The 61907-nt window shown below is 32.0% G+C and overlaps 1 protein-coding gene across 2 annotated transcripts; it reads right to left on the bottom strand.

The window, feature by feature from the left end:
• Positions 1–32018: 32018 nt before the first annotated feature.
• Positions 32019–60165, bottom strand: LOC139489806 (guanine nucleotide-binding protein G(i) subunit alpha). Of its 2 annotated transcripts, none has more exons than XR_011656243.1 (9): positions 59825–60120; positions 55974–56016; positions 53167–53308; positions 45245–45402; positions 41365–41493; positions 40111–40240; positions 38374–38527; positions 35780–36207; positions 32019–35712 (listed from the first exon to the last, which is right to left on the bottom strand). XR_011656243.1 is itself a non-coding variant. In XM_071276657.1 (9 exons), the coding sequence occupies exons 1-8, from the start codon at positions 59940–59942 to the stop codon at positions 36017–36019; spliced, it is 1065 nt and encodes a 354-aa protein (XP_071132758.1). In that variant the 5' UTR covers positions 59943–60165; the 3' UTR covers positions 32019–35206; positions 36012–36016. The 2 variants fall into 2 exon arrangements, 1 of the variants encoding a protein (XP_071132758.1); XM_071276657.1 differs by having other exon boundaries at positions 32019–35206; positions 36012–36207; positions 59825–60165.
• Between the last annotated feature and the right edge of the window lie 1742 nt (positions 60166–61907).

The raw sequence follows: 61907 nt of genomic DNA on the forward strand, positions 1-61907 counted from the left end.
GTAGTATACATATTTAATTTGTGACATACAGTAAGACCAAGACACAGATTCTTATAAAGCATTAAGGTCTGTAACAGGAATTTATATTGTTTTTCCTTTCATATACATAGTAATGACGTTTAACAATTGAAAATATATATATATATAATAAAAAAACAGTCCTATGCTCTTCACTAATTTCAGCTATATTTCTTGGTATTTATATGCATTCGATAGTTCTCGAATCTTTTAATGTTTGCCTTTCATATCTTAATGGATCAGAATTATCTATATGAAAAAATACATTAAAAAAAAACAATATAAAAAAGTTATATTTCTTTCTTTATTAAAGCAGATCAGTCAGTATTTATACAACATAAATGCACCTCCAACACCTTTCTGTGAAAAACAGCAGATTCACCAACCTTATATTGGGTGAGTCTTCACTATCTACACTACGGTATAATCAGCTGTCATATTTCTGACTTGGTACAGGCATGTTTATATGGAGAAAAAGGTTAATTAAACCTGGTTTTATAGCTAGCTAAACCTCTCACATGTATGACAGTATCAAGTTCCATTATATTGACAACGGTGTGTGCCCAAAACAAACGCTCGTAATAGGTGAAAATGTCTAAAATAGGGTAACAGTAGTTTTACTGAATTAAATTGTGAGTTTTGAGAAGTATGTTATTATTTTCAGTTTATATTTTTATATAGGAAGAAAACAATTTTACATTTATACGAACTAATATATCTTAACTTTACTTATTAAGATTATCTTATAGAACTTGCTTTTTTTTATTACTATTCAGCCTTGCAGTATCAGTACTTTAATGTATAGTTATGAAAAAGTACACTCTTCAATGCAGCTGCACGTTGTAGTACTTTTAAAAATACTGTACCGATATTTGCACATTTCATTATTAAATTCTACTTTCTTTACAACTACCAGATGAGGTGGATTAGGTATTTATTGCTGTCTTTTTTTTTAAATTGTAAATATAACGTTATACGAATGAAATTTCTTAAGCAATGAATAGAAAATTACCGATCTGAATTTTCCTTGGAGGTTATTTTACTTTATTTAGTTCTAAATACACTTTATCGCTATGTGTCTGTCATTACTGGACATCATCAAGGTTCCCGTTACATTTTGACGACACAAAAGATACATCTGATTGTAGCCTTGGAAAAAACTAACGTTAGTATTTAGTCCTTAAATAGTAATAAGTGTTTACAATAAATAAATATATTTACCCAATAACTCGTTTAGTTTCTTTTTAGGTTAACTTAGGGGGGGGGGGGGGGGGGGGGGGAACTCTTAAAATTACAAGAATTGTTGACAAGTGGAAAGGCTGGTTTTATTAGTAAGTTTCGACTCCAGTAACTTATTTTCAGCGAATATGATACAACGTCTTACTAGAGTCTTGTTTGGTGGTGTTAAGCGTTCTACACGAACCTTTACGTTGAAACGGACAATCTTACTTGTGTATATAGTGTAGAGTTTTTATTAATACAGAAAATCCAATTTTCAGAGGAATCTAACAAGGGTTTGGTATGTTCAAGTTAAAATTCTTCATTGTAAACTGTCGGACTCATGTTGACACCTCGACAGACATTTATTAACTATCCTGTTTTCTGGTACTACGTTCCAGGTATTAAACTTTTTTAACTTTAAAAACTGCAAAAAAATGATTGAAAACACAAAAACAAGAAAGAATAGTTAACAAACCAATTCATCAAATTTTCTAAAAAAAAATGGAGATAAAAAATTAACACGACTGGGTTTCCTATTTGTTATGCTGATGTTATTTTTTTCTGTGCTGATATATTTGCAGTAGCAGTTAGAGCTAAGATTTTTGTGTCTTTTTTCTAGTAAAGTCTTAATCAGACCTACTTTTCATATATGCAGGTCTAAATTCCTGCTTTCCCCGTGCCAATACTAACTTAACCTCATCAATTACAACATGAGTAATCTGTAAATGTTTGAAATACTGGCAAGTGAAAATCTGAATTAAACAAAGACATTAACTCTCAAATAGACAAGCGTCTGCATCGTTATTAATTATCCAAATAAATCAATTGCAAGTTAAGAATTTTTTAAACATGTAGTTAGATGTTTAAAAAGAATTGGCTGCAAATTTGACACTTTAGTAAGAAAAACAAAAACAATAACCAGTCTATGAATTATTTATATATATCAGATTTCAAAAAAGGAATATACATGATTACACCACTCTTCTGTCATCAACAGTTGCTTTACTTTTGGCTGTAAAATGTGTTCAGGATGGAACAGAATGAATCTTATCCTAAGATCAGCATTTTTTCAACCTTGAAAAAGTATCCTGAAATAATGAGAAGAAAATGACGTATATTTAAATTATTCACTGATTTTGTTTGTAATGGCTGCCCTGATACTTGAGCTTTGTGTATATTACATTTTTCCTTGGTATCTACCCGCTAGAGGGAACATTGAAGAAAACCCACTTTTTACGGAAAATACATAAAATTAACTATTTTTTTATAAATCTAAAGTTTTACTTAAATTGATATATCAACTTATATTACATGTACATGTAGCTATAACAATAAAATACCACCGTTGCAACCAGTGTAACGATTGTTGTCCATCTTTGTTATAATATCTGTAGTCTATAGATGTTCAATAGTTCAAATACCTATGGAAATGTGACATACTCGAGGATGCTTAAAATTACTACATATTATTCTACAAGAAAATTAAGAAAGTTTATCAAGGTATGACGGAGTCTGAAGAATCTTGAGGCTGCAAAACACAGATGGTAAAGTCATGAGTTGCCCTTATAAGGAGAATTGATCGTTACTATTACATGTCTTTCTAAAATATATCTAAATGGCAGACTAAAACTTTGAATATTTCAAAAATGACACCACAATCTAACTGACCACTTAAAAAAATATAATTTCATATGGACAAATTTTTCCTTTCAATACCAAATTCAAATGTCAAATAATTATACTTTTAACAAAATAATGTTCATAAGCTTTTGATACTAAACAAGTAAGTTAAATTATTATAAATTGACAATTACTGAAGGTAGGCCAAAATTAAAAAGTTATATAGAGAATCAGCAAATACAATACAGACTAAATAGTGATAGTTATTAACTTAATTCAGTTTTCTGTATTCTCAGGATCTTTCTTTTCTTCTACGGATTTTACTTTCGGTTGGCGTTGTTGTAGTTTAGGTCTGTTTAAATATGGCTTCCTTCGTATATGTTTGAAAGAGCGGTCGGACAGGTTAGACAACTTGTTGTGGCGACCCTGCACCCTTTCGAATTGTCTAAACTGCCCACGCAGGTAAGCAATATCGGTGGAGAGGGTTTGACTTGCCTTTGTGTTGTGTGTCATTTCTTTCAGTAACAATTCCTGGGTGGTGGTAAAAGTAGATAGGGCGGTCAAGATCTGCTGGTTCAAATTATGTGTTGGATGTTTGGCCAAAGAAGGTGCAGGAGTCTGCACTTGTTGCGGTTTTGTAGTAGAGGTTTGAGGTACCTCAGACCCCAAAATCTGTAGTAAGATGTATTCAGCATCTTTATCCTGTATTAAATCCTGATCAAAGATGTACTGGACGGTAGGTGATATTTCCGGAGAGTAGGGATCTTGATCAGGACTTGACGTACATGTAGTCGACAAAGGTGTTTCTGGTCTCACTCACTGAAGATTCTTGATAGGTACTGGCAGTGGCGGTAGGTACAGTGGACATGGTGGAGTATACATATGGGTTGGCAGAAGTTATAGGTGGTACAGATGATGATGATGTGGGTGTCTCTAACGGCAAGTAGTGAGAAATGGCTGACGAGATGGTATAAGAATGGTCTGCAACGGAGGTCATCGTCACATCTGGCATGAAAAAGTCATATAGGTCATCCATTGGAGTTATTGGATTATCCTTGCGTGTAAGAAGGTAGTTCGCTACCGGTCAAAGTTAAATGTGTTTATTAAAGTTATCGAGTATGTTAACATTGGATTATATTGAATGAATGGAAAATTTCATCCGACTTGACACCGATTTTGGAATATAATGCAGGTAGAATGCAGTTACTATTGAAATGTAGTATTAAAAACAACTGGAAAAAAAAAGGTGTTATTCGAATGCCACATGTTGACGGAATTTCTTAACGCAAAACAGGAATCGTCATATTTTCCGGGAACAATGTTTTTAAAAAAACAAATAAAGAATACATCATAACACCAAAATAACTTTTTTGGATTCGAGCGTCACTTTTGTAGACGAAATGCGCGTCTGGCGTATATACAAAATTTAGTCCTGGTATCTATGATGATTTTAATTAATTTGCAAAATACGCTCCTTGTTTCTATTTTTTTTGACAATCTTTCAATTTCTGTTAACATGGATCCAATTGAATTACATGATTTTAGAGTAAATTTCTGAAGTGATAAACTTTGAGTAAGTTCGTATAATAAACCCAACCCACTACATGTCATGTTTTATTGGCCTGTCATGCTGTCATAAATACTGTTAATTTCAATCTTCAGTCCGCCTATTATCCTCCTGGTCTGTCAATCGTTTCGTCACTCATTTTCTCCGCCATGTGTAATGAATTTATAAAATCTTTGTTTAAAAATTCGTTTACGAGGACCATTTTCAAATTAGACTCTCTTTCTCCGGTGTAATTTACAGTTCGATTCAAAACCATATCCTCTTAATTTTGTGGGTAAAAACATTCACACCTGTAAAAGGAAAGTTTTCATGATTGACCATCTCTTCTAGGATTAAACCACTTCCATTTTATATAATCCCATGATTATTGCACGTGTTTTCGTAATTTTTTATGAAATGACGGGACGATAAGAAATCTCTTCATTAATTAATCATCACTTTTTTTTATATTATATTTGTACTGTTTAACTCTTTTTTTTTCATAGAAAGCAAAATTCCTGAAAAAAGCCTACCTTCTATGTTATGTAGCATAAAGGTAAAGCATCGAAGCATGTCAATTATGGACAATGACAGCCAGTGTCTTTTTTGTTGTCGGGATGTACAAGTACCCGGCCACGTCCACTTGTATTTTTGTCCATCCGATGAGTTAGGCCTTTTTCAAATGATTTTTATAGTTCGTTCTTAAGTTGTACTGTTATACCACTGTCCCAGGTTAGGGAGAGGGTTGGGATCCCGCTTACATGTTTAACCCCGCCACATTATTTATCTATGTGCCTGTCCCAAGTCAGGAGCCTGTAATTCAGTTGTTCTCGTTTGTTTTTGTGTTACATATTTGTTTCTCGTTTGAATTGTTTTACATTGTCAAATCGGGGCCTTTTATAGCTGGCTATGCGGTATGGGCTTTGTTCATTGTTGAAGGCCTTACGGTGACCTATAATGTTAAAGTCTGTGTCATTTTGGTCTCTTGTGGACAGTTGTCTCATTGGCAATCATACCACATCTTCTTTTTTATATGAATGTCAAACCCAATGTTAAGCAATGGACGCCATTGTGTGTTGACAACGTCATTCAGTTAACTGTATTCCTGAGCACCAAAATATTTTATCAGACGCTTGCGGTAGTTCTATCACTAAAGTTATTTCGTTACGATTATGCTCGAACTTGGCATTATGGGGGTTAGTTTAGACATATCGCCTATGGATTTGTCAGTTTAAGAGACTGTCAGTTTATGTCACTGAAGAGACATGTATTGTCGAAATGCGCATCTGGTGCAAGAAAATTGGTACCGTTAATTTTATTAAAAACAAAGGAAAACTGTAGTAATTAAACACTTTTTTTCTAGGATCGTTTAGAAAATAATTCTTTAAAGCCATAATTAAATAGATCTTCATTTTTATTTGATTTTTTAGCCCTATATTTTACAGGGTTTAGATGGAGCAGGCAAACACATCGCACACTATTTATAACCTTTGTTGTTTGACTTGTTATTGAACCAGGTTCAAACCACCAAGTCAGGAATATAGAAGTTGTTATCAAATTGTTCGTTTCTGTTTATGTTAGCTTCTTTTTAACATAACTGATTAACGCCACCGTATCAATTACCATCAATATAATATCCAGATGAATAAAAGAAGACCCGGTTCTTCGTCTTAGGTTAAAACAACTTATGAGATCAAAAAAATCCTCATCTAAAGTGCTGTGATATAGAGTTCTAGTAAATATATCATATCAAAGTGATTAGTTGATGGCCTTCGGCTGTTGTCTGCTCTATGGTCGGGTTGTTGTCGCTTTGACACATTCCCCATTTCCTTTCTCAATTTTAGTAATCACAATCTTATTCAGGCAGTACATCTTTCTAATTTTGTGCATGACTCTCAGTTATTGCAAACTTGGACAGTAGCTTGTTTATGATCAAAAGTTACTAGACTTAGTATCTAGATTGAAATTTAAAAGAAAAGAAAAACATTCTAATTTCCGTATATTACTTTTAAATGGACTTAAGTTTTTTTCTTCCACTATGTAGTTCAAGAAATAAAACATTTATTAGATTCATAAACTATCAGTGATTTTTACCAAACTTGGACAGACGCTTTTAAGTACAATCAAAATATAGTATATAGAAGAAATATTTTAATAACTGATCGCCAATTTTGTTGAGTCTGTGACTTGCAGCAAAAGTATGCGAGAAACCTTACGAGTTTTTAATCTTTCGCTGAAAGAAAATATAAAGACAAACGGACAACTTATCTCATTGATAATGTTGTCGCTCCTCTGGGGTAAATACTTTTGACTTATTTAGTACTCAATAAAGTTGAGAATGGAAATGGGGAATGTGTCAAAGAGACAACAACCCAACCATAGAACAGACGACAGCAGAAGGTCACCAACAGGTCTTCAATGCAGCGAGAAATTCCCGCTACCGGAGGCGTCCATCAGCTGGCCCTAAACAAATTCATATACTAGTTTAGTGATAATGAACGCCATACTAAACTCCAGTACTCAAGTCGTTTTCCAGGGCATCTATCACCTCTGTCCCTGTTGATGAAACCAGTGCAGGGAATGAGTATTGGCTGCCTGATATTCGTTGCTTGTTCTGTATTCCATTTCTTAATTTTCTGCAATTTGATCGATGTTAGCAAATGGAACTGTGAATGTATAAGTACAAAGCCACGTCATGTATATATATTAAAGAAACATAAAAGGGCATATAGACAAAGCACGAAGCAAAAATGAAAGACAAGCATACAAACATGTTTTACAAAAGTGCAATAACAATATGTATAGGTACCTCAAGTATCTTCATCATAATTTAAACAAACAAATATTTAACAAAGATGCACAAAAATGGCATATATCAAATTTAACAACCTCATTCATTACTTTCTTATTTCTGAATTTAATTTGTGTATGTCAAATCCACCATTTAACGATGGAATATTTTTAAGTACTGGGACTGAATGGTTAGATTAACATAAACTTTGACGTAGAATCGCGCATATGAAGTCCGAATGTAAACGTCACACAGGTAGAGATGTACATAATTTTGACGTTCAAAGTATGTAAAGAATATAGTTTGTTGCTCTGTTAGGTATATCCTCTGCAGCATGTAAATTAGAAGTTTACATTTCCTCCTTGTCGCTCCTCTATATGCTCATTGTGTATTTCTTCTTTAAAAAAAGAAAGAGCCACCTCCATATATGTATACAAGAAACACAAAAGGGCATATAAACAAAGCATTAGCAAATATGAAAGACCAGAATACAAACACAATATAATATAACAATAACACTATAGCGGGATGTTTTTAAGTACAGAGCAACGTCATAAGTATCAAACAAACACAAAAAGTCACATAATTAAAACAAAAATGAAAGATAATACAATCAACACAATGACGGGATGCATAAGTACAGACCCACGTAATATGGCTATCATCAAAAACAGACCAAACAGTAAAAGTAATATTGATCAAGACAAATATAAGAGCTCTTAAACACGTTATTAAGATGAGAAACAATTTCAGTACGCAGAATCTATTTCACAATACCATCGTGTATTATTTGCAGTTGATACGGAATATTTACCAACAAGGTATATATGATAAAAGATATATGACTTCAATTTATTTTTTTCGTCATGACTTCATTACGGTTTTGGCCTATGATATTTTTGCGGACACTAATTTTTTTATTTTAAAGAATCAAGAAATAATAGTATTCTTTCCCCGTCATAGCATTTGTTCTTGAAAATGGTATTACAATTTGCAAATTGGCCACACCACAGTTTAATTTGAATTGAGGCGAATTGGATAATGCGACTTGTTCAATTCAAATGTGATTCGATTTAAAGAAGAGTCTGTAAACCAGATATGCGAATTCAGTTTGAATGAAATATAGTTTTAAAAAATAATTCATATGAAAGTATGAAATAAAAGGTGCAAAACTACATAATGTGAGCAAGATTTTTAATTTTGAAGTTTCACAAACTCTGTCTACTGAATGTATACCACACACTTTCGAAAGTGGCGAGATTAGAGAGTCGTAAGAAAGGTTAGATTAGAAATTCGCAAGAACGGTAATATTGGAGAGTCGTAAGAAAGGTGAAATGAGAGAATTGTAAGAAATAAAGGCAACAGTAGTATGCTGCTATTCAAAGTTCATAAATCGTTGGAGAGATAGAAATCCAAGCTACACTTAAAAACCGAGGAAAACACATAAACTATAAGAGGAAATCGACGAAAAGAACAAACGCACTGAAGTGCAACAAAAAAAAACCGACAATGCAACAAACACAGACACGAACTCTAAGATAACAACTGAAACGCGAGATTAGAGAGTCCTAAGAAACGGGAGATGAGAGAGTCGTAAGAAACGTGAGTTGAGAGAGTCGTAAGAACCGTGAGTTAAGAGAGTCCTAAGAAACTTGAGATAAGAGGGTCCTAGAAAACGTGAGATGAGAGAGTCGTAAGAAAGGTAGGATGAGAGATTCGTAAGAAACATGATATAAGAAAGTCGTAAGAAACGTGAGATGAGAGAGTCGTATGAAACATGAGATGAGAGAGTCGTATGAAACGTAAGATGAGATAGTCGTAAAAACGGTCAGATATATACTGTAAACCAACTTATTTTTCGTGAGTAGAAAATAAACGCGAAAAAAATCGTCGCGAATATGTAAATCTTGGCGCTTACCTTATTAATTAAAATCAACGGTACTAATTTTGTTGCACCAGATGCGCATTTCGACAAAACATGTCTCTTCAGTGATGCTCGTGGCCAAAATATTTGAAATCCAAAGCTTATATAAAAGATGAAGAGCTATAATCCAAAAGGTCCAAAAAAATATAGTCAAATTCGTGAAAGGAATCAGAGCTTTGCATGAGGGAGATACATTCCTTAATTTATAATAATTTCTAATATTTTGTAACAGCAAATTTTAATAACACAAACAATCCGTATTTTCATGCCAGTACCGAAGTACTGGCTACTGGGCTGGTGATACCCTCGGGGACTAATAGTCTACCAGCAGAGGCATCGACCCAGTGTTATTAAACTACATCCAGACAATTAGTAAATTGCGAATTTAAATAGCGGCTAAGTGAACTAAAAAGAGAAGAATGCAAAATTAAGTATCCGCGAAAATAAGTTGGTTTTCTGTAGTCATCAGAATGATAAGATTAAATGACAATACATAAGAAATTTGGTAACATGACACGTATAGTTAATAGTATTGAGATTTTAAAGACTTTAGTGTAAAAGCAAACCAAATACGCCATTATATTACAACTGAGATATATTTTTGTGGATTGATTAATGTTATAGAATCTATGAATCTACCTAAAACTGCTGTTGAAAGGCGTATATTTCATCTTGAAAACCGTAAATTTTCTCTTTCCCAATCAGCGAAACTACAATTTCTTCAGTAGTTGTCAGCGGTGCAATATTACTCTCCGCACCTCCACTTAGACTTTTGTCTTTCCTGACCCATGCTGCTCCTTTCTTTGTAGTCTCTTCACATCATCACATTTCTTCCTAACCGCAATTTGGTCTAGGGACAACCGAAGTTGCGTTGACAGAGGTTTGTACTATGCCATTTTTTCTTTGTATTAGTGACTGCGTCACTAAATTTTTGAAAAAATGAAACATCAGAATTCTGATGCACTTTCAAAATGAGGGCATCCACCTCTCTTTCTGTGAATCTAGGCTGTCGCTTCAAATTTCTATCTTTCTTCTCCAAAGTTTTCCCCGTAATGAAGACGTCATGTACAGAAACGTTAATATCCGTGTACATGTCTCCTGCGTGAACCATTATTTGTACAAATTCGTTGTATTTGCATTATTTCAGACAAACAATGATATATTGAAGGGTGAACACGAATCAACTACTATTATGAGATTTTAGAAAAAGCAGACCAAGAAGAACCAGTTACAAAAACTTATCAAACTCAAAGTTAAATAAACAGTATCGCATAAACAAATCGAAATCAAACAGTACTTTTGGAACAACATATAAAAAGATTCAATCTTGATAATGCCATACAGGAATATATTGAAACATTTTTTGATATGGGTGCAACATTTTGTCTCTACATGTTTTAAAGATATTTCGGGTTTTATTTGAAAGGTTTCGACATAATGTTAAGCTTGTTTTTCATTGCCAATAAGATGGTTTCCAATTGTAAAAACTTATATATATTTTCATTATGTGATGAAAAATGTCTCTAAAAATTGGTGTTCAATTGTAATAAAAACAATCACCAGTTACACAAGTCATAGATAGTTATTCATAGTGTTCATCGTTTTTTCTCTTTCAAATAAACCGAACATCAAGTATATTAACTCGCCTGTTGGATGTTGGATTACTTTTGTCTTTACTTTATTTTTAACAAGAATGTATGTTATTGATATAAAACCGTATCAATGTCTATCATGTTACATTTTTGTGTATCCTTTTATCGATAGCAGTATTGCGTCTCCAAATAATAAATTGAGAAGATTTAAGACCTTATAACCATTCGGAGCGCACGCTTTTTACACTAGCCTTTCAGAAGAAATAAAATTGTAAAGTGAAATATTCAAACTTCGGCTGTCTGTTGCTGGAAACAATCGAGTCCTTCGCTTATACCATATATTTTCTCTTCTCCTATTAGAGACACCACAGCTTCTTCAACTGAAGACAGAGGCTCCACACTGCTTTCACCCCCGCCTGTCAGGTTTCTATCCCGTCTTACACTTACTGCCCTCTTTTTTGTGTTTCTCTTGACGTCGTCCCATTTTTTCTTGATATCGTCCTCATTCCTATACACGATAGATGTGGCATTTACGGAGTTTTGAACCTCAAACCATACCGATTTCTTCTTTTTGTTTGTCAAAGTGTCACTAAATTGTGAAAAAGTGTGTCGGATTGAACATCCACTTCCTTTTGTGAAAAACTTGGCTTTCTCTTTCTGTCATTTTCGTTTTTCATCTTTTGCCGACCGTTTTTTAAAAATGTGACGTCAATTTATACAACAACTTCATAAACGAAAACAATGCAACAAACGCACACACAACTCTAAGATAGCAACTGAAACGCGAGATAAGAGATTCATAAGGAATGAGAGATGAAAGAGTCGTAAGAAACGTGAGATGAGAGAGTCCTAAGAAACGTGAAATAAGAAGTCGTAAGAAAAGTGAGATGAGAGAGTCGTAAAAACGGTCAGATATATACTGTTAACTAACTTATTATCTCAGATGGTACCATTAAAACAAAATGCATATAAGGATTGGCGATATCTTGCCACAGCTTTTATTCATAATATAGATATATATAGATAGATGGATAGATGTATATGTAGATAGATAAATGATTGGTTACCCGAAGATAATATGGCAACCTTGTAGATAGATAGATAGATATATTAAAATGTAAAGGTGCACCGTGGGATACACGGGTGCTTCAAATTTAGAAAACGCCGTGGGATACACAAGTGTAGTCTGTATTATCCAAAAACCTAAAATGTCATAGTTAAAATTAAGATTCTATGCAGCGAATTCTGCCATTTACTGGGAATCTATTTATGAAGCTAAAAGTTCAAATAAAGTCTTTAGTCTGAACAGCAAGCGAGTCAAGATCATCCTTGTCTAATCTGGATTACCACTGCCACGGACAGAAACCTGAAAAATAAATGCAAAAGAGCAGTATCTCGCACAAAAAGAAGTGGGAGGTCGGGTTACAAATTTTCCGCTAACAATTAAAAATATACAGCTTGCTTCATTTGAATTTCTGTAAAAGACTTAATTACGTCACAGAATATTACGTCACTCATATTGGTAAAGCTGCAAAAATGAAACACTATCTGACAGAGGCCCAGCGATAACTGAATTTAAGTCTATTAACTTAAATTCCATTGTTCGCGAGTAGAAAAATAACGCGAAAATAAATCGTCGCGAATATGTAAATGTTGGCGCTTATCTTATTAAACTACATCAAGACATTATTTTAGTAAATCGCGAATTTAAATAGCGGCTAAGTGAACTAAAAAGAGCAGAATGCAAAATTAAGTATCCGCAAAAATAAGTTGGTTTTCTGTAGTCATGAGAATGATAAGATTAAATGACAATGCATAAGAAATTTGGTAACATGACACGTATAGTTAACGTGGTAGTGGTGCAAACGCATATACCACCGAGTCAACATTGTATATGTAATAGTATCGAGATTTCAAAGACTTTAGTGTAAAAGCAAACCAAATACGCCATTATATTACAACTGAGATATATTTTTATGGATTGATTAATGTTATAGAATCTATGAATCTACCTGAAATTGCTGTTGAAAGGCATATATTTCATCTTGAAAACCGTTAATTTTCTCTTCCCCAATCAGCGAAACTACAATTTCTTCAGTAGTTGTCAGCGGTGCAATATTACTCTCCGCACCTCCACTAAGACTTTGGTCTTTCCTGACCCATGCTGCTCCTTTCTTTGTAGTCTATTTACATCATAACAATTCTTCCTAACCGTAATTTGGTCTAAGGACGACCGAAGTTGCGTTGACAGAGGTTTGTACTATGCCATTTTTTCTTTGTATTAGTGAGTGCGTCACTAGATTTTAAAAAAAAAAGAAACATCAGAATGCTGGTGCACTTTTAAAATGAGGGCATCCACCTCTCTTTCTGTGAATCTAGGCAGTCGCTTCAAATTTCTATCTTTCTGCTCCAAAGTTTTCCCCGTTATGAAGACGTCATGTATAGAAACGTTAATATTCGTGTACATGTCTCCTGCGTGAACCATTATTTGTACAAATTCGTTGTATTTGCATTATTTCAGACAAACAATGATATATTGAAGGGTGAACACGAATCAACTACTATTATGAGATTTTAGAAAAAGCAACAGCAAGAAGAACCAGTTACAAAAACTTATCAAACTCGAAATTAAATAAACAGTATCGCATAAATAAATCAAAAACAAACAGTACTTTTGGAACAACATCAAAAGATTCAATCTTGATAATGTCATACAAGAATATATTGAAACATTTTTTGATAAGTGTGCAACATTTTGTCTCTCCGTGTTTTAAAGATATTTCGGGTTTTATTTTAAAGGTTTCGACATAATGTTAAGCTTGTTTTTCATTGCCAATAAGATGGTTTCCAATTGTAAAAACTTATATATATTTTCATTATGTGATGAAAAATGTCTCTAAAAATTGGTGTTCAATTGTAATAAAAACAATCACCAGTTATACAAGGCATAGATAGTTATTCATAGTGTTCATCGTTTTTTCTCTTTCAAATAAACCGAACATCAAGTATATTAACTCGCCTGTTAGATGTTGGATTACTTTTGTCTTTACTTTATTTTTAACAAGAAAATATGTTAATGATATAAAACCGTATCAATGTCTATCATGTTACTTTTTTGTATATCCTGTTATCGATAGCAGTATTGCGTCTCCAAATAATAAATTGAGAAGATTTAAGACCTTATAACCATTCGGAGCGCACGCTTTTTACACTAGCCTTTCAGAAGAAATAAAATTGTAAAGTGAAATATTCAAACTTCGGCTGTCTGTTGCTGGAAACAATCGAGTCCTTCACTTGTACCATATATTTTCTCTTCTCCTATTAGAGACACCACAGCTTCTTCAACTGAAGACAGAGGCTCCACACTGCTTTCACCCCCGCCTGTCAGGTTTCTGTCCCGTCTTACACTTACTGCCCTCTTTTTTTGTGTTTCTCTTGATGTCGTCCCATTTTTTCTTGATTTCATCCACATTCCTATACACGATAGATGTGGCATTTACGGAGTTTTAAACCTCAAACCATACCGATTTTTTCTTTTTGTTTGTCAAAGTTTCACTAAATTGTGAAAAAAAGTGTGTCTGATTGAACATCCACTTCCTTTTGTGAAAAACTTGGCTTTCTCTTTCTGTCATTTTCGTTTTTCATCTTTTTTCCGACCGGTTTTTAAAAATGTGACGTCAATTTATACAACAACTTTATAAACGAAAACAATGCAACAAACGCAACACGAACTCTAAGATAACAACTGAAACACGAGATAATAGAGTCCTAAGAAATGAGAGATGAAAGAGTCGTAAGAAACGTGAGATGAGAGAGTCGTATGAAACATGAGATAAGAGAGTCGTAAAAACGGTCAGATATATACTGTAAACCAACTTTTTATCTCAGATGGTACCATTAAAACAAAATGCATATATGGATTAGCGATATCTTGCCACAGCTTTTATTCATAATATAGATTCATATAATATAGATATATATATATATAGATAGATAGATGTATATGTAGAAGATAATATGGCAACCTTGTAGATAGATAGATAGTTAGATTTATTAAAATGTAAAGGTGCACCGTGGGATACACGGGTTCTTCAAATTTAAAAAACACCGTGGGATACACGGGTGCTTCAAATTTAGAAAACACCGTGGGATACACGGGTACTTCAAATTTAGAAAACACCGTGGGATACACAAGTGTAGTCTGTATTATCCAAAAACCTAAAATTTCATAGTTAAAATTAAGATTCTATGCAGCGAATTCTGCCATTTACTGGGAATCTATTTATGAAGCTTAAAGTTCAAATAAAGTCTTTAGTCTGAACAGCAAACGAGTCAAGATCATCCTTGTCTAATCTGGATTACCACTGCCACGGACAGAAACCTGAAAAATAAATGCAAAAGAGCAGTATCTCGCACAAAAAGAAGTGGGAGGGCGGGTTACAAATTTTCCGCTAAAAATTAAAAATATACAGCTTGCTTCATTGGAATTTCTGTAAAAGACTTAATTACGTCACAGAATATTACGTTACTCATATTGGTAAAGCTGAAAAAATTAAAAAACTATCTGACAGAGGCCCAGCGATAACTGAATTTAAGTCTATTAACTTAAATTCCATTGTTCGCGAGTAGAAAAATAACGCGAAAATAAATCGTCGCGAATATGTAAATCTTGGCGCTTATCTTATTAAACTACACCAAGACATTATTTTAGTAAATCGCGAATTTAAATAGCCGCTAAGTGAACTAAAAAGAGCAGAATGCAAAATTAAGTATCCGCGAATATAAGTTGGTTTTCTGAAGTCATGAGAATGATAAGATTAAATGACAATGCATAAGAAATTTGGTAACATGACACGTATAGTTAACGTGGTAGTGGTGCAAACGCATATACCACTGAGTCAATATTGTATATGTAATAGTATCGAGATTTCAAAGACTTTAGTGTAAAAGCAACCAAATACGCCATTATAGTACAACTGAGATATATTTTTATGGATTGATTAATGTTATAGAATCTATGAATCTATCTAAAACTGTTATTGAAAGGCATATTTCATCTTGAAAACCGTAAATTTTCTCTTCCCCAATCAGCGAAACGACAATTTCTTCAGTAGTTGTCAGTGGTGCTATATTACTCTCCGCACCTCCACTAAGACTTTGGTCTTTCCTGACCAATGCTGCACCTTTCTTTGTAGTCTCTTTACATCATCACATTCCTAACCGCAATTTGGTTTAGGGACAACCGAGTTGCGTTGACAGAGGTTTGTTTGTACTATATGCCATTTTTTCTTTGTATTAGTGACTGTCACTTAATTTAAAAAAAGGAAACTTACGTCAGAATTCTGATGCACTTTCAAAATGAGGGCACCCACCTCTCTTTCTGTGAATGTAGACCGTCGCTTCAAATTTCTATCTTTCTGCTCCAAAGTTTTCCCCGTTAATATTAAGACGTCATGTACAGAAACGTTAATATTCGTGTACATGTCTCCTGCGTGAACCATTATTTGTACAAACTCGTTGTATTTGCATTATTTCAGACAAACAATGATATATTGAAGGGTGAACACGAATCAACTACTATTATGAGATTTTAGAAAAAGCAACAGCAGGTAGAACCAGTTACAAAAACTTATCAAATAGTATCGCATAAATAAATCAAAATCAAACAGTACTTTTGGAACAACATAAAAAGATTCAATCTTGATAATGTCATACAAGAATATATTGAAACATTTTTGATATGGGTGCAACATTTTGTCTCTACATGTTTTAAAGATATTTCGGGTTTTATATTAAAGGTTTCGACATAATGTTAAGCTTGTTTTTCATAGCCAATAAGATGGTTTTCAATTGTAAAAACTTATATATATTTTCATTATGTGATGAAAATTGTCTCTAAAAATTGGTGTTCAATTGTAATAAAAAACAATCACCAGCAATACTAGTCATAGATAGTTATTCATAGTGTTCATCGTTTTTTCTCTTTCACTGAAATAAACCGAACATCAAGTATATTAACTCGCATGTTGGATGTTGGATTACTTTAGTCTTTATTTTATTTGTAACAGGAACGTATGTTCATGATATATTACCGTATCAATGTCTATCATGTTACTTTTTTGTATATCCTGTTATCGATAGCAGTATTGCATCTCCAAATAATAAATTGAGAAGATTTAAGACCTTTTAACCATTCGGAGCGCACGCTTTTTACACTAGCCTTTCAGAAGAAAAAAAAATTGTAAAGTGAAATATACGAGCCTCGGCTGTCTGTTGCTGGAAACAATCGAGTTCTATTAGAGACACCACAGCTTCTTCAACTGAAGACAGAGGCTCCGCACTTCTTTCACCCCTGCCTGTCAGGTTTCTGTCCCGTCTTACACTTACTGCCCTCTTTTTGTGTTTCTCTTGACGTCGTCCCATTTTTTCATCCACATTCCTATACACCATAGATGTGGCGTTTACGGAGTTTTGAACATCAAACCATGTCGATTTCTTCTTTTTGTTTGTCAAAGTGTCACTAAATTGTGAAAAAAAAGTGTGTCTGATTGACACCGAACCTTCTCTGTGAGAATATCAATCTCCTTTTGTGAAAAAACTTGGCTTTCTCTTTCTGTCATTTTCGTTCTTCATCTTTTTCCCGACCGGTTTTTAAAAATGTGACGTCAATTTAAACAACAACATCATAAACGAAAATAACGTGAGAAATTGCATAAAAAGTGACTGTTTGCGTTTTCATGGATGTATCAATTCGTATAGCAAAAGAGGAAATTGAACCCGAGCTGTTCATCAAAACTGTAACATGTTAACAATATTTATTGTACCATCCAGCTATAGAAGTAGTAAATATTATATTCTTATATTAAGCAAGGAAATGCAAGATCACTTCAAGGCATCATGCTGAACTTATCCGAAGTTGTGACGTCGAGATCTTGACAAATTTTTTTTTGCATTCGAAGAAGGAAGATGAGCTCCCGTAAGTAATGCGAATTGTGTTTAAATATTTAATTTCTGTATGCTTTCATGTATATTCAAGTAATCTTCCTTGGATCGCGGAATTTATATACATTTTGAAGGAATTCTTCAAAGGAAAATCAAGAAAGAAGAAAAAAAATATGTCGTATGAAATAATTGAATTTATAAAAATGAGCAATCGATATGGCATCCAATGAAAAGTAATGTTTCATCTATCATATCTAATTTGCATGCTAACTCAGCCTTAATTAGCGTTAACGGAGACGTTTGTGAATACAGAACCACGTTAAAATTTAACGAGCGTCCCCGTTATAATCTCCGCTAACTTAACAGGTCCGCTAATTAACGGAGGCTTTGTGAATAAAGGTAAAGATATATTCAACTCTTTTTCTATTCAACACTTACAAGTTTAGTGTTTCGTTGTTCATGTCAACGACAATAAATGACCACTAATATGGATAGGCGGATACCAACTATTTTATAAGTCGCTGTTGTGGGCTTTTTTGCAGTCACTTTGGGTATTTAAGAAATTCTAAAAACAAATCAACAAGACCAAATTGCAGATTTTTTAAATAGTTAACACTTTCAGTTATTTCTTACAGAATGGAACAATCTGACAGTCATACTTTTGATGTGAAATAGTGCATTGATGATTATTTTTCATCCTTGTGTGGCAAATAAAGGCAACAGTAGTATACCGCTGTTCAAAACTCGTAAATCTATGGACAAAAAAACAAATTCGGGGTAACAAACCAAAACTGAGGGAAACGCATTAAATATAAGAGAACAACGACACAACATTAAAATGTAACACACACAGAAACGGCTAAGCATTAGACAAAATCCGATGAGAATAACAAATATAACATCAAAACCAAATACATGTATTTTGGATAGAAAAGTACCGTGACACGTCTTATAGTAATGTGAGTTCACACTAAAATATAAGAGAAAATAAATGACACAACGGAATTGACGAAATATTGTATTTACTACGTATTCTTGTTCTTATTCTAAGGTCCTGATTAATGATAGGAAGTGAGTAAAACAAAGCCCGAAGTAATTAAATTTCAGAATTTCTAGCATAGTGAAGTAGATCCCTGCTTGTCATTTCAATGTTTTGTGTTGAAAACATAGTACTGTATATGTATTATCAGCTAATACATCGTTCAGCTTCATTACTGGTGCCAACAAATATTTACAGAGTCCGGTTCTTCTTTTGGAAGATCTGAAATCTCCCAGCACCACATGTTCCAGTGTTGTAGTTTGGAATAACATGAATAAGTCGGTAAATATTGTTGGGAAGTAAAGTACTATTTTTTTCCCGTGTAATATTATTTTATTTGAATTTTACATTTGTTAGAGATACAGAAAGTGCCAGTACCTTATCCCGGCCTCGTTAACGTTAGTTTATAGCATTTCAGTGATAAGTTTATTATTTGTTAGTTCACAATATATATAGTTATAATGACATACATGCAACGTAATAGAAATAAGATAACATGATTTATTATAAATTCTAATTCATGAAGATAATTTATTTTTTGCTGCAACCAGATTATGGAAGTTTTCAAAGTTGCTTTCTTTTTTTATCATTATTTCATGATATTGAAGAAATTCCTTTTTAAAAATTTCGAACACATTAATTTGTTTTAGTTTTTTGCTCGGATATATAATGATTGTCCCTATAAACATGTTACACTTGCCCTGTGACATTAGATTTTTCTATGCATGTTTCAACTTCATTTTTGGAAGACCTTGAGCTTTCCTATTAAAACTTCCTGGTAGAAGGAAGCGTACCTTGTGTAAGCTTTAGCCATTGGCATTGCCACATGTTAATGCCCTATTAAGTAGGCTTGGCTGGCAAATGAATGGGTTTGTTGTTTGGTGTTTATGGAAAAACATGTTACTGTATCTACTTGTCCGAAAAGTCGTTTGTAGGTTGCGACCAACTTGCGGGGCTTGCTCATTGTTGGAAAAATGAATGTACATGTATCTTGATTTGCATGAAACGATATCTTTTCGTGAATTTTCCAAAGTAAAAAACGTTTTATGTAATTGTCAAGTGTTGTTCAAAATGTTTAATGTTTAACGCAGTTGTTTAATCTAAGTTAAACTTAATCACTTCATAGTTGTAATTAAATCCATAACGCAGTGTTGAAGATGGCCGCCGTATTCATGTACAACTTCAACGCAAAGGAAGAACATTTAGAAGTAAAGGAGAACTCTCAATCAAACTAAATGGACACAAAACTAAAAGCACGAAGCGGATTAGAGAGGGAAGGCATTTTAATTACCCAATCTAGTCAAAGACGATATATCTCGTCAGCCAAACCAGGAATCATGCCCTCAATATAATGCAACGTATTATAGTCACATTGAGATTTCTTGCCAGTTTTTTTTTATAGATATCCAAACGTAAACAGCGTAAGTGAACGATTCAATTCTGTATATACAAAAGACTTCTAACACAAACGTATGCTTAGGGGGTGGATAGCACGTATTTGTTAAACATATCAAGGTCAATGATATTTAAAGTGAGTGAATCCCATGTCAAAGCAGACGATCGTTATCGTTACAAAATTTCTGCATTTACAGGTGAGAAACAGTTTTTAATTACAAAAAAGTAACTAAGTTGAAGAAAAAATTAAATTGAATTTATAAAAATACATACCATTACAAGTGACATCTGTTTCAATGCCACCATCTCCACTGAATGCGGCACTATCCTTCATTGCATCCACAATATTTTCCTTAGCAATACTAAGCTGTATCGGTGGTGGTACACATCCTGTCTGGTCAATTTGCTTTCTGGAGTAAGTGAATTTCTCTTTTGTCCATGAAACATATTTCTATATTTGTTTCTGATTTCTGTTACTGTAACAGATATGAAGCTGACACCAAGAGCATTCACCTCCTCTGTAGTAGGTTTCCAGACCTTATTTTTCTTTTGATTTTTTACTTCTTTGTTGAATCCCCCTTTCAATAACTCCAACTCATTTGTCACCTGACTACTAATTAAATTTGCCCCAATGGAGGTAAAATTAGCTTTTCTGTCCCTTGGCAATATCTTTGCAGTGTTCTTAGCAACAATTTAGATTAAACAAAATTAACGACTCTAAACGCAGCGTTAGTCAACATTGTCGTCAATTTTTTTAACGAAACATTTTAAGGCATATGTTAATCGTCGTTCGGATAACGACACTTTTCAACAACCGGAAGAATGCTTAATAGTTATCAAAGGTACCAAGCTTATAATTTGCTACGCAAGACGCGCGTTTCGTGTACATAAGACTCATTAGTGACGCTCAGATTCAAATAATTGGAAAGCCAAAACAGTCTAAAGTTGAAGAGCAACTAGTTGTACGGCTACGTAATCCATGCCTGAGATTAAAAATAAATCCTTAGTATTTCGAAGAATTCATACTTTCCAAACAGTTATTCTATAAAATTACCATTTGATTGGTATTCATGTATAAAAATAAGCATGTAATTGATATGCATGTCAACACAAAAGTGCTGATGACTAGGCTGGTGTAACCCTTGGAGACGAAACGTCCACCAGCAGCGGCATCGACACTGTGGTGTAAATAGTTATTAAAGATACCAGACTTATATTTTGATACGCAAGACCCGCGTTTTGCCTACTTTAAAATTTGTTTGTATCTCCTGTATGCTGAATTGCAACATAATCTTTATTAACAACACTGAAAACATATCAATATAGGCTCTTCATTTGGCTCTCATATTAATGCCGGACCTGTATTCCCACGTAGTAGAACAAATGTGGTGAACCCATTTCATAATATTAATAATTATCATGCCACCCTTCAGCCTCATCAACATGGAGATCATTGTCATGAACAAATCATTTTCACTATAAATTGCAACTTATTCACCTATTTAAATCTTTTCAACCCACTGATTGTAGCTCCATGCAGCAGCATCAACTTCCGTTTGCGAAATTCCTTAAACTTTTCTTCTACAGACAGACATTTTGACCTTTATCAAGCTTCGCTTAAGTACAGAGAATTAATTTTAAAAGCGGCAATACATAAGTTGTTTAGACATTTCGTGTGCAAGGTAACGAACTTTTAATATTTAAAGGATACCAAAACTTCACATAACTCCGTATAAAGAACGATACAAAGCTGGATCATCAAGATGTTAGGCTAAACAGTTGTTTAAAGTTTTGACTACTATTCTTTCTACAGTAAAAGAAGGCCTGCAAAAATATTGTGATGAGATATATCCAACCAGTGGTGTCAATCAGAAGTGGAATCTCAAAAATTTCTAAAGATCTACTGCTAAATCTCAGATCACAATCTCTCCAATATTGCAGCAACATTAAGATCTTTGATTTTCTACGCTTTCAATACTATTCACCATGCTCAATTGAAAGATTGACTTCACATTTCATTCAACAGAGCTTTTTCTATAAAAGTGGGAATCGTAGATATAAATTTCTTGTTTTGGGTTATAATAATTCTTTTTTTTTCTGAAGAGCCATACTGGTTCTATCAGAAAATACAGTGATAACATTAAACTGCTGGACTTTTAATCGACAATATATGTGTTGAGTTCAAAGTACTGAAATTTCAACAGGACGTCGGCATTCCAATGGGTATAAATTGTGCACCACTTCTGGCCGACTTGTTTTTGTACTCGTATAAAGGAGAATTCATTCAGAACTTTCTTACAGACAAATAGAAAAAGCACCTTGCAAAATTCTTTAATTTTAATTTCAGATATATTGATGATGTCCTATCACTGAATAACCCATATTTCAGTCAGTACTTGCATCTCATATGTCCCTGTGAACTTGAAATTAAGGATACCAGTGATACAAGAAGAACTGATTCATACCATGATATTTTCTCAATGTTGACACAGATGGACGACTTCACACTTAAATCAATGACATTGGGATGATATTTACTTCCCAATTAATCTATTTCATATTACTCAGAAGTAACATATCCTCTGCTCTGTCGTAAAGTGTTTACAATTCTCAATTGATACGTCATGATTGTGCATTTTCACACTATATAGTGACCTTATATACAGGAGTGTGCTTCTTGCGCAGAATCTGCTCAAACAAAGTTACGAGGAAGAAAGATTATGTCTTATACTGAGTATAACTATATGTGTCTCGATATTTTATACATCCAACATTAAATTATTTATTTTTGATGTTTCTGTTATGGTTTCAGTTAAAAATGTGTTGTCTTATCGTTTGTTCTCCAAATAAATAAAAATAAAATAAAACTGCCTTTCAATACAATCATTTTCCTATTCCTGAATATGACTGTTATACCAAGTGTGAATTTGCATTGCTATAAAACGTGTCTCAGTATTTTGTATATCCAACATTCTTGTAATTTTTTATATCTTAATGTTTCTGTTTGATAATCTGTTGTTTAAGGTGGCTCGGCCCTTTAACACTGCGCATATTTTAAAGCATGTTTTCAACGCCGAGCGCGTGCAATTGGATTCAGAAATCATGGCTGACAGGGGTCGTCTCAATGGACGTTTTTGTTCAAAGTCAAAACAAACGTTGTCACTCGCGGCAACAAATAAAAACAATGTAAAGAAAAACGAGATCTGGAAAACGGTTATTTGTTAGACATCGATTATTTTCTATCCAATTCAGTTTGTACTTTCTGTGGAGAGCCGGTCTTCTTGCAAAATATTGTCGGAGAAATCAAACACGGAGCAGCATCCGAACTTATTTTACGGTGCAACGCTTGCGGGGAAGATTCTTCTGTCTCTACATCAAGATATCGGCATGAGAATGCAAAAGTCAGGAAATTAAAAAAAAAAACGATATCAATACAAGAATAGTATTAGGTAAGTCTAGCTTGTGCCCTCTTCTATAAATGGATCGAGTGAGATAAATTCAATAAAAATAAATTGTTTTCCTCTCAACATGATTAATCTGCACCTGCTTCCACAGAAAAAAAGACAAAATCAAAACAGAAAAAACAAAGATGAGTAAAAAAAAGACAATATTATTAATTTATTGTAACATCATTTTCATTCCGAGATCAACACTGCTCTGTCTCTGACCATCCTTCCATCACACACACGTCCGACTGCTTTCATCATACTAAATGCTTCATTCCTTACTCCAGAGTAATTGTCAAATATTATAACAAAAATTCAGTCCATATTGATTTCATGTTCAAAATGACCAGCTTGAACTCTGACAACTTCACCGGTCGACCTTCCGATTTGTTTCCCCGTGACTGAGTTTACTTGAAACTCTACAATCGACTTCAGAGTTAATAGATTATCGCGTGAACGCACTGGAGTTGATATTCGGAACAACTCTAAGTAACGCTAGGGTAAGGCCCTGACCAAGCATAAAAAATAAAATATTCTCATTGGTTTGACGTCCTTCAAGAGTTTCTCGAGTTTAACCCTGGCTCGGTGAGGGTTGGAACCAGAGTACGAGGGGTTAACTCGAGTGGTTCAAGTAAAATCGTATTGTTGAAACCCGAGAAAGTAAAGTTAACTCGAGAGTTTCAAGTGAACTCGGCCCGTCAGAATCTTTAGGGTTTTGCACACGACACATTTGTTTTGTTTTTGTCATTACCGTAAAAGTTCAAAAAAATAATCTTGTCAAGATAATCCAAGTTTTAGTTACGGCTCTGCTACTTTTTTTTACCTGGTTAGGAAATGGGGTTCTAAATTGATTTTCTTATTTTTTTTTATTTAAACTTAGGGGTTTAAATGCTTCTCATGTAAAACAAATACAAAGTTCTAGTTTGAACTTCATTGATTGTAGAAATGGGGAAAATGTAAACATTTTAAACTTTCAAAATAAGATCGATTTACTGTCTTAATAGCCCATTATACATTTACCGTTTTATCAGGGGAAATTTAATAGTTCCTAATAAAAAAAAATTCCTAACAAAAAGCAATTGGAATCTCATCATCTTCGTGCTTGTATGTCTGCCTCCAAAAGAACAATTCAATTCACAGTGATCAAACACCAGCTAGGGAACTCTCAGTTTGTGAAACTTCTTTATCAAATACCTACCAGTCTATGTAATGACCGTGTACTTTTTCGTTGGATTTTAATATGAAAATAAAGATACAAGTTCTTCACATTTTCCCAATTTTGTATGCATCTTTAATAAATTTTATTCATTCAAAATTGTATGCCTTTGATAGAATGCCTTGCAATTACCAATTGAAGTGCATGTATATACTCTCCCATCTTATTTTCTTCCAGTAAAATCTTGCCATTTTCAACTTGTTAGTTTACACTCACAAAAAATGAAGTAGGCACATCAGTCTTATTTTGTGGATCATAAGTTTAAGCCCACAAAAACGAACACCGAGCAATAAGCCATGACAATGAGGTCAATGTCAAATTCAAAAGCAGGACTGACATGTACGTCATAAAATATTTTCTTACATCAAATATAATGGAAACAAGAACGTGTCCATAGTACATTGATGCCCGCATTTTCTATGTTCAGTGGACCGTAAAATTGGAGGTCAACACAACTTTACATTAAAATTAGACTGTTCTCATCATAGGGAACATGTGTACAATTTCAAAAGTAAAAAAAACCTACCTTGGACCTATGTAGTTTCTGCAAAAAAGACTGGTTAAAAATTTATGATCGAGTTTCCTGGTACATTAGATGTTTTCTGCTGTTTCGATTTCTATCTTTCATTACTAAAAACAGTGCACTTATACTAATCAATCTTCAATTTAACATTCTTCAGATACGTGTAATCGAGCCCAAGGTCAGATAGTATCTACCAGACAGATCCATTTACTCATTCCATAAATCAATTAGCATAAAACACAAAAAGTTAACAATGACTAATGAACCATGAAAATCAGGTCAAGATCAGATGATATCTGCCAGACAAACATGCACCTGAAAATTATCTACTAGATTGAAAACAGCGGAACTTTTACTCTAAGTATTTGAAATACAGACTAAAATACAATAAAATGCTCTGCAGGGTTCAGCTTGATACAACCGCAAAAGTTGAACTCTGAATAATTGGGACCAGTAAGACACATTATACAAGCTTGATAAATCTCTGAAATTATATTGTGATTTGACACAGCATAGGTTTCTGAGATAGTATGGAACTTTCTGGTACAATATCAAAAAGATCCATACACTTATACTAAAGTTATTGTCTGGAAATTGGGTGTCTTCATACAACACTGACGACAACGTGATACCAATATTCAAATGCACATTTTTATTTTTATTTTATAAAAACTTAATGAACAATGAATTGAGGTCAATGATATCTGAAACCTGCCAGACTGACATGATATCATTATAATCATTCCATACACCACACATAATTCACCTCCGGCTTATAAATTATGAGATATGAAGCTATTCACATCAGACATATCTGTCCAAGGCTCTGTGAAGACCACTATCAATCAACCTATAAGGGTTTAGTTTACAAATTATGACCAAGGTGTAGATGTCTCATTGACACTCATTCCACATCTTCTGCTATCTAGTTTCAAGAAACCGATTTACCAAATATGGTAAATTTTCCAATCAGTCACTGGACCATGAAACTAAAGGCTCTTAAGAGCCTTTGTCGCTCACCTTGGTCTATGTGCATATTAAACAAAGGACATAGATGGATTTATGACAAAAAAAGTTGGTGATGGTGATGTGTTTGAAATTCTTGCTACTTACAATTATCTCTATCTATAATGAACTTTCACCATTAGTAACGGAGGAAATTATTTTGTAAAAATTCCCCAAAAAATTGACCAAATTAATGAAAATTGTTAAAAATGACTATAAAGGGCAATAACTCCTTAAGGGGTCAACTGACAAATTTGGTCATGTTGACTAATTTGTAGATCTTACTTTTCTAAACATTATTGCCTCTAGCTATTATAGTATTCAAGATAATAACCAAAAACGGCAAAATTTCTTTGACAAGAGTGCATACGCTGAAATTTCTCGCCTTCTTTACTTATCATTGATATTATGTTGATAGTCCTGAATATATAGTTTAATTACAACTGTCACATAAACTTAACATAAACCAAGAAACCTACACATTGACCAATGAACCATATGAAAATGAGGTCAAGGTCAGATGGACAATGACAGATAGACATGAATAGCTAACAATTCTTCCATACAACAAATATATTTGACCTATTGCATATAGAATTAGAAAATTTAAGAAAAATTGGTAAAAAATTACTATAAAGGGCAATAACTCCTTAAGGGGTCAACTGACCATTTTGGTCATGTTGACTAATTTGTAGATCTTACTTTGCTGAACATTATTGCTGTTTTGGGACAGGTGAGCTAAAAAAAAAAAAAGGCCAAGAACAACATACATATGAGGGACAAAAACTTCTTAACATTAGGTATAGACATGCAATGCGAGAAATATCATGGTTTTGTACCTTTATATAGAAAGATTCAAATAGTTTACAAAGGTGCATAGCAACCCTTATGTCTCTAATACTGAGACTTTCAAGATAAAAAACGAAAAACAACATAATTTTACCACTTTTTAAGAACACTTAATTAATCATTACAATATGCTAGTTTAAAAATATTTACATTCTTTAAAGTTTTCATTCGACTCAGGCCAGACAACACATCATAGATACAAAGTATAAGTCAGTTGTACCATGACAAAATTCAAATCACTAAATTAAATTGGTCTTTTGATTTTAAATAAACAGTAGAATCTAAAACAAACTAATAAATGTAAACTAAGCAAATTTCCTCAAAGTTAATAAACCATAACTGAGGGTATAGGGTCAAATAATCTTGGAAATGAGATGTGCCAATGCAAATACAACTGCATATCAAATATCATTGATGTAGAACTAGTGGTTACCCATAAACCAACCTAATCACAAACTTATACACACGGTGAAATGTCTCGCCTTCTTCCCTTATTATTGATATTATGTTGATAGTCCTCAATGTAAAGCTTTATTACAACTGTCACATAAACTCTAACCAAGAAAACTAAGCATTGACCAATGAACCATAACAATGAGGTCAAGGTCAGGCATGTACAGCTTACAATTCTTACATACAACAAATATATTTAAGGAATTCCTTTTAGTTTAAGAAAAACAGACCAAAACATAAAAACTTAACACTGAGCAATGAACAGTGAAAATGAGGGTAAGGTCAAGAAAACCTTGAAAAAAAGCATGACTTACATATATATCATAAAATATTTCCACACACCAAATATAGTTCACCTATTGCATACAATATTGAAAAAAAAAGACAAAAACTCAAAAACTTAACTTTGACCACTGAACCATGCCAGGCAGACATGTACAGCTAACAATTCTTACATACAACAAATATATTTGAGGTATTGTTTATAGTTTAAGAAAAACAGACCAAAACATAACAAGAGTGCACACGCTGAAATGTCTCACCTTCTTTACTAATCAGTGATATTATGTTGAGTCCTAAATATAAAGCTTTATTACAACTGTCACATAAACCAAGAAAACAAAACATTGATCAATGAACCATAATCAAAGAGCTGAAAGCTCTGAAGAAAAATGACGCCACTGTCTCTAATATTGGGATAGTTTTTATGCAAGTCTTGATTTTCACATACCGTAATTAGTTTAACAATGCAACATGTCTCGTAAGCATAAAATTGATATTCGTATATGTGTGTGTGTGTGAAGTGAAGGTGAAAACTGGCTGTTTTTTAAGACAAATGAATAGGTCAAGACTACCTGAATTGTACAAATAAATACCGTAGAAAGGCTTTTATATTTCTCACTGGTACATAGTCTGAATCCGGGTCCGTTCGCGCCCACTCATGTTCGCCCCTTTCACTTTCACACCCTACATGTTCGCACCCAATCTTAATTGGTTTTGTGTTTAATAACTCTGTAAGCAAGTGTTTTCTTATAAGTATAATTGTTGTCATTGTCTCAAAATAAAGTGAGACAGCACTTTTTTTTGTGTTGAATAAATCTTAATCATGTTTTAGATAGCGTATTGTTAAAAATTATAATAATCCTTTCTAAATAAAGTGGTATTTTGTCAACGTTTTATTTTGTGTTGAATAACTCTTAATCATGTTTTGTTAGTGTATTGCTATAACTTTGTTTCATTGACTTCTTTCAAAATGAAGTGAGATTCTGACTATGTTTTTTTCTGTGTGTTGAATAGATTTTATCATGTTTTGGTTATAATAGTGGATTGCTATATTTTGGTTCCTATATTTTATTGTTTCGTTGTTTCAGATCAAAGGGACCAAGCTGTTAAAAACAATTATCTTTTGTGTTTTTCCTTAAAAATCTTCAATGTTTTACTCATACCAAGCTATAAATACATTCAGTATTTACACCAAAGCAATTTAAAACAACAATCATGATTTTCCAATTATTCAACTTGAATTTGAATTAAAATTGGGCGCGAATGAGTAGAGTGCAAACGGACCTTGGGTGCGAACGTGCGAGGTGCGAACGTGTAGGGTGCGAAAGTGTATTGGGCGCGAACAGACCTGATACCACATAGTCTGAACCCCCTTCTACCACAAAATATTAAGTAAATAATCTTTTTGTTACTGTTATCAAAGGTCTAATGAAACTCAGGTAATTTCAAACATTTGTCAAAGAATTCTAGTCAAACCGGCACCTGGTTAAATTGGCACCTGGACAAATCAGCACCTGGTTAAATCGACACCTGATTTAGTCAATTCGTCACCCATGTTAAATATAAATTTTAACAGTATTTAAGCAAAAAGAGTTAAATACTAACTTTCACATTTTTGGGTGTTCATGTACATTTTGTATATATTTATTTTTCTCAACTTAATGACTTTTTTGGTGTATTTTTAATGATATATATATGAGTAGTCAAAAATTATAATTATTACGTCTGGCAAGGCTTTTTAAATTTTATTCTGGGACACCTTTCTATGACCGCAAGGCTATGTTAATTTTTTCTGGGACGCCTTCCTACGAACTTCATAGGAAGACATCACAGAAAAAAAAAAAATAGCCTTGCCAGACGTCATTATTATTTGGACTAATACATGAGATATTGGATATGTTTATGCATTATTTAAACCAGTTGAGCATTTTACAGGATTGTTTGTTTAATGCTTTTTAAACTTTACTGAAAAAAACACCTTAAATTTGCTTATTATTTGGCATGAAAGTTTGATTAACATATTGAAAGGGACTCATAGTTTTCCATTTTATTTTAATAACTGTCTAATTGTTAAAACAACAGCTTGGGTAAGGGCTTCGTTGTTTACCTTTATACACAACAACATATTCACTATGTACTTGATAACAGTTATTAATTAATTGAATAGAAAATATTATAACAAATATTATTGGATGCCGAATTGACGTCAAATAGGTGCCGATTTGACTAGATGCCAATTTAACCAGGTGCCGACTTGACTTGTACGTTTCAATTCCTCTGCGATCGTTTGCGGTATTTTCTTGAGAAAAACCTATTTTCCATCATCAAAGAGAAGCAGAAACTGCTTGAAAATGATTCTGGAACGCTTCATGATTGTTAAAATAAGTTCAATTCACTCAAAAAACAATTTTAAAACTTGCGATGTTTAAACAGGAAGTTTCAAAAGCACGTGTAAAAGAAGAAATTAACCGGTGAAAGTGGAAATCCGTACTATCACTATAGTACGACTTTGAAAGCAAAACAGTTCCATTCTTTTGTAAAACAGTCTTTAATATACCTATCACATTAATGTTTGAAGGGTCTTAAGCTTATTCAAACCATAAAAGTCGGTATGAAACACCAAAACGGAATGAACAATAACCGATTACGTTTTGTAGTTTACAAATTCTAAACTGGTTCCCGTCAAACTACAAAACTTTGGAATACAAGCAGAAACCAGTTAGTTTGTATGATTACTTCACAATGACCTCTCATGCATAATGATAACACAAGCAAATTCCAGTTTGTATAGAAAATAGTAAATACGAAACCAAGCGCGGTAGGCAGAGAAATGTAATGAAGTTCAGGTCGCCAGTAATGGAACAATGACTGCGTCATTTTCCAAAAATGAGGTCAAGGTCAGATGAACCATGCCAGGCAGACATGTACAGCTAACAATTCTTCCATACAACAAATATATTTGACCTATTGTTTATAAATTACAACAGATTATCTAACCGAAACACAACAAATGTGTAGTCCAAATAATTATAAAAGTTTCTTTCCATAACAACATTGTTATTTAAATTGTGTGGAAGAGTATTGTGTAAATACTTGTATAAAATTCGATATTGCATGTTTTGTGATTTCTTTGGTGTATATCGTTGATGTAATATGTTTATTTTTGTTCTGCGGTTTTATGTTGTGTCCTCTATTATATTATTTGTTCCTCTGTGATGAATGTTACTGCCTGTTTTTTTTTTCTTTAATTTATTTCTGTTATGTCATGTCATTTTAACAATATTTTTTAAAATTGTCATAAAGCGGGATGTTGAGCTAGCCATTAAATCTTATAAGGTTCAATCCACCATTTTTCTTAACATGTTCTGTACCAAGTCTGGAATATGGCAGTTGTTATCAAATAGTAGGTTTCTATGCATGTTGTTGATTTTGTTTTTGTTGCACTTCAGTGTTTCTGTTGTTCCTTTGTTTTCCTCTTGTAGTTGATGTGTTCCCCTAGGTTTTAGTTTGTAAACATTTTCTCTCTATCCATATATGACTTTTGAATACCAGTATACTATGGTTTCTTTCATTTAATGCACATGTCTGAAAAGTTTGAATAATGGGTGCACAGAAATGCAAATTGAATGGTACGAATAAATGACATAAGTATGTCTTTTATTGTCAAAATTTAGATATTGCATAAAAATCTTAAATCTGTGTACATACTATGGTTGCAGATGCTTCCTGGGTCTGTTTCTCTAGCAAATGTTGAAATATCAATGTTTAATTTCTATTCCTGCTTCTACAAATTTATTAACATTGGACACAACAATTTTACATCTCCACAATGATTCGAGTTCAAGTGCTGCCATTGGTTGAGAATGGTGTAGTCAAATAGGGCTGAACATTTTTCTACCAGCAGATGGCGAATCTTTGTAATCATAAATGTTGGCCTAATTTGCAAAGGGTGGAGAGGGAACTGGATCATATGAAGATGAAAATATGGTGGATTTTCACATGCATCAGGTCTAAAACATCAGGACAAAAAACAGTGAAAGTTTTTTGCTAACTAGTTCTCATCAAATTCCACATAAAAAAAGGTATTGATTCGGCATAAAAGTACGATTAAGTAAAAGCTGCAAGTACATACCTTCCATTTAAAAGACAAGACATATCACAAGACTTTATGCTTTATTTCTACATCCATGAGTAGTACAACATTCAAACAGTTCACTGATAATTCACAATTGTTTGCACATTTGAACTATAAGTAATAGAATTCAATTATAGAATTTACAGTTATCAAATAATTTCTTACTAAATCACAATTTAGAAAAATCGTTTCTAACTTTTACCGCTTAAAGTTACATGAAAAGCGTTTAAGCAGACAGAAAAATTCCCAGCAGAATATTTAGATAATACTGTTAATATAAAAATATAGACAAAAGCTGTTTTTCTAAAAATATTAAAAAAAAATTAAGCATGATTTTCATTTTTTGTCTTTAATCTATATTATTAAAACGAAAATGATTTACTAAATTGTTGATTTACTCTACTACCGTTTAGTTTTCCCTAACCCTAAAACTATAACTGGAGTTAAAATGAACCAAATCACTGGTCTATGCCATCTCATTTCTTTTATTTCCTGTAGAGTACAGGCATTAACTATGTGGAAAGATTCAGTGATCATCAAGTATTAAAACTAATTATCTTAACAATGAAATTTCTATCAGTATTAAATAAACCCTATAAAAATAATTATTTTTTTTCCCAAAGGCATTTCAAAAGTACTCATAACATTTACAAAGTTCATATTAATTATCGCTTGCCATTTATACAATTTACTGAACAAGGTCAAAGGCATTTACAAAAGTTATGGAATGTCATATTATAAGTAGATTATATTGTATAATGAGGGATAACATTTCTTTCTTTTTAAAATAATTATGCAAATTATTGAAATGTTGCAATTTTAACTCTTTATATTTCATGTATATAATGAGGGACATTTTTTTCTTTAAAATAATTATGCAAATTATTGAAATGTTACAATTTTAGCTCATTATTCAAAAGTTTTACATTTCATGTATATGTCAATCCTATGATTTAATATACTGCAATTCTTTTGCAGTTTATGATGAATGACACGAAATCAAATTTATTTACCCAATTCATTTTATTTGCTCATCTGGAATTTAGAGCAATACACATTTCCCAAACACAAAAATTACAATACCATTATATTTAACATTGGTTTTGTCTTGAATAATGATATATATAAATATCTCTCGAACTTGTACAAAAAGTACTGGTATAGTTGGAATGATATAAGAAACCAAAAGAACTTCTTTTTTCACAAAACATAATACAGTTTCTAGTTAAATCTTCAAAGAAATCACTTTAATCAATGATATCAAAGAAATCACTTCAATCAATGGTATCAAAGAAATCACTTCAATCAATGATATCAAAGATATCACTTCAATCAATGGTATCAAAGAAATCACTTCAATCAATGATATCACAGAAATTACTTCAATCAATGATAACAGATACATAGTTTAAAGTTGTCCCTGTGAGGGTTTTCTGTCCCTACAAACAAAAATAATATAGTACACTTAATCAATTAAAATACATTATTTCAAAATGATAAGTTGTTTATATATTGTTTTCTTTTGTTCTAACTTCTTTTAATAAATACACCTTCTTTTATCTATACCTGAAAAGTAAATATATATTAAAAAAAAACACATCCATTTTGTGTAAAATATACAAAACCATGATGTTTATAAATGACAGAAAAAGAATTTCTAACAAAACACATCTCTGACAGAAGTTTAAGATAGAAACAAAGTATTATTCAATATCAATATACAACAGATATTTACAATTAGGAATATTTAGTAAAGAAATTAATAATAATATTGCACTTCTTCTTAATTGCCTAAGTGTGAATCAATGCTCAACTTTCAAAGAATTTTCCTGATTAAATTTTAATATCTTTACAAGTAATCTGCAATGCAAAAGAAAGGGATAACAGAGATCTCTTCATGGCAGTAACTGACGTTTTGTCATGGCGGTCTTTGTCAAATGATATAAAAATATAGTAGGTTACTCTTCTTCAGAAAAGAAACACTAGAATTTATTGGCAGCATGATTTTTTCTAAGACATACAAAGCTAGTCATGGCACTGTAAGCAATTAAGATGGATTAATATATTTTTAGGCAAGTACATTGCATCACAACATCAAAATAAGTAACTAAAAACTTATGACAATATTAGAATATCAAAATATCTTTTTTGTTAATAACTGGTCAAAATCTGATAAAATTCATTCACTGTGTAAACCTTTCAAGTATATGTTACTGGTATGTTCCTCAAATCTTTTTTTCTTAAAACTAGTGTTGGCAAAGTTTTTTTTATCAATTCTTATCCACATAGATGAGATCCACAAATATTCAAACCGTTATCAAGGGAATAGTAAGCATATTTTTTTTTTTTTTTATGTTTACGTATAATTCAAAATTATTAATGCTAAATTTAAATACTTTTTTTAATTCTTAAGAAGAAGAAAAATCAGCAATAATAAATATATGGATAATGTTTGATGCAACATCATTTGAAAGTAGAATATTGATCGTGTACGGTTATTGTTTGATCTGTTCGTGTGCAATATACGCTAAATACTTTGTTCTAGGTTCTAAGTGATAAGTCAAGTATACAAGAAATATCGGTAGGTTAGAGGCTCAATGTATTTATGAAGCTAACGTCTAATACAAATACTTATGCGAATTATGTATATGATATTTTTTTTTGTTCCCTTTCAATGATATCTTAAGTAGTTATGTATAAAGAATTACGCTGAATGTATTATACCTTGCATACAAAGTGCTAAATTTGATCAGAACCATTGTTAAACATATCTTTTACTCTAATTTTCTCTCAAACAAAAGTGTATTAAAACACGATCCACATTTGTATGAAAATTGAACTCCATGATTTTGATTTAAAAGATAAAATTTATCGATGAAGGAAGAAAAATCATCAATTATAAAAAAATAAAATGTCTCATAATTTTCTTGGCTATTCAATAAAAGAACACATAAAATATATTTTGTAAAAATATAGAAACAGAAAAAGAAAATAGTAAGGTACAAAAATAATCTGGTCCCTTTTCAGCAATGCGTACCCTTTCTGATATAATAAATAGAAGGACTGCACAACATATACAAAATGAGCATCACTGTTTATGAGCATGTCTGTACATGACTATTTACATGGTTTATATACACAAATATCATTAATTGTCTACACAATCTTCTTAAGCCTCATTGGTTCTTTTTGTCACTAACTGTAAGTATCTGGAAAAAAAAGAATAAAAGGGTGATACATTTGTCTTTTTTTCAGGAAAGTCTATTCAGGTAATGCAAAGTATTAAAGACATGTTAAAATGTATGAAAATGCTCACAATTACACCCACACTTTAAATAAATATTTAGTAGCAGAAAATTATTATGATTTATGTGATGATGCATCACACTATAGCATGCTCTCATTAAGCTTTGATTCCAATTTCAGAAAGTCCTGATTATTAGCGTTGGATGAAAAAGTGCCAACATTTTTAAGATGATCATTTTCTGTGAAAACATCCAAGAATTTGGTTAGCAGGAAGTTCTTGAGCAATGAATTTGAAAATGCATCATACAGTATGGCATGCTTAATAAAGCTTGATAAGGAATTTCAAAAAGCTATGATTTGTAGTTCCTGAGAAAAATGAAATTAGTTGTGACTGTTTGTGTACTTGACATTGCAAGAGGACATCCCTCCATAATTATCATTAAGACTCTAGTGTAATGCATCATTATTACTTGACATTGCAAGAGGACATCCTTCCATAATTATCAATAAGACTCTAGTGTTATGCAACATTATACTGAGAATACAATTTGTAGTTTGTAGTTCATTCTTTGCAACAAATAGGAAAGTTTCAAAGATAACAATTCAAACTTTTTGGGGGGTAAAATTAGTTTTTAATATGATTTTCTTTGTTCTCATGTATTACACATCCATTTTTGAGAATCATCAATGTAAGTCTAGATTGTCTCTCTGTTGTTCCTTTTTTTATTGTTTCTTTTTATAATAATTAAAATGCTTTAAAATACAAACCCTTCTCAGAAAAGTCCACAGTCTTTAAGATTGTTTTTAATGATGACATCAGTGACAGCATCAAACACAAACTGTACATTGTTTGTATCTGTTGCACATGTAAAGTGGGTGTAGATTTCCTTGGTATCTTTCCTTTTGTTTAGATTCTCAAATTGTAACTGGATATAGGCAGCTGCTTGTTCATAATTATTTTCACCTGTAAAAGAAGAGATTTTATCAGCAATTAGAACATTTTCCCTTTGATCTTACTGCCTAATATTTTCAATATCATGGACAGGACTTGATACACAAAAATATTAGGCAATGACGTCATGTATCAGTGCAGTAACATCAAATGTTCTCGTCTATCCGCTTCAAATTATCAATGAAATCACTCGACTTCATTCATTCAACCAAATAACCAACCCGTTTTGTACGTGTAAAAGTAGTTTTACTTATTATTTCATTTTACTTCATATTCTTTACAAAAAAAAAGATCTTTACAAAAAAAAAACAGAGTTGCAATAAATTGCAGAGAAAAAAAATAGTGGCATTTTATTTTTTGATAATGACTTCATCAGCTCGAATCTCAACTCGCCCTAGCAGGCTCGCTTGATATTCTTGCTGATAAAGTCAGTATCAAAAACAAAAATGCCATTATCCTATATATATATATATCACATGATAAACATTGGTTTCCTTGTTAGACAATTATTTGATGTGTAATAATGGAAAATTTCTGATATTGTTACCTCACTTTCACATCAAATCTCTATCCAAAGATTTATTTTGTGTATTCAATTAATATTTTATTTTGCACAATTTTCTTTAGTCCTATAATACAATTCTTTTTCTACATGTTCTATGATGTGATTATGTACACAATTAAAAACAAACGTACATTGAAATTTATTATTGATTTCAAAGTTATCTCCCCTGAAACTGTATCACTAATCTGATGTACATAAAGCAATGAAATGTCCAACAAATAAATATGAAATGAGACACACAATAATGTTGCCCTGTTAATTTTTATAAATGTTCTGTGGAATCATTCATTTTTGGGAATACCAGTTTTCATTGATTGAATAAAGTTGTATTTTCATGGGTACTGAATTTCTAGGTTTGATACAAATCTGTATGAAACTTACAGGAAACAAGAATGTGTCCAAAGTACACGGATGCCCCATTCGCATCATTTTCCATGTTCAATGGACCATGAAATAGGATAAACAAGAATGTGTCCACAGTACACGGATGCCCCACTCGCACTATCATTTTCTATGTTTAAAGGACTGTGAAATTGGACTAAATTCTCTAATTTGGCATTAAAATTAGAATGATCTTATCAAAGGGAACATGTATACTAAGTTTCAAGTTGATTGGACTTCTACTTTATCAAAAACTACCTTGACCAAAAACTTTAACCTGAAATTTGCACTATCATTTTCTATGTTCAGTGAACCGTAAAATTGGGGTCAAAACTCTAATTTGGCATTTAAATTAGAAAGATCATATCATAGGGCACATGTATACTAAGTTTCAAGTTGATTGGACTTCAACTTCATCAAAAACTACCTTGACCAAAAACTTTAACCTGAAGACAAAAACTTTAACCTGAAATTTGCACTATCATTTTCTATGTTCAGTGAACCGTAAAATTGGGGTCAAAACTCTAATTTGGCATTTAAATTAGAAAGATCATATCATAGGGCACATGTATACTATGTTTCAAGTTGATTGGACTTCAACTTCATCAAAAACTACCTTGACCAAAAACTTTAACCTGAACCCAAAAACTTTAACCTGAAATTTGCACTATCATTTTCTATGTTCAGTGAACCGTAAAATTGGGGTCAAAACTCTAATTTGGCATTTAAATTAGAAAGATCATATCATAGGGCACATGTATACTAAGTTTCAAGTTGATTGGACTTCAACTTCATCAAAAACTACCTTGACCAAAAACTTTAACCTGAAGCGGGACAGACGGACGAACGAACGGACGAACGAACGAACGAACGAACGAACAGACGGACGAACGGACGCACAGACCAGAAAACATAATGCCCCTCTACTATCGTAGGTGGGGCATAAAAATAGCATGTGTAAAGGAGTCATAGTGAAAACTAACCAGAAACTGTTTTGATTTATTTTGATAAATTTTGTGGGGTTACTTAATAATCAGTTAAAAAAGTGGCACTACATTCCTCAGGATGTGAAAATTAAAGGTGTACTTTCAAGTCAAACCCAAAAGACAATTAAAGCCATTTGGGGAATGTAAGATCTATATAAAGCCAAAACTATTTATGGCAGAAATAACTTATTTTAATCTTAAAACATGCATACATCAGGAAATTTCCATTCAGGAGTAGTGACTTACCTGCAAATTCAGGAAAACAGAGTGTAAGTGCGGATTTCTTAATTTTCTCTTCAAATAAATCTTTCTTGTTGAGGAAAAGGATGATTGATGTATCTGTAAACCATTTGTTGTTACATATTGAATCAAACAATTTCATACTCTCCATCATACGGTTCTGTAAATATATAAATCTTTCATTTAATATATCTCTTGGATTTTTATATACACAACCTTAAAGGCTTCCTGTATTTAGGAATGCCAGAAAATCCTTCTATAAACCAGACAGCTATGAAAATTTAAAAATTCTTTAAGTGAAACATGTGAAAAGTTAATTTTTTGCTTTTAAAGGGATATCAAAACAGCTGGATATTGCATTGCTATGGAATAGCTTTGTTTTACCTTAAGTGGTGATCATTGTTGGGCAGATATATATATAAATCTAATGTGTATTTTACTCAAGGAAGGCACTAAGAAAATTCACTTTTTCTGTCATTGAATATGAATTTTTTTTTCTGTCATTTTACTTTGATGTGTATTATTTCCATTATGTTATATATATAAGCATTGTCATATATATATTGCCGAGGTAAATATGCAGTTTCTATGAGAACAACCAAAGTGAACATCAGTATTTTAAATAAACCCCATAATTATCAAAACAAAAGAAAGTAATTGTTTTATTCCATCATGTCCATATCCCAAGAAAAATGATTTAATGCAGATTATTTACCAAAACCAATTGTTACACATACATTTTAGTTATTATACATTTAGAACCATACCATGTTTAGCATGTGATTATCACTTTGTTTAGGTGATTATGCCGTTTATTTAAAAGTACAATTCATATAGAAAATCCTACAAAGGTAATTTCACTTTGGAATAATAAACATTTATTTCCCATTCCTGAGGGAGATATGAAGATTTGTTCAATTTTGTTGAATAATTACATTTATTTTCTGTCTACTTTTTATATAATGTGATAATTTATACTGTTTATGTAACTATAATTTAAACTGTGATTTTCAGGTGTGTTCAGTAAGAATACAATTATACTTTGAACTGTGTTATTTCCGGTATGATATGATTTTTTTCCTTTATTTTATCTCTTTACACATGTAACTGTGTTACATGTATTTCGCTATGTTTTCAGTAACAATATTTAGAACTGTGTTATCTCCCCATGTTTTCAGTAACAATACTTAGAACTGGGTAATCTTCCCATGTTTTCAGTAACAATACTTAGAACTGTGTGCTATGTTTTCTCCAACAACACATAGAACTGTGTTATGTCCCTTTGTTTTCTTTCACAATAGTTAGAACTGTTATTTCACTATGTTTTCAGTAATAATATTTAGAACTGTGTTATTTCCCTTTGTTTTTTTTCACAATACTTATAACTGTGTTATTATGCCCCACCTACGATAGTAGAGGGGCATTATGTTTTCTGGTCTGTGCGTCCGTTCGTCCGTCCGTTCGTTCGTCCGTTCGTTCGTCCGTTCGTCCGTCTGTCCCGCTTCAGGTTAAAGTTTTTGGTCGAGGTAGTTTTTGATGAAGTTGAAGTCCAATCGACTTCAAACTTGGTACACATGTTCCCTATGATATGATCTTTCTAATTTTTATGCCAAATTAGAGATTTTACCCCAATTTCACGGTCCACTGAACATAGAAAATGATAGTGCGAGTGGGGCATTCGTGTACTGAGGACACATTCTTGTTTTATTATGTTTTCAGTAACAATATTTTGTTATATCCTACCATTTCCTGATCTTCCACCAATGTCAAATCATATTCACTCATGGCTACAATAAATATAATGGCTGTTACTCCTTCAAAACAATGAATCCATTTCTTTCTCTCTGATCTCTGACCTCCTACATCAAACATTCTGAAATGAAAACATCAAACTTAACAAAATCTCAAAATTTCTTTTTATATGCCATGTATGCTGTGAAATATTTCGTTATAAATGGGATTGAAGAATTAATACACCCAATTTAACATATTTCAAAAAGGGATTTATGATTATATTGCAATAAATTATTCTAAAGAGTACAGTCAGTTTTAATTTATTTCTGATTCTATCAACACATTATCATAATGTATCCCAACATCCAGCACTTTTTCTTTGTACATAAATTCAAACCATTTGAACTGTTGAAGTGTAAGGTCATCAAGTTAACATTAATAAGGAAGACAATAAATCAAGACAACAATTTATTTTCAAGTAGTTTCTATAGGAAAACAAAGATTTTCAAGAATGTTACTGTTTCACATGTTTCACTTCCTTGTAATTTTTCTGACAGAAAAAAATGAAAATCTGTGATAATACATGTTTTTTGCTAGATTTTCATGATTACTCCTATTGTATTTGTTGATACATGTAGAACATGGCATTCTCATTATGGGAGGAGAGTATGAGGTATAATGAAATAGAAAAACTACTTTTATGGCAATTTATGCATATAAATTGTTGGGATAGTTATTCAGATGTATGAATGAAGTATTGTGCATCTCATTGATAAATTGATACAGATGATGTCATAGCCTAATATTTTTTGGTATACAGTCCTGTTCATGATCAAAGGAAAAATGTACAAATTACTGAATAATTTTTATATCCTATATTTTTCTACACTAAAAATCATAACGTCTGCATAAAAAAATATAGTTATGGGAATTTGTTTTGAAGTTATAATACTATAGTCGATATTTTTATAGGTGGAGTCTTCTGTAGTGTAAAAATGCAACAGCAGTTTGTAAACCAGTATACCCACACCATTTGAAGTGGTGGTATAATCAATGTTACAATTTGTAGAGTTGAAGCATAAAAATCATTAACTCCAAATATGAGCATAGAATATTTTCAGTGGAAATATTCTTCAATAAGGTTAGAAAATTAACTATCTTCTTTTTTTATGTATGTACATGTACAAGGCTTTGAGAAATAGGAAATCAACTTGTCAAATATATAGTACAGCATCTATAGTGTACATTGTATTTGTTCCTTACTTGAAATGTAGATCTTTAAATGTAAAATGTGTTTCTACAATTCCTGTGGTTTTAACTCTGGTTCGCAATACATCCTGTTCTGTGGGAATATATGAAGGCTGAGAGATTCTATCTAAGGCATTCAAATAACTGCAAGTAAAAATAATTGAATACAATGTACTGAGTTTTTAAAACTTGATAAAATTAAATATATGTACTATCATGACTACAGTGTGTGTATTATTAGGGTAGTGCACTTTTATCATGTTTATTGACATAAACTAAACATATCTTTTTATTCATACATTGTTGCACATTTTGCAACACTGAATCTTTATTTCTAATTATCAAAAGTATTTGCCTGCTGAAACAAATATATATGACCCATACTTTTACGTAATAGGGTCTGGATTTATGGAAGCACAATCATATCATACAAGCATGAGCAACACATTAGGTGCCACATGTGGACTAGGATCTGTCTACTCTTTCAGAACACCTGAAATCACCCCCTAGTTTAGAGTGGGGTACATACTGCTCAGCCTTAAGTTTTCTATGTTGCAATTTGTGTACTGTTGTTTGTCTATTTGCCTTTTTATTTTTAGCCACATTATGGTCAGTTTATTTTCAACTTATGAGTAGGAATGTCCCATTGGACTCTTTCTCCTTCTAACAAATGCTTTGTTTGATGTTGCCTATCCATACCTTGTCTTTGCTTGTAGGGTGTAGGTAGATTGGGATGTTTTATGTTTGCTTTCAACATACATGTAAGCTACAGGTTTTAGACAAGCAGGAATAAACTTTTAACAAGAATGTGTCCATAGTAAACGATTGCCCCACTTGCACTATCATTTTCCATGTTCAATGGACCGTGGAATTGGGTAAAAAATCTAATTTGGCATTAATATTAGAAAGTATATACCAAATGGCACATGTGTACTAAATTAAGTTGATTGGACTTCAACCAACTTTATCAAAAACTACCTTGGCCAAAAACTTTAACCTGAAACTGGCACTTCCATTTTCTATATTTAGTGGGGTCAAAAGTCTAATTTGGCTTTAAAATTTGAAAGATCATATCATAAGGAACATGTGTACTAAGATTCAAGTTGATTGGACTGCAGCTTCATCAAAAACTGCCTTGACCAAAAACTTTAACCTGAAGCGGGACAGACAAACAAACGAACGGACGGACGAACAGACCAGAAAATATAATGCCCCTCTACTATCGTAGGTGGGGCATAAAAATTTAAATGTTTGTGTCTTTTCCGGAAGGCTGCTTTTTAGGTGGGTAGGTAGGCAACATTAATAAAAAAAAATTGCCTTAAAACAAACATGAAAAACTTCTGACTTTTCCACCATGTCCAACATGCATGACATGTGTGCTCCAATAAAAAATAATGCATAACAAAATAAAAAGAAAATTCTGTATTTTTTCAAAATAAGTTACATAAATAAAACTACCTGGTAATTATATAAAGTAGAGAGTACCTTTGCCTTAATCAAAATTTGATCAAACATTTTCTGAGGTGGCAGTCATACTAGTATTGACGCATAAACATGATAAACAACTAATTAATTAGAAAATAATCTTCGTCAGAAATGATGTAAGGAGAAAATAGATGATTATATAATGTTATATGTAATTCTACAATTGAAGTGTTGGTTTTTCCATGAAAATAGATTTTAATGTAAATAGATTATAAATGGTAACAAAACAAAACCTTACAACCATTTGTAAATTTGTTAATTAGGAGGAAAATTTCATCTTAAGATGTTAGTTTTTAATGATAATCAATTTTCATACAAGTTAAACATGTTAAACAAGAGTGCACACACTGAAATGTCTCGCCTTCTTTACTAATCATTGATATTATGTTGATAGTCCTAAGTATAAAGCTTGATTACAACTGTCACATAAACTTAACATTAACCAAGATAGCTAAACAAAGACCAATGAACCATGAAAATGAGGTCAAGGTCAGATGAACCATGCCAGGCAGACATGTACAGCTAACAAAGCTTCCATACAACAAATATAGTTGACCTATTACTTATAGTTTAAGAAAAATAGACCAAAACACAAAAACTTAACACTGTGCAATGAACCGTGCAATTGAGGTCATGGTCAAATAAAACCTGCAGGACTGACATATAGATCATAATATATTTCCATACACCAAATATAGTTGACCTTTGGCATATAATATTAGATAAAAAGACCAAACTTAAAAACTTAACTTTGACCACTGAACCATGAAAATGAGGTCAAGGTCAGATGACATCTGCCCGCTAGACATGTACACCTTACAACCATTCCATACAACAAATATAGTAGACCTATTGCATAAAGTATGAGAAAAACAGACCAAAACACAAAAACTTAACTATAACCACTGAACCATTAAAATGAGGTCAAGGTCAGATGACACCTGCCAGTTGGACATGAACACCTTCCAGTCCTTCCATACACCAAATATACTAGCCCTATTACTTATAGTATCTGAGACATGGACTTGACCACCAAAACTTAACCTTGTTCACTGATCCATGAAATGAGGTCGAGGTCAAGTGAAAACTGTCTGACGGGCATGAGGACCTTGCAAGGTACGCACATACCAAATATAGTTATCCTATTACTTATAATAAGAGAGAATTCAACATTACAAAAATTTTGAACTTTTTTTTTTCAAGTGGTCACTGAACCATGAAAATGAGGTCAAGGACATTGGACATGTGACTGACGGAAACTTCGTAGCATGAGGCATCTATATACAAAGTATGAAGCATCTAGGTCTTTCACCTTCTAAAATATAAACCTTTTAAGAAGTTAGCTAACGCCCCTATGTCGAGCTTTCTGCAACAAACGTTGCAGGCTCGACAAAAATTATCTTTTCATACAGGTTAAAAATTATCTTTTCATAAACTTAAAATGGGTTTGGTTCCTTTTACCATGTTTACTTATTACTAAGCAAACTTCCTGTTCACATTGATATATGATATACATGTATCTATGAAATAAAGGACATGTGGTATGCAGGACTGATAGGTGTTAATCCTAAAATTCAACAAAAGACAATTTGCATGTGAAACTCTTCCCGTTAATTCTCAATCTAGTGATAAGTTTTTTTCAAAAACAACCTTTGCTTCGTTATATATATACAAAAATATTTTCATTGATTTCATCAACAAATAAAGATTCTTATGGGCTACATAATCACATGAAAGTGTAAATTTCTTAATGTTCAAAAGTCCACAATTAGTTGAACTACTTAACTTATCATGCTTATGGTCTATATATAAAAAAAAGTAATAAAAAATTAAGCAATTGTCTTTTATACTTCAAGTGTACCATATGATACCACTTTGAGCATCTCTTTATAAAACTTATTTTTAGAATCTATATAAAATAATATTTTGAAGTGATTTTTTTATCAATAATGATTTCCATCATTCTAGATTTTTAAAAATATGTTTTCACGGAGTTACATTAACTAAAATTAAATTAAAAAGTAGAGGCTAGATAAACTTTGATAAGAGGTTAATCAAATATTATTTGATGTGACAGTGATACAGTTTATGAACGACACATTGAATATTCCAGGCAAAGCGTGTTTCCTTACTTTTGTCAAGGTTGTCATTGTGATGACGTTAAGAAAGATGATGCCCATCTTGTGACGTCAGAGAGAAAAGTACAATGTCTTTACTTACATTTGGACTAAAATTCTTCAGCTATGAATTATGAATTTCGAAAAAAATGAAAAATAAATGATTATAGAAATATCATTAATTTACAATGGTAGAAACCTACAAAAGGCCCCTCCGAAATAATCATGACTATACCCTAGAATCATCCAACAACTGTGGGAACAGTTATCCTGACAATTGCTTAAACACTTACTATTCCGCTGAATCATTTAATTGGTATTCTCTTGATCGACTAAAACATTCCTGTACTCCAGAATCTTTCCAAAGTCTCTTCATGATAGCTGCTAGTTCTGGTGACAGCTCACCCTCATCAGCATTACCCATTAAGGCAAATAACTGTCTAGCATCATCCTGAAAATGATCAAAGCAAAAACTTCATAACAAACTAAATAAGATATATCATGAGCTACAATAGAAAGTTGATGAACAATGGATGTGATTCCAGATCACACAGTACAGCATGCTAAAACAAGAATGTGTCCATAGTACACGGATGCCCCATTCGCACCATCATTTTCTATGTTCAGTGGACCATGAAATTGGGGTCAAATCTTTAATTTGGAATTAAAATTAGAAAGATCATATCATAGGGAACATGTGAACTAAGTTTCAAGTTGATGTAACTTTAACTTCATCAAAAACTACCTTGACCAAAAACTTTAACCTGAACTTTGCACTATTATTTTCTATGTTCAGTGGACCATGAAATTGGGGTAAAAACTATAATTTGGCATTAAAATTAGAAAGATCATATCATGGGGAACATGTGTATTAAGTTTCAAGTTGATTGGACTTCAGCTTCATCAAAAACTACCTCGACCAAAAACTTTAACCTGAAGCGAACAGACCCACAGACGGATGGACGAACGGACGGACGAACGGAGGCACAGACCAGAAAACATAATGCCCCTCTACTATCGTAGGTGGGGCATAAAAATCACATACCGTATGCATGCAGCTTGAATCCAAATTCCTGATCGCTCTTGTTTTGTAGTTTTTGAGGAGAATTCAATTAAAATTATTATTTACAGTATCTGGTAGACTGGACCTTGAGCATGTTGAGATGAGCAATATATGTGAAAACATTTATCATGGTTGAGCATGCTTATAAAAGTCGAATACGGTTACCATATTGCAGAAAGTTAGTTCTATTACAAATTTGCAGAATATAATTTTTCAACTGTGAAATCTGAGTTTATGTACAAATATACAACTATTGTTAGAGTGTTAGGACATATATTACACCTTGAAATGCATGTACCATATAGTTAAGAGATTTTATCTGTTGTACATGTACACATATTTTTTTTATATTAGGCAATTTATGGTGATATATTCAGTGGTCTTGATTGTGACACATTTTGCATTTGGAATAGACAAATTTCTATTTTTATCTGAATCTCCTTTTTTCTATGGTCATTTGTCACGTTTGTTTCCACATAATTCCACATAACAATACAATTCCATCAAACTTGAACAAACTGGGTTTTCATAAATATATATATACAAAACATTATAATCCAATAGTCAACTCCATTTAATTTCAATTTTACATGACATAATTCTGGTTCATTTAACACATTGAATATTTCTAGCCATATAGATATATTATACAAGTGTATTTCACCCATTATTGACCAAACCAAACCATGTTATTGGACATGTTTCAATACTACCATGTTTATGCCATATATATAATTTAATCTTGTGCAGATTTTTCACAAAGGAATATGATTTAATTTTTCTATTCTACAGGAATTTTTAATTTCATATCCCTTTGAAAATACAAAGAAATTTCTATCAAGTATTTTTATTGTATACATGTATATAGCTCTTTCAAGTATATATTTTTAAAAGTATAAGTAAATAGTCCTGATATTTATTTAGAACACATTTACAAACAGATTAAGTTTTCACACTCCTAATGCCATAAAGAATTTGATACAAACAATCACAAACTGTGGTTTAAATTTCTAATCCATTCCATCTATTATAATGATTTTGTGTTATTAATATCTACATTCATACATGTCATAAGGAAGGAAAAGCCTTTTGTATTGGGTACTATGTCATCATTGTCATGTGAATGATCAAACAGGAACTCAAAGGGAAATTACGTAAATACAGGCCCAGGTTCAAATATCCTTACGTATGAATGGAGATTAGAATACTAGTCATTTGCTAGTAGTGTGTTATCATACAAAAAAGATACCCGATTTAAAACTTTAAAAAATTCTAAACAAAAATTAATGTAGCATGTGTTTGTGTTTTATTCATGAATTACAATGGCCTAAGCTCTTCCATAAAATTAGCTATTATAAACAACAAACACAAAGTTAAGAAAAATATGATTTTGCTAGCATGTGGATTTTTACACCAGAGACATTCTAGTTGAATATTTACTAAATGCAAATATTACAAAGAATGTATACAATTTAAGGTTTCCTTTGAGCATGGTGTAACATCATGAACATCAATGAATGAAGACTGGGGACGTAATGTTCATATTTAGTAGCTAAATATGACTGTGCTAGAATTTGTAATCTCATCAGTTTTGAATTATCTTTGTAATAGTATATAATCGTACAGTAGTGACTGCATGTATGCATTCGTTCTGTGTGATTTTTAACTTAATAAAAAAAAAAATCTCAAGAAAGTATAATGAGGTATATTGTAATCCACTTGTATGACTGGAAGCAGTTTTGTAACAAGTTTAAATTACTTTTATATAAGTCGGTATGCAGTGTTCATTTTCTAATGATGTTATCATGTACTAATTGCTGTTCTTTATATTTGTTATACATTTAATTCAAATTATATAAAGATCGTAAATGATTATTATTTCTGTATATGATCATTAGAAAACAAAAACATATGACAAATTTATGACCTAATCACAAAATGCTCTTAAAAAAGAAACTGGGAAACATTCACGATTGAATAGTTTTCCAGCTCTTCACCTGCAAACATGTACATTTGTCATGTTTGTCTAATCATTTGAAAAATCTGGCCTCCCACACAACTTTCTTTTTTAATATGTACATTGAAAATACTCTCTCCATACAGCTAGGGCCATCAGCATGATCAGGGTGTACAGAATTGAAAAAAGAAAGTAAATGTCTAGGGTCACGAAAAAAAAAGAGTAAAATTCTAATCTCATAGTGCAGCCACACCTGTCACTGTGAGTTCAAGGTCAAGGTTAATATCTATACCCTGACCTATTATGTTCTTTTAATGAAGTGGTAACTGAAAAAGTAAGCATGAATGAATTTTGTTTAGTGACATACAATTACCTCAGGCATAAATAGTTACAACTGCCAATTTTATATATATATTGTCACAATGATTTTATACATTTCTAGCCATAGCGTAAACCACAGATTTGTAAATTGTGTACTAATGATCTGCTATACATGCTAAATCTATACATGTCTTTATTTATTGTATTAGTAACATGAACTGCTTACAAATACTTTTTAAAAAATCCAATTTATTTGATAAAAATCTACATGTAAATTTGTACATCACACCTCCTGTGTATAGTTGTATATAACTTCACAGTTTGAAAACTACTCATTAATAGCTGAACACCATTTTACATTATAATGATGATTTTCGTTTACAGAAAATGACAGAAGTTGACATTTGCTACAAATCACAGTCATAAAATTCATCCCCTGGGAATTTCCTAACATACTAGTCAGCTAAAATTGGAAGAAATCAATTTTGGTATAATTTTATTGTTTATATTCAGTTCTTTTTTTTTCTGTTTTTTTTTTGTAATATATCATTTTAATTTTAAATCTTTGATTTTTACTACACTGTTTGAACTTTTCCAAATGATGAGATTAACTGAACAAGATACAATGGAAGGATTGTTGAGTTCCAATTTATAAAATTTTCCTGATTAGGAGCATTCATCGGACCCCGCTCTTATTTTGACACCAGTAACATGTTCTATATACATTATGTATACTCAGTTCTTTTTCTCATTTTAATATTGAGTGTAAAAATACTAAAAGACAAAATTGATGACTTATATCGCAGTGTTCTCCCGAGGGCATTAAAGCAGCGTGGTACTCTGGTGCTATATTTTCTGCCATGGTGCTTATATGATTTTATAATAGAGTGTAAAGGGGCTATGGTGCTATATTTTTTGGAAAACCAGTGCTATTTTTATTTCATGATGATGGTGCAGTTTTAAAAATTCTGGGGAGAACACGGACACTCAAGTTTTGTACTGAAGCATAAATGTTAACCTATAATACATGTAATAGTATTACATACTAAAATTACACTCTATCATTGTCTATATGTAAGAGTTTTCCGGATTAAACCTTTCCATAAGTAGTTATGTCAAGGCTTTACAGTATAAAAGGTTTTTGTAACCATTCCACATTCACCTTGTTCACTACTGCATACATGTTTGTTTTAATCTCAAACAAACATGATGATGCAAAATCAGTATCCCTCCCAATGAAAAATTACAATTTTTAGCAACATCATTATTTACAACAGCTACACAAGAATTTTATTCAGAAGTGTAAATTCAAATGGAGTATGAAGAAATATCTTCCTCAACAACTATGTTTTTCTTAAGAATTTCAATGTAAAAACTTTCAATTATTGATACATTTTGTAATACATGAAATAAGGTTGCATAAAATACCACTTGACTTTTCTTTATCTATCTTCCTGTTTGATAATGAAAAAAGGTATATGAACTAAAACTCATGCATGGCCTTTTAACTTACAAAAATCACCTATCAAAATCCAAACTAGCATGAGATTTTACTATTTAACATGTTTAACAAAATTTAAAATTGAAACTCAAAGTCTGCTTTGTTTTCTTTGTCTTTTTAAAAACAATGAGCCAAATATTTCTTTGCATTTGTCAACAAAAGGGAAAAAAGAGAACCAAGTCTGTTCATGGTTAAATAAATGTAGGGTTTCTCAATTAGATTTTCAATTCAAGACAACTTTAACAAGGATTGTGTTACCACTTTATTCTATTCCTATGTTGGAAAAGATGAAAAAATAACCTGAAATTCAATAATTAAATAACTGTGCACAGTAATGATTCTGCAAGTAGAACAGTCTTGTACTCTTAATCATTTGTAGTACTACCGCTGTACATGACACTTGCAGGCATTTCATTCTAATAATCTTTCAATGGAAGATCATAAAACCATGTAAAGCAGTGTAAATTTTTCAATAATTACATCTATTTTTGGCCATGTTGATTGCTTTTACTGAATAATTTATGATGTAGATAATTGAGAATGAATTAGTCTCAAAGCATTTAACATAATCCTTCAGAACACATGATCTGGTGAAATGATTTAAGTCTATTACAAGCAAATACATATAATGTTCTATCCTAACTTTCTGATAAAATTGAAAATGGAAGTGGGGAATGTGTCAAAGACTTTAAGAGACAACAACCCGACAAAAGAGATATGTACCGTAACATGTATGTTCTTACACATTTAGAACTGATGTTGAACATGTACAATAAATGTAGTTTTTCCAATGTTTAACAGGAATTTATATATTATCATAACTATTTTTCAAGTTTCTAGTGAAAGGACCCTATCCTAATATGAATTAGTTTGAAATCTTACATAATTCAACAAAAATGCCTAAGCCCCTAGTAAAAGGACCCTATCCTCAAATCATATCATGCATACATGTACATGTAATTCTACCAAAATTCCTTAAGCCTATAATGAACCCTACAATGTATATACATTTGATATATACTAACATGAATTGGTTTGAAATCATGCATAATTCAACAAAAATTCCCCAGCCCTAGTAAAAGGACCCTAACCTAATATGATATAGTTTGAAATCATGCATAATTTCACAAAAAGAGGGGTTTGTGCAAACTCATTTAACCCCATAAAATTAAATGCTGTTACCAAGTGAGATATCTTGATCATATTATTGTTATTTGTCTGTGTAAATATATATGTGACATTACCATGCATTCCCATATTATATGTATGCCTATTCGATTGTACTATTAAAAACAACATTGATCATGGCAACTACAACATGTTAGACAGTAATTTCTAAACATTCAAAGATCAGACATAAATAAGTCAAAACCAATTTATATAATTACTATGTCTATTTGCTGTAATGTTTCAAGTTCAAGATCAAATCCATGATGAATTTAAATCAGGTTAATAGGCAGCCTTTTTATTCATCTTGTATCATTTATATATATGTCAATTGTTTGCCAAAATTTGACAGAAACTTGTCATATAGGACTTAACATGCTTAATGAAGATCATTTTAAAGACATCAGTTCTTTTTCTTCTTGCTTATTACTATGGACAAAATTTGTAGTAATGAAGCTAAAGAATTTCATTATGACAAGATGAAGAAATCAGACCAGGCTGAAATTGGTGAATCTGATCCAGAAAAAAAAGTGCTTTAACATCAAGTCTTCAGGGCTTGTTTTACAGACAAATTTCAGTATCAATTCAACCAAATATTAATTAGTAATTTAATATTTTTTCATACATATATACAAAAATATATTTTTTATCAAAATGAACTTCACGTTCCCTTTCAACAATCGATATATAGAATTCCCAACAGCTATGAATTACTTAACAAAAGTTGTCAAACTAATTGCTTTTAAAATGATGTGTGTGTATATCATAGCGCTATTGATTTCTATACAAAGCATTCAGTTTTAGGGTAGGGAAATAAAAGATTAGTTGATAAAGCCAGCTAATGATTTTCCTATTGTGGCAATCCTTAATCTGAGAAATTTGTACTAATTTCATTACTTTCTGCATACATGTACATTAATTTTGTATAATTTGTCCTGATGAAGCCGATCTAATCGGCGAAACATGTCAACAATAAAAGATGCAGTTTACTTAAGTGTTGTTGTCAATGTAGCGGTTTCTGCATACATGTACATTATTAGTCATTTTAATAAAGTATGCTGTCTCATAAAAGACAATTTTCCTTTTCATCATGTTCATCGTTAACATATATAATACACCTTTAGTTAGCATGATCATCTAGTGAACAGTATAGCTATACATGTTTATAATTATTTACATACATTGTACATGTAGTTTGTAATCAAATCTATTATAATTTACAAAAGGTTCAGGACTTCATGCCTGTTCTCGTAAAAAATCAAAGTGTCTTCAATTTCTACATGGTGTACAGATGATGAACAAATATTTGTAGAACCAAAGTAAAGATCTCTACATGTCTCTTTACAATTTAGGTCAATCAGGTAAGATGGAGGTGTCATATAATAATGTAGTGACAGCAGGTGCCCTACAGTCAATAGTTAATGACACATCAGAATGTAAGATGATAATGGAAAAATCATAAAAATGAAATACACAATCTTTAACTCAATCTGTCACAGAATTCTTTATACACATGATACATATATACAACATATTAGTAGAACATGTGAGCTTCCTTAATTCAATTAACAATTAAAAATGTTCACTATCATGACTAAAAGAAAAAAAAAATTCTACATAAAACTTCAAATAGGCCATGTAGGCTAACCCTTTGATATATAAGAAAAATGCAGGTTGAAAAATATTTGAAGAATGTGGCTTCTTGTGTCCTTTTGAATTTCTTGTATCCAATTTCTCAACATGTATCTGAATATGCACATCATGCATCCACATACTAAATAAAAAAAAATATAGTTGGGGTCTGAACCTACAACGCTGTCAGAACGTAATTGATTTGGGTCATCTGTATATACTCATTCCCTTTCATATATAAAAGCCATGAAAACTTTGACAACAATTGTTAGTTGAGCCGCCTGTTGTAAAAGTAGCATAATATATCACATATCATATACATGCATGTATAATTTTTGGCATAAGTTTGGTCTCCATTTTCCTTATAGATTTAACCTTTACAAACCATCTCTTTATTTGTAGTAAAATATGTTGATTACACTAACATTGTGCTATTATAAACAATTAGCAGTCTGAAGTGTCCTGAAATGAATATCAACATGGACAGTATTGAGTTCCAACTATAGGTTAAGTATACATATGACAATGTATGATAGTCTGTACTTTACAACAGTATTATATGCTATAGACTTACAGCTCTATCTGGGTGACCAAAATCAATTTTCAGTTGTCCCATCGCTCTAATAATGGCCATCATTGACTGGATAGTGTTACTGTAGACCACTGGTTTATACTGCAAACATTCTTCTTGGGAATAACCTTTTTCATGTATAATTCTGTAATTGATAATAAGTGTATGTGTAAGTACCATGTGTGAAACTACAGTTGTGGACTTCAAACTTAAGTCTATTAGATCCAAAATTGACCATGTTGACCAAACAAAAACTGTTGCAAAAGGTACACCTCAAAATTCATATATACATACATGTATGCATATACATCAATAATGAATAAACTATTTTATTATATGACTGCATAAATAGAAAATGTGTCCCATTGTCCATGAGACACAGATAAAGGACCCCATTGCATATAAAGTTATTAAGGGACTTATTTCTAGAACAGTAAAAGTGACACTACCCAAATAACCTGAGTTTTATGGTAATATGCATTGTATATAAGTTTCATAACATTTGGTTGTGGCAAATTAAAGTTAGAGAACTGAAACAAATTTTGTGACGAACGTTAAAAAGGACAAGGGTGAAACTTAATGCTATGGGAGGGCATAAAAATTTATCTTTAATCATTTGTTAAGGCTTGGGGAATCTTTTTTGATTAAACATTACCGGTATAATCACCCTAAGAAAAATCGTGAGAGGATCTTAAATTTGGAATGTGAACCTTTTTTTTTTCTAGGCAAAGACAATGATGTAGATTTATGACATCATGCAAATAATCTTTTTTTTTCTCCTTTTTCTGGTTTTTCTGTGACAGTAAATATCATTTTCATAAATGAATTTGATCTAACATTTCAACTTATTAAAGTTAGCAACTGCCAAACAGATAATAATATTAAGGATAACATTATTTAGTTAAATATCTTGGAACAGATACTACAATTTCAGTACAATGTACTATTAGTAATCACTAGAAAATTGGAGATGCATATAATACTTAATAATTGTTGACATTTGATATCAGTTGATAATAACCTCATCAAAAGTCAATAATTGTATAATATTATATATTATATTATACATTATATAAAAAAGATATGTATTTATATGCAAACATCATAAACATGTATGTATACAGTAGTACAGTATTTCGACTCTAGATTAGACATTTTTTTAAATGGTCAAATCGTTATTTTGATTTTAAGAATTAATTGTAAATTTCTCATCCTACTAGACCCATTGCATTGTTACTAGAAAAGATGTGTCAGAACTACATTTTGTACATATATAATCCACATTAAATCTGTTACAAGAAAATTTAAAGTGTACAAGACTGTGAGACTATCTTACATGTATTATGGTCAATTTTCCAGGAAATTAAATTAAAAAGAAAAGTAATTAATCATCAATTAACAAGTCTTAGCTATGAAGTTTCACATGTAAGCGGGATATCAGTGCCTGAAAAAATTTTTGGGGGGCAAGTAAAAACAAGGGAAGTAGTCATAATTTACTGTCCGGGACCGAGTTTCCTGTGGGCCGAGTTGTTACAAATGTCTAGTTAATCAAGAGTTGTCTTCCATTGTTTTTTTTACGGGGGAGCAGCTCTGGAAAACCTCCAATTCTTTACATGATTAAATATTATTTTATAAATTACGATGATTTGAATTTTAGCAGAAGTGTAGGGCAGTCGCCCAGACGTTTTATTTTGGGCCAGTAATTACCAGATTACTTGTCTTTTAACAACTTCTGATCGCCCTGACATAAAAGTGGTTGCCTCAGGCGCTGGATATGGTATTGGTTTTTGCTCATAGTCATAACTTTTAAAAATTTGTAACCTGTAGTATGCTTAATTAATAAATAAGCAGTAGACCATTGGTTTCCCTGTTTGAATATTTTACACTTGTAATTTTTTAGCCCTTTATAGCTAGCTGTTTTCGGTGTGAGCTAAGGCTTTTTGTTGAAGGCCATACTTTGCTGTTGTATGTTCTATGGTCGGGTTGTTGTCTCTTTGACACATTTCCATTCTCAATTTTATTTGACCTATAATGGTTTACAATGCACTTTTCACAACTTGTGACTTGGATGGAGAGTTGTTTCATTGGCACTCATACCACATTTTCTCATATCTACATGTATATGCTTCATTTAAAATCTGTTGGATATTTGACTCATTGGCAATCATACATTATGTAGTTTGTACCACATCTCCTCACTTTATTTTTGTAAATAAAATTACACATACATGTACAAATACAATGTATTACAAACATGACAAAGCTGAACATTAAAAGTTGATAGGTATAAAGTATTTTAATCATATATATTGTGTGTCGACTAATGACTTCAAGGTCACTTATAATAACAGGAAATTCAACTTACATGTATTATCAAAATCTATTAATGGGCATTTGTACAAGCTCTATCCCATCATGGATATAATCATTTAGGAATACATGTATAAATTAAATCTACATTTTACTATTTACAAATTTAAGTTATTGGTCATAAACATGTGGTTTTTTTGAAACCATACTTAATGAGAAAATTCTCAGAATGACACGCTCTTCGCACGGTAAGAACCTATTGGCAGACGACAACTGCAGTTTTATAATTACTAGACCATTTATATGTTTTGCATAGACCCAGACCAACTTCTAGTTTACCATGGAGATTGGTCATTCTAGTATTTCCTTGCAACCCTGTAATGATTTAACTGCGATAAAAAATCCCAAAACCAGTTACATGTACCTGAACAATTTATAAAGTAATCAAACCTGTTTTCATCATATATGCCTTCTTCTGTTTACATTACTAATAAACTTACTTCATTTGTTTAACTATTGTACTCTTTCCAGATTCACCAGCACCTGTAACATAAATAAATATATACATGTCAGGTGTAATAGGAATATTTGCTGACCTGTTTCTCAGACATCAGATGTGGTGGACTAAAACTACAAATTTATGACCCTTTATTTATGCATTACTGGTGTTGTTGTTTTAGTTCAGTTCAGTATTGTTTCCAAAAGTTTTTGGCATACATGATTATACATCTACATTTTTTAATTAGCTGCGGAACCGTAGCTCTTAGGTCTTTGGATATTTTTTACTATTTGTGGACAATAATTAATATCATAAGGATGTGTACAAAATGTAGGACCTAAGAGCTACGGTTCTGCAGCTAACATGTAATATACTTTAGCCCCAATCCCGGATCCAAAGTTTTTTGGTGTCAAGATTTAAAATCAATGTGGGCACTTTACAAATGTAAGTACTAAAATAAAACTTTTTCACCCCTTTGCTCAACATGTGTTGGAAATTTCTATGCATGTATGTTTGTCACGTGGTGATGGAAGTCACATGACAGATTCGTATGAAAACTGTATCCCGGAACTGGCCTATATGTTCGAAATATATATATACATGTACATAGATTGCAGATAAGTCTAATAAAATAATTCTTATTCTTTATAAAAATATTGGTCAACATTTGTCAACTACATGTGTATAATGATGTTGTCAATTGTATATAATAAAGTGCTAATGAGAGAGCCAATTTCACCAATTTACACTGACAATGTTAACACGTCTAATCTGTATACATGTACATTGTACATCAGAAAAATTATGAAAAATACAGAGATCAAGGTTCCTTTGTCATGTTTGGTAATAATAAGCTGGTTTGTGAAGAGTTTACCTTTTTCTGTCAGGGATGAAGTTAAAGTAAGAGCCAGAAAAAATGCCAGCTGTGACATTGATATTTTGTCTGAAATGTCTGAAGTTTTAAAATTTCGAGCCATCTTATTTTAATGCCAGCAAGAATTTCGGATTAAGAAGTTACATGTATGTTTCAGACATTGATCTTAGAGTCTGTGACACTTGAACTGTACACCTAAATTTTATTGCTATTTGGAAATCTGTCCCGCTTGAACTATTTGACACCATATATACAACAATCACTTTTCCAATGGATTGCAATGTCATGTGTGGCATCAGATATTTTGTATTGTGACGTCAATATTTCTGGGAACCTGTGTGATGTCCAGTAATTGCAGACAAATAGCAATTAGGTGTACCTTTTGCTTTGATGCCTTATGTTGATAGTTCAAAGCAAAAAAGTGTAATAGCCTTTATGGAGGGTGGTAAAGTGTTATTTCCGTGCAACATGTTTTGCCATTTTTATTAAACGTGCAGCTGTGAAAAACATTCGTTATTCACTGTGTTTCAGGGCTTCCAAAACGGTCATATATTCCGGTCATTTGTATAATGTCTGGTAAAAGTCCGGCTGGGCAAAGCATGAAACGGTCATATACTTTTTAGTTTTCAAGGCTTTTTCAGTCATTTTTACATAATTCACTATCTTTTTGACCCAACCTTTTGCCTTTAACATCAACACATTTCCGATTATATATCATGTAAATGTGACATGATGATTAATTACTATCAAAACAACACCTACTTCAATACTTTCTAATTTTAATCAAGGCTAATTAGTAGTTGGACAGCTGAAATCTACCTGTTCAGGTGACAGGTGAACTATGTTCAGTACCAGACATCGTATAAATTGATCGGTTTATTCACAATTACTTTCTTACATTTCAGCAGTTTGTATCTAATTGATTTAGTCCAAAAGATTAAAATTATTAGAAATTAGTTTATCAACATGATTTGATGAAAAATTTAAAAAGGTTTTAAATGAAAAATCGTCAGAAGTATTTTGTTGAAGAAATAACGTGGAAAGAGCTTCTTCTCTTAGTTGTGCTTTGTAAACGTACACGAATTTTACGTATTCGTTTATGGTCCATGTTTTACCATTGTCAAGTCAACATCCGATTAAAACAATGTGAAAACGAAAGTAAAGTTTTTGACAACGTCATTTTGCACAAATAAAAAGTCTAAGGCAGATATGAGCACGCTATTGTGCATGTTTTGAACGATGCACTGCCAATTTAACAGTTACATCAGTCAGAGATATAACTCTATAGGGTTATTCCAGGAAATAACTTGCGTTTGTTATCACAGATACTTGCACCTTAAATTTTCTAAATCTCTAATAACATATGCTTGTTATTTGTAAAATTATTTCATTTATAGTGGGCTCTAGCTATATATATAGGGAACTCTTGAGACTTTGGCAGAAACTAAATGCATAGTTTTGATAACAAATTTTTTAATTAAATTAATACATTTTTGATGGACCATGGTAAATCAATGAGTCGAGGCTATTAAGGGATAAACTTAGCTGTGATAACAAGGCTTAGTTATTAAAGGAATGTAACTTATTATATAAGACACTTGGGAATTACTGAGAAACTTACACCTTGTAATTAAGCATGATGTATGTCTGAGCAAATGCTTTGAAGTGATATAGAGAAGCTGTGATAACACCCTTTAGTTATTACAGGCATATTTTTTCTGTAATAACATATAGGTGTACTATGCAAAATTGGCAAACTATCAACTGTTATATCTTTAAATAGTTAAGTATACATATAGAAAAAAAGTAATATCAATAGAACTTTTATACATTTTAACTAAACTAATGATGTATATTGTCCCTTTCAGGGATCTCCATGGATGAAAATTGAACGATGGAGGAACTTTCACCATTACAAACTGTGTCTACGCTGTACAGTGTAGCGAGATCGAAAGTATTTTATCCCTCCATACAAGGAACGGTGAACATGCTAAATCATTGCTTATTTAAATTATATTTATTTGAATTTTCATTATAGAATTAGAAGTATCTATATTTTCATTTTTTAACATTTTTGAAGGCTTTGAAACATGTTATCACAGTTCTTTGATTTTTTAGTTCACACTAACAAATGTATGTTATTTTCCTGTAATAACCATATAGAGTTATATCCCTGACTGTACATCAGAACATCAAATTCATATCATATCAAAGTAAAGTTTAAAATCGTTTTTTTTAATGTAATGTAATGTCAATCATTGGAATGGCCATCTGATTACCATAATTGCCTTTTGTGAGTAAGTCTTAAGGGATTAAAATCGGGATCAGATATGAAATGTCCGGCTGGGTCAAATATTTTTTGGAAGCCCTGCCGTGTTTCATGAAATCGGTAAAAAGATCAACGTGCAAGCAATTTTTAATCATTTGTTCATTGTGAAATTTTATTTCCCGTTCTTCCGTGCAGATACCCCCTTCTATATAGGCTTCATAATTATTTGGACATATTTGGCACATTACATTTTAAGAAAAAAGGGGACGTCACATAATTTTTGATGATATAAATACCCTTCTTTCGAAACATTCACAAACATGTTAATGACAGCATAATCCACACTGACCATAGAAATGGTGTATAATTTAAAATATTGTCAACAGTGAGACTATGAACATGATTGCATTTGGTTTACTTACTGTACCAATAGCCAGGGGGAGTTTGAGGGGTTCGGACGAACCCCCCCCCCCCCCCCAAATCAAATAAGCACTGTTCAAGTCAAAGTTTTGTTCAAATTGTGACTGTTAAAGTCGAGTTCGATTTATTCGTGATAATGTATATATTTTAATTTAATGTAGCATCATGTGTTTTACTCTTTTGAGTGTGTACGACGTTAGACTAAGTTGATATGACAAGGCACATGAATTATTCGTCAAAATAGTCATTCGCAACAATCAACCGTTTTCTGTGTTTCATAAATACTTACCTAATAATAACAATTTTACTTCTCTCGCTGCTTTTTCGCCATCTGCACGAAGTGTTTTGTCAATTTGTTTTGATCTTTCCGATGCGGCTTTGTCGTCGGAAGAAGTAGCACACCCCATAGTTTATTTGTAATGTTAATCCAAAAATTACACCATAAATTATATAATAAATCCAATGAACCAAAAATATGTGTGAAAAATGATAAGAAACACCCAAATTTTAAGAAAACTTCCTGTAAATCGTTGACATTTTCATCGGTTGTCTGATGCTTTTTGAATAAACTCCCCGGATGTGGACGGGCACCTTGTCGAGACTTGAACGAGATTAGCTTTTTAACATAATTATATGGACTTTCTCAAAACATGTTTTTTTATGTCTGTTATTTTTATTAGACATGTCTTTTATTTTTCGATCAATAAGTTATATCAGAGACATATTCTGGTTATAAATGGAGACTAGAAAATATTTTTTATTCATTAAATCCGTATCTTTCAAATTTACCTGCAAATTTTAGTATTTCCTCTTTCTGGGACTATTAAACTAACTATAGTCCCAGCTCTTTTTGATATGGCGTCTATCTATGATGGGCATTGATCATTGGAGGGTCATAACTAATTTTCTCGTGTACTAGCAAAAAACTTGTTGAAAATGCTATAATTAAAATTGAAAAAGCGATATTAAATATTGCAAATGCTCTTTTCGATGATGAAAAATTCTCTTTTCAATATTCCAAAAATCATTTAAGCGTAGGTTTTTTCGCGTTTTGTGTAATAAAGCATTTGCGATAAATCATAAGTATTTGCGATGATTAATATAATATTCGCAGTGATAGATACAGCACTCATAATTTGCTTAATCATGCCTACTGAAGTAATAAAAAAACCTTAAAACTTATAATTTTTTGTCACAGGATTTGCTGTCATAATATATACTTTTGAAACCCAAGGTATCAATAGAAATGCAATATATATATATATATCGCTTAATTTAATTTGATCTATGACATTGAACATTTCGTCAATTTTTTTTACTTTATAGTTTCTGCACCTGAGATCACCCCTAGTTTTTGGTGGGGTTCGTGTTGTTTATTCTTTAGTTTTCTATGTTGTGTCGTGTGTACTATTGTTTTTCTGTTTGCCTTTTTTATTTTTAGCCATGGCGTTGTCAGTTTGTTTTAGATTTATGAGTTTGACTGTCCCTTTGGTATCTTTCGTCCCTCTTTTTCTGCCCACGGCTAGCTTCTTCTTAATTCTCCACAAACTGTAGAAAAGCTTACATTTTTATCATGGATCCACTTATAGATCATGCAAAAATGTTTACTTATATATGTGAATAATTATTGATTTAAATCTTTATATTATATTTTGTTATCTTTTGTAGATTTTTATGCCCCACCTACGATTTTAGAGGGGCATTATGTTTTCTGGTCAGTGCGTCCGTTCGTCCGTCCGTTCATCGTACCGTTCGTCCGTTCGTTTGTCCGTCCGTCCCGCTCCAGGTTAAAGTTTTTGTTCGAGGTAGTTTTGTAATGAAGTTGAAGTCCAATCAACTTGAAACTTGGTACACATCATGTTCCATCTGTTATTATCTTTGTAATTTTAATGCCAAAATACATTTTTACCCCAATTTTACGGTCCACTGTACACAGAAAATGATAGTGCAAGTGGGGCATTCGTGTATTATGGGGCATCCGAGTACTATGGACACATTCTTGTTGTTATTGCTTTTACTATGATTGGAACTTTTGTATTTTATAGCCTGCCTACGTGCATATTTTAATTCTTTCCGAAATGGGGAAACCCCTATTTTATTTTAGTTTATATTTGGCATTTCTATGATAAAAAATAATATAACGCGCAACACAGATTACGCAAAAGACTATATATCCTACAAATCTAAACTTACGACATCGCATCAAAATTAAAAAGAACTGCCAAGTTGATATTATCCTTCATAGTTTTTGCAATCTTAGCTTTATTTGGAAAAATTGAACCATAATGGCTACTAAAAGCGAATTATCATGTCACTATATATATTTCACTTTCATTACTGATTAAACGAAAACTTGAAAAATAATACTTTAG

Source organism: Mytilus edulis, chromosome 1 (genome assembly GCF_963676685.1).
Source record: "Mytilus edulis chromosome 1, xbMytEdul2.2, whole genome shotgun sequence".
NCBI classification, from domain to species: Eukaryota; Metazoa; Mollusca; class Bivalvia; order Mytilida; family Mytilidae; genus Mytilus; species Mytilus edulis.

Bases quoted from the DNA above. Each gene is read 5' to 3' on its own strand.
- LOC139489806 (XM_071276657.1), bottom strand. From the start codon at position 59,942: ATGGGGTGTGCTACTTCTTCCGACGACAAAGCCGCATCGGAAAGATCA. The intron at 53,309-55,973 runs GTAAGTTTATTA...TATCAATTACAG, and splicing joins ACAATAGTTAAACAAATGAA to AATTATACATGAAAAAGGTT. The intron at 38,528-40,110 runs GTAGGATATAAC...ATATATTTACAG, and splicing joins TGGTGGAAGATCAGGAAATG to AACCGTATGATGGAGAGTAT.